The 72,089-nt window shown below is 42.5% G+C and overlaps 3 protein-coding genes and 1 non-coding gene across 8 annotated transcripts in view; 1 reads left to right on the top strand and 3 right to left on the bottom strand.

The window, feature by feature from the left end:
* Nucleotides 1–8,657, bottom strand: part of man1a2 (mannosidase, alpha, class 1A, member 2) — a 111,795-nt gene extending 103,138 nt beyond the window's left edge. For 2 of the 3 annotated variants that reach the window (XM_076263417.1, XM_076263415.1), the window contains exons 1-2: nt 7,837–8,657; nt 6,669–7,150 (exon numbers count right to left, since the gene is read on the bottom strand). In XM_076263417.1, the coding sequence (XP_076119532.1) occupies nt 6,669–6,982 (314 nt within the window). In that variant the 5' untranslated portion in view covers nt 6,983–7,150; nt 7,837–8,657. The remainder of the gene's footprint in view (nt 1–6,668; nt 7,151–7,836) is intronic. The other variant, XM_076263416.1, reaches the window with a different exon arrangement.
* A 5,262-nt stretch (nt 8,658–13,919) lies between these two features.
* Nucleotides 13,920–25,406, bottom strand: trim45 (tripartite motif containing 45). Of its 2 annotated transcripts, XM_076263418.1 has the most exons (6): nt 24,727–25,406; nt 22,246–22,997; nt 19,025–19,154; nt 18,474–18,588; nt 17,404–17,530; nt 15,316–15,546 (listed from the first exon to the last, which is right to left on the bottom strand). In XM_076263418.1, exons 1-6 carry the CDS (start codon nt 25,221–25,223, stop codon nt 15,398–15,400), a joined length of 1,770 nt encoding a protein of 589 aa, XP_076119533.1. In that variant the 5' UTR covers nt 25,224–25,406; the 3' UTR covers nt 15,316–15,397. The 2 variants fall into 2 exon arrangements, with proteins under 2 accessions (XP_076119534.1, XP_076119533.1); XM_076263419.1 differs by lacking the exon at nt 17,404–17,530 and having other exon boundaries at nt 13,920–15,546.
* A 308-nt stretch (nt 25,407–25,714) lies between these two features.
* On the bottom strand, nt 25,715–31,359 carry vtcn1 (V-set domain containing T cell activation inhibitor 1). 2 transcript variants are annotated; one of them, XM_076262561.1, is made up of 5 exons: nt 31,186–31,359; nt 30,276–30,340; nt 29,815–30,168; nt 26,911–27,165; nt 25,715–26,136 (listed from the first exon to the last, which is right to left on the bottom strand). In XM_076262561.1, the coding sequence occupies exons 1-5, from the start codon at nt 31,215–31,217 to the stop codon at nt 26,024–26,026; spliced, it is 819 nt and encodes a 272-aa protein (XP_076118676.1). In that variant the 5' UTR covers nt 31,218–31,359; the 3' UTR covers nt 25,715–26,023. The 2 variants fall into 2 exon arrangements, with proteins under 2 accessions (XP_076118676.1, XP_076118675.1); XM_076262560.1 differs by having other exon boundaries at nt 29,815–30,171.
* A 24,478-nt stretch (nt 31,360–55,837) lies between these two features.
* Nucleotides 55,838–55,910, top strand: trnaa-agc (transfer RNA alanine (anticodon AGC)). Its single transcript has one exon. It is a non-coding gene; the product is annotated as a tRNA-Ala (tRNA).
* The last annotated feature ends 16,179 nt before the right edge of the window (nt 55,911–72,089 follow it).

The raw sequence follows: 72,089 nt of genomic DNA on the forward strand, positions 1-72,089 counted from the left end.
CACACACACACACACACACACACACACACACACACACACACACACACACACACACACACAGTCTCACTGTCTTGTTCACCCCTCTACAAACACACACCAGAGTGGGGAGATGATCTCATCGGGAGGAAGGCTGGCACTAATGAATTCTCCAGTCTCCAGAACATCTACTAGGCACACACACACACACACCACCACTTAAAAGCTGATCTACTGATGAGGCAAACCACACATACACAAGAAACTCATTTAAGTCTACCATAAGGGATTACAAATAAATTGTGTGTGTGTGTGTGTGTGTGTGTGTGTGCGCGCAATTACACGTGAACACAATGAGGAACTGGCAGCGCGACTGCGTTTTAAAGAAAACTCCGAACATAACAGATTAGCAAGCCTCAGCCGCTAACATCATCAGTGCTGACAGAGCTAGCGGTCATTCACAGGGGCCGGGTGGCTAAATATAGACACAGACAAGGGCCACAGCTGGGACACACAGACTCTCACACTCACATTCACAATAAGACTCACAAGATTACCTGCAGCCTCCAAGCAGAAGAACATATAGCCTATACATTATACACTTGCATCTACATAATGCACACACCATATGGACTACATTATGCATTATACAGCATACATTATACATGCATGAATATTCTCAGTGCGCCAGCGCTGTTCTAGGAACAGGTTTTTCCATCAGCTCACAGTACATGGTAGTGGATGATGTATGCTACAGACGGCAGAGAGCTCCTCTATACGGCTGAGGTGAGAGAGGGGGGAGGGGAGACTGAGGCCGAGCATGTGGGCAAGTGGCTGACCGGAGAAACCGCAGCTTAGGCGTTGGGTGTCTCGTCTGACTGAGGAGTGTAGTCTGTGTATGTGTGTTTGCAAGTGATAGAGAGTTAGTGAGAATGTGTGAAAAAGCAAACCAGAGTGAGAAAGAGGGTCAATAGTGCAAGAGCATGCACAGTTCTGTGCAAAAGATTTAGGCATTTTTCTTTAACATTTATTTATTTTATTGCGCCTTAGTATTCTCATGCATTAGTTATTCTGCCTGCTCTACAAAACTATGCTGTAAAATTATGCATATCATTTTGAAAGCATCCCATCGTCACACATGCCTCAGACCTTTGCAGACTTTGGCCAGGGTTAAAAGGGCAAGGGTCAAATCAGTGGCTGCCTGGGATTTGTTTTTTTATTATTGTTTGGACATTTAGTATCTCCTTAGAAATCAACCGTAATAGACATTGTCATACGTGTTTATACCAATGTCGGTATCTTTGTGATCTCACCTTGTTCACTCGTCTTCGTAAAGTTGTATTAAAAAGTTAAATCACAAACAAGACAACACATGGATGCAATTTAACATCTCAGCAGAAGGTGATTTCCACAGGAAGAGAGCCGAGGGCCAAGCAGTCGGACCGGACCAAAAAGGGCTCCCACGACGTTGCCTGAGAGACGGCGGAGACTGACAGCTCTCAGACGTCTGATGACAGCAGTGACCGTACAGCTCGTCGCCTCGGGCCAATTCCTGAAAAACGGGCTGGTGCTCACGCAGATGATGAGTGGGCAGTAGCGCGTACCAAGCGAGCCCCGAGTTTCAGCCACGTGCGTGTGTGCGTGCCTCAAACAAAACATCTCACCACTCCGGACGCACATATCCTTGGATTAGCGAGCGAGCGCCCACCATCTTGGCACAAGACCAGCAAAGAGAGATGGTTCTTCATTAGGTTCTTTTTTTAGTAGGTTTAGTTCCCATGTTAAGGCTTTGACTACGCCAAGGAATGCTTTTCTTGGCAGGTAGTGTTTTTCAGAACTAGAAATGGTTCCTCAGGGCCTCAAATTACAGTAGTACTGTATAAAGTTCTAAATAACCCCTCAACGGAGAGTTCTAAATAGATTTAGGCCGACTTTTGCAGAGCTAGACCTCGCAAAACCACAAGAACCAAGCAAGCCGGTCTTTTGCCTTTCCCAAGGAGAGCAGGCTTTTAAGCCTTGCACAATTGCCCCACATACTGTACATTCACTAGCCTGGAAAATCCAGACCCTGATAATCTAGAAAGATTAAGGGTCTGGCCAAGAACAATGTAATGGCCCAACTCGAGGGGCGGCAACAAGCATGCATTTAAAAATCTCACTGCACGCAATCGGATAACACTACGACCAATGTGTACTGTCCTCCAACGTTGCAGCGCTGTCTTCATCAGTTTAGCTGGTTACCCGGAATGTTGGGGTAAAAGTAACATGCATCATTGCTCATTGCCAGTGTCTCGCAGAGACAATTCCATTGGATTTCCAGGGTATACATTCACTGCTTTGGGTTTGGGGATTAGCACAGGGTTTTTCTGTTAGCGCGACATGTGGGATTGCTTTGTTTTTCATACACTAAATTACGGTGACGAAAGGAACGGCCGGCCACAGGCCACCATGCCGTCACTACACAATGGAGACACACGGAGACACACACACACACGCGTGCACGCACACATACACACGCACACACACAAAAAGCTCAAGGTGACTGGCGTATGAATGGCCTTGATGAATATTCACACGGATAGGCCTATTCTTGTAGCAGTGCGTGGGTTGGCCATGAGACAACATCACTATTACGAGATAATCTCACCGGCACTCGCTCGATGTGTAACTCTCACTCACCCACCCACACACACACACACAAAAAGCCTTTTCTTCATTTCCATGAGCTAATCCCAACTTTGATACACACAGAATCTATTTTATATGGCAAATGTATGTGTGTGTTTTTTACTGTGTGTATCCTAAGGTGAGTGGGGGATTAGAGTGGACATGGGCTCTGTTGAGGCAACATAAGGCCTGAGCGGGCCTGAGAGTCGGTGCTGCTGGAGAATGGCGGGAGTCAGAGAACAGTACTGTATGTTCTACTCCACAATCCTGCTTCAAGAAGCAAGGCCTGTATGTACAGTAGTAGGCGCTATTATGGGATGGAGAGGGGCTTGGCCAATGGAAGCAGAAATAAACTGATGCAAGGAAATGTTCCGGTGAACCTTGATCTGACATATAACCCACTGCATGGACTGAGAAGGACATACACACACGTACACACACCTTGCCTACCTGTTCCCTTTTTCTTTGTCTCTCACTTCCACCATTTCCCTTTCATTTATTATATTCTCTCTCTCTCTCTTTCACACTCTCTATCCCTTCATCTCCTCCATCATCCTGAGGCACCTTCAGTGCCACAGCTCCTGCAGCAAAAGCAGAAGTGTGAAGCAGGAGCAACACATCCCATCACTAACGATGCATGCATTCTCTCTCTCTCTCTCTCTCAAACTCAAACACACACAACCCGTCAACTCTGTCTGACCTCAAAAAAAGCACTCCTAGCACAAAAAAATGGATGAAACAGTTAAAAACAAGGGATGGGCATCGCCAGGGACATTGTCAGAATTAGGCCTAGATGTTATGCCCCATTCTTCAACATTTTATGATATTATTTAAAGCCAGCGTACGGTGCAGGTGCCCCAGCCAGGGAAACTGGTCGGCCGCTAATACCTTGCTGTAGCCGAGTCAGCCTTAAACACATGCTTAAAGCACTGGAGATAGGTCCCAGTAAGCCAGACGGAAAGAGGAAACAAACAAACACACACACACACACACACACACACACACACACACACACAGCATAAGCTTACAAACACACTTTGCAGATATGCCAAAACTTTCAATTTAAAAGTACTACCGTATGCAAAAACTTTAATACATAAAATTAATATATTTGAATAACATTGAAATAAAAAGAAAAGGGGAAAAAAGAAAAGGAAAAAACTAATCTAAATCTATCACAGCTGAGCGTAAACACACACACACAGGCATGTGGGCCTCTGACCTGGTTTTGTGAACTCTGCCCTCTCTGCCCACCTCGCTCCAGTTGGCATTCATGCCAGCCGCTCCGCGACTGCCGTGGCCGCTGCCATCTTCACTCACCAGAAACATAGTGACCCTACCCCCACTCCAACACACACACACACACACACACACACACACACACACACACACTAGTGCCTACAGTCCAACAACAACGTGTCAGGGTTTCACACATTTTTTTGTGGCTTTGAAATAACAGACAGGAGTTTTAAGTCAAGCCGTGTACACTCTATTCAAATGGCTGCCACAATGACAAAGGCTGCATCACTGTCCTCTGGAGCCCAGCTATTCAGGTCAACCACCAGCATCACAAACCCCCGATCCCAACAGCCTCCACTGCAAATACATCTGTGAGGAAACCGCAACCAAGGAGGTCGAAGTTCTACCCCCTTTTCATAACACTCTCCCACACACACACACACACACACACACATACACACACACACACAGACACACACACACAGGCAGACAATGCTGGTCAAAACAACACACCCCTTCCTCTGTCACTCACACACTAGCACGTACACACAATGCTGGCCTAAACATCACACATTCTTTCACAATGCATGCAATGGTGGCCTACTTCTGTCCTTGCTCTGGCATTATCAAGTCCAGCAGGTACCTTCCACACAGTAGGAAAACACCAGGACTCCAGGCAGTGTGTGTGTGTGTGTGTGTGTGTGTGTGTGTGTGTGTGTGTGTGTGTGTAAGAGAGAGCAGACAGAGAGAGTTCATAATGCAGCCTCGAAGAGCATAAAAAATTAGTACTGTCAGGAATTTGACTAATTAGCCTATACAATCAGATGAAGTGAGTGTGCATGTGTACGTGTCATGTATATGTGTGTATAAAGAATAAGCATCTCCATGGTTCTCAAAAAACAAAAAAATCAATATAGTTACGTATTTGTGTGCATGGTGAGTGTGTACGTGTACGTGTGTGTGTGTGTGTGTGTGTGTGTGTGTGTGTGTGTGTGTGTGTGTGTGTGTAACGTGTGGTGGTGCATTACATGTACAGGTCTTTCTATTGTTTGCGTATGCCTACAGGTGAGTTTAACTAGTGTCCTATTCAGTGTGTTTCTGCATCACACACACTGGTGGACACAACGGGGCTCCTTGTCGTGACTGAGCAGAGTGTGTCAGAGTGTGTCTGCCTGCATGTGTGTGTGTAAAACCGTGTGTCTGTGGGGAGCACGTACTGTAACATGAAAATTAACCTCAAGATTGCCTGATGATAAAAAAAAATAATATAACCCCACAAATATAAGTATATATACTCTTTTGATCCCGTGAGGGAAATTTGGTCTCTGCATTTAGATGTTAGGCGTCTTGCTCAAGGGCACTTCAGCCGTGCCTACTGGTTGGGGTACGAACCTGCAACCCTCCGGCTACAGGTCTGAAGTGCTAACCAGTAGGCCACGGCTGCCCAAATATCACATTTGTGTGGACAAAATATGAACCAACCCAGTGATTACCTGAAGAGGATTAAACTCTATGCTCCAATTACGCTAATCCAATTCACAACAGCGGCTCTGCAATTACAGATCCTGAAGCAGTCATTTGGTTTGTTATGGTTCTTCTCGTCTCGTCATGGGGACCATAGCCAAGTACTTAAAATCACAGCTCCAGCTAACTATCATCGTTTCCAATCACTCACTCAGCCAAGCTGCATCTTTCTTTTCCCTGTCCACCAATCGGAGAGCTACTGCAATTGTGTAATGGCGGTTGGGAAGCTCCTATTGCCCTCATGGGATATAGGGACACTGGAGGTCCTGTAGATCTTACAAAATGGATTTTCCCTGTTGTGTGGTGCTGGAGATGGTGTCTGGATAAAGAGGAGGCCAGTAAGCCAGTCAGCTGGCCACAGACACAACGCACGCACAGACACACACACACACGCAGTAGAGTGAACGCTGAGAGATGACCACCTCCCACCCGCCTGTGTTTTCTGAATCAGCCAGACAAGAACCCAAAGGGTGATCGGACGGACAGGCCAGCCTGTAATACGGACCATTCAGCTGATTGAAATTGGGGGAACATCAGCAACCGAATGCCTGGGCGGGCGACTGACTGGGCTTTGACAGATGGAATGTGTCTCGTTAACGTGTCATTTAGCTGAGTGACGAGTGACATCCCGCCCCACAATCACAACCGGAATCAGCAGCATGCCATCACCTGACAAATTGACGACATGTTTTAGACAGAAAAAGAGGGACAGGTGAAATATGACCATATTAAACTGGACTCCTGTTACTGCTCCATGGCTGAGCGGCTGCATTGTGTAGCATCACCCACATCTGAAAAGTGTGTGTGGGGGTGTGAGTGTGTGTGTAGGCAGTACTGATAATTCTGCATATCAAATATGAATATCAGTGTTACAGTAGCCTACAAACAACAAGTTTTTTTACACACAGGGCCATCTTATTGTATGGGGCTCTGTGGTATCCTCTCAATTAGTGATGAAACTACTGCATAACATTGCAGTGCTTGCTTTTTTACTACATTTTGGAGAGTGTCTGAAAACACTAATAGCCTGAAGAAGGTTCCCCACCTCGGGAACAGACTGACACTTTGGTAGACCAATAACCCTGACCGCTCCATCATTCATTTGGCACCATGGAAAACCTGGTTCCAGATATCAGTTCGAGATTTGAACATCCCCTAGGTCTGGATTCTTATTATAGTCCTCTAAAATAAATGGCATATATTCACACAATAACACTGTACACATTACAAACTACATCGAGAAATAAGAGTGGGGGTCTTACTTGTGTCGGTGCTCGTCGTGTCCTCCGGGACCATGTATGATGACCTGGCCGCCGCTGTGCTTGCCTTCCTTCCCGGGTTCGATGTGCGGGATCAGCACGTCCTCCAAGCCCAAGTCGAAGCGCTTCTGTTTGGAATTATCCGGGAGAAAGAAGAACGCTCCAAAGCATAACGTGATGAAGGCACTGAGGATGAGGAGGAGGATAAACTTCTCGGAGAGCCGCAGGGTGGCCCTGTGGTGGGGAAACGAGGACGCACCCGGCGAGAGAGTCGGTATCCTGCGGCCCGAGAGAGGCAAGAGAGCCGGTGTGGTCATGTTTTGTATTCTAATTGGAAACTGAGGGGACAAGTGTCAAGGTTATCTTGCATACGCCGCGCTATTATCTCATTCCGGCTAATGTGTGCTCAGATTCCAAATTCGTGTCGGTCTCCTTGACTCCAGGCACGACTTCCCATCAGTTATAATGTTATGTTCTTCATCATCCTGGAAACAAGGGGGAAAGTAACATTAATCAACTGGAAATTAGCCTCCATTCACCTTCTCGCGGATGAGCCGCTGAAAGCTTCTAGAATAGAGAGGTATTTACTTTCCAGTAGCAAGTAAAAACAAAGCTGACCATTACTTTATGCTTCTTTTAAGAAATCCAAATGAATCTCTCCAAAAATATATCGCGTTGTATAAGGCAGACAAGGTGCTACGCTGACTCAACAGTCTAGTTAGTTAGTTTGACAGGTAACAACGAGCTCAAGCAAGACAAGTGACGCCACGTAGAACACCTGCTGGCACACGTGATACAGGTTACCACAAACATAGGACGAGATAAGTAGGTTGGCCTTAGCAGTAATGCGTCTGATTCAGTTGAAACTCTTATTCGAAATAAAAGAAGGAAGACGATATGCTTTCGATTTGAGTGCTGTCGTCCTCCACTTTTGATTACATTTGGGAACCATGCACGAGCTACTTCACTGACTCATGATAGCCTATCGCAAGATCTCTGGCTACCCCCTGCACAAGCCAAGTGCCATTTTGCAGGATCAACCATTCATACGGTTTATCGGGCTAGTTACAGCCTAAATAACAGCAAACTGTAGCTGTCCATTACCTTAACAACATTAATGACCGTCTTTGAGAAGGACGCAATGCGCTAGCTAGCTAATATTTCCACTTACCGTGAAAATCATTCCGACATTGCCGACTGATCCATGGACCTTAATAGTAGATTCAGACGTCAAGTTTAACAAAAAGACAACGAGATTGCACGCGCTATGAGGTTAACTGTGTGTTCGCTGGATTTCCTGGCTATCGGGTAGATGTCTAGATTGTTGGACACAAGTGGCTTCCCCTTCAAAAACATCGAAAAACAAACAACAAACTGAAAAATGTAAATCCAAACGACAATCGCATTGCCAACAGGCTAACTGTGTTCCCACGACGTTCAGTTGCGATAATCAATAACGATATTCTCTTACCCGAGTGAATAATAAAGTTTCCGTTACATTATGCTGGCGGCATAAAACATCAGTTGGGTTGAATATCTCAATGTATTGAGAGCCTCTTTCCAACAGGCCTGCGTCGCTGATAACCGTGGTGTCTCCAAAGAATGGCTGGATGACCCGCCGATTCGATTAGCCAGTGTATTTACAGTCAAATCGGCTGCGCGACAAAAAATATATCTGCGTTAATATGTCCGTGCATAAATGCTACTACTAGGTTTCCTCATTAATACCGATTCACCGGCCTGCATTGCTAGATACTGCGCCTTTTCCAGTAAAGGCATCTAACGTTAGCTTGCTGTTTTGTAGCAGACCGTTTCTCTGCGCATCATCTCACATGTGCTTGTGGGTAATTCGGCGGCTCACGTTAAGAATCCAATATGACTCTTTCACAAATCAGTTTTAGAATAATAGAACTATGTCCATCGTTTCAGGTCTGTCCGCGAAGGGATCTTCAGCTAGTTTCCACCTCCCTTATTTCATTATGTGCGCCGCTAGTCCCTTATGTCCAGGATGTTGTTACTGCAACGACTGCTCCTCCCCTCGGTCCTCCAGCATCCCATCAACTGCCGTTTGGTAAACTTAGGGAGCGTCTAGCAATTATGAACTAATATGAATAATGTGAAATGGCTGCATTAACTAAATATTGAATGGTCGACACGTAGCCTAGGTGAAATACAATTTCATTTGGATCATAGATAAAAGTCAACACTGTAAAATGTATGTAATAAATAAATAAATAATATATATTAATCCATCTTAAATAAAATCCATTATTACCCTTTTCATTAATCTTTTGTGGAAAAAAAACAATGTCTTCTCTGAGAAAGCCCCCATTACAAAACCTGTAGCATCTTTCAATACACCACATGTTGGATGTCATTTTCTGTGTGAAGATCTAGAAATGTAATAGGCTACTGTTGAGAGCAAATTGCAAACCTACTCTGAGAGAGAGATAGAGAGAAACTGCGAGCCAATTCTGAAATGGAGTTAGTGTGTGTTTGTGAGTCAATTGGGTCCTTCAACTTCAATTGCCCTGCTCCACTCGCCTGCCTCAGCTCCTCCCCTGCGATTAACGTGACAAACTCCATCACTCTCAGGAGACTGAAATCAGCAGGGCGTCTGTCAACGATGATGAGACTGTGGCATCTTTGCAGAATTCTTTTCAGACTGGCGTGTGTGTATGATCAACCCCTGCAGGGGGAGAGAGAGAGAGAGAGAGAGAGAGAGAGAGAGAGAGAGAAAGAGGGAGATAGCAGCCAGGGTGAGGGATTTGATATTCACACATGGTTCCACCCCACCAAGCAACAAAAAAAGACCCTCTGAGGTGGCTGTTTTGATTTTACATGTGCAGGAGTGGGGAGTCGGGCAGTGTGCGTTGGGTGGGGGCACTCTGCATACGTCTGCATCAGCTCCAATGGAAAGAGGAGCCCTTTTAAAACATCAGCATCTGGCAGTCAGACACGGCACGGATCACTGGTCTGGAGAAGAGGGGGATCATGGCAAACTCTGAGAGGCTCCGGATAACAAAATCTGGTTGGAGGAGGTGAAAAAAGAAATCTCTCAAGCTACCCACAGCCTCAACATGCTCAGTTACAAGCCAAAATAAGAAGAGATAAGAAGCCAAAACAAAATTCATGGTGAAAATGAAGACTGAAGAATAAAAGGAGAGGAAGTGTGTGTGTGTGTGTGTGTGTGTGTGTGTGTGTGTGTGTGTGTGTGGCGGGGAGGGGACTGGGGGTTTGGTGAAGAGATGAGGCCTTGGCAGACACACAGAGGATGAACCATTGTGACGCACACCGGTAGGCCCACATAATGGCCCAGCATGTGTCTTTGTCAAAAGCCACATTGCCACTGCAGCATGGTAAATTATGACACTTTAAAACTCTGTGAGCAAATAAATGCATGTGATGCCATTTCACCCATGAGAACACCGCAGGTGCACTCAAGGGCAAGCCGATTGGCTCTGCGACAGAGATATGGCCGTCAATCACACGGGTCGTCGAAGGCAACAGTGAGGGGAAAAGAGATTCCGGCTCTGACATTCCAGTTAATGGGGCGTCATCTTTCCCTCCATCACGGTGCCAGGAAAAAGCAGATCACGAGGGGATGGGGGGGGGGGACATGACAGGCAGGTGGGGAGAATACAGGTCATGACAGGCACTGGAAGAGTGTAGGGGTAGTGGAGCATGCATGTGTGTGTGTGTGGTGTGTGAGTGTAAATGTGAATGTGTGTGCATCAGTTTGTGGGAGGGTTTGTGTGTGTGTGTGTGTGTGTGTGTGTGTGTGTGTGTGTGTGGGATGGAGTGGATGTTGTCGAGAACTGAGAAGCAGTGATCCTGGACAGTCTCTCTGTGCTGGTTGGAACACATCCAACTCATACCACACATCTCTTATCTGTTCATCTCTCTCTCTCTCGCTCTCGGCTTTTAATTCAAATGTACTGTTAGTTACAATCTAACCGACCAAAACCTTTAATTGGACAGATCCAGGGACCCTACAGAGTAGTGCACCAAAGGGAAGAGAATGACACAGCAGCTTTTCCCAAAACAGGAGAAAATAAAGCCCTTGTGCGCCTTCACTCCATTCACTCTCATATGATCCTCTTTGTGTTCACCATAGTAACTACTCTCCTTACCTATTGCCCTCTCTAAAGCATCCGTCTCTGCAGTCGTGAGCAGTAAGTTGAGTGGTTCAATGACCTCTCTTGTGGCTGATTGGCCACATTGTCACGACAACACGTCAGCCTGAGTAATCACATGGCTTTTTTCACAAAAAATTCTGAAGTCAGCCTCAGGTAGACTCTCAATGCTTAACGCATACAACTTTGTGCTGATTCCAGTCATGGTATGTTGATAAACCAACATTATTATTATTGTTAAGGTGGTCCAATATTATATTCTTTCATAGGGCCCAACAGTTTTGTGAAGACTCCAGTGGAGGGCTTGGAGGGTTGGGGCTACTATTCCACAGTGGACTCTATTTGGAGCACCATAATTGTGTTAGCGTGTGGCGGCGCGGTCTGGCCCCTGACCGTAATCAGGTTAAGAAGTGTACTGAGAGCCCTGGTCTGCCTGTGTGTCTGTGTCACTATCTGGTGCTCACACAGCATTCGACACTAAAAAGGCTTGAGCATTGCTCGATCAATGGCGAAGTCAATGCACAATGTATCTAAAGGGAATTGAGCACTGAAGTAAACTGAAGTAAAAGAATCGATGTGAGGAGAATCCTCAAAAGGTTTAATGAAGTCCTTCAATGGCAAGTTGCATGAGCATGACACATGAATGTAAGTGTTGCATTCATAGTCTGTCTAGTGCATGTTGAATGGTGTTTGAACATTCTTCTTATTGCTCAGTTTCGCTGCCTCTTGGATATGACTAGATAAAGAGTCTATCAAAGGAGCCTGTCAGGCCTTGTCACAACAACGTTGGGGTGGCAATGTGATGTGATGAGTGGCTGACAGGTGAGTTCTCACCTTGTACCAAATTGATAGGGAGGGATGATCCTAGTTTAAAGCAGAGAGACAGAGATAGATGTTAGAAGAAAAGAGGAGAAAGCATTCATGACAGAATGTTAAATAAAAAGAAAGGTCAAAAGAACATGACCCCATATACTGGTTCTCTGAGTGACCTAACTAATCTTTCCCACAATCCTCTGCAGTAAAGGATTCTGGATGAATGTATTGACAATCCACAGTGTTCCATTCCAGACTGGAGAGGTTGTGTATCGGACTGGCAACATGCTTGTTCCTGCTCATACCACACACCCACACACGCACACAGACACACACAGACACACACACAGACATCACCTTCTCATCTCCCCAAAATGCCAACTCTACCCTGGAAACAGGTGAGGTTGCATGTCAGCCTGACCCCCCCTCCCCCCCCCACACACACACACACAGACACACACACCCCACTCTCTGACCACATCTCCATCCCCAAAAATGCCAACTCTATCCTGGGCATATGAGCCTGTGTTGAACAGATGGCTGCTGCGTCTAATGACCCTCCCCACCCTGTGCGACCCGTTGGGGGATTGACAAATACCAAACGCATAGGGATGGGGCCTCTCAGCCAGCCAGCCTCTCAGCCACTTCGTCCTCTAGCTGACAATCCAGTCGCGTCTGATAGATGGTCTTGTTGTTAGCATTTACAAATACCATGAATGTCGTTTATCAAATGTGTCCATCTAGAGTGGTGAGGAGCTTAATGATAAGACACATTTCGGCCAAAAAATATAACACGCTTCTTTGGGATTCTTGAGCATGTCCCTCGTACCAAAAATGTTTACAGAGATAGTTATCAAGCGAGTCCCGACACTTCTATTTGAGATGACACCCTATCTGACAAGATGAATTGGCAGTACGGGGGCTTTAAATGTATATTATGAGCCTGACGTGTCCTTCCCTCCCCAGAAGTAGTGAGGTATGCGGGCCTTTGATAGAAATGATTAAATTGTGTCCTTGAACATTGCAAAACTTAATGCAAAAGTTGGCTCTCGAACACCACAGTGTTCTTTGTGGGAGGGTGAGAGAGTGTTCCCTGTAAAATTGTCAGAACGGATGGCTGCCTGCGTCCCCTTCCCAGTCTGGAGCTGTTAACTGTGCCCAGCCTTCCCACTTCCATATGGGAATTTGTATTTCTTCTCCAGGATGGGTGGGCATGACATTTTGCAGCCTGTATGAAATGTTAACCAAACAAATTTCAGTGTGAAATGAAAACTTTTCGTCCGTAGACATGACCGGAGTAGCACTTGATGCATTCTCTACGTCTCTCTTAACTACCATTCGGGGGACCAGGGGCCGGGGCATATGGGCTGGACTTAGCTATAGACCCTTTCATGGAATTTTCATTATCAGCATCATAGTTGGCCCCACAAGACTTCCTTTTTAACATTCCATATGTTATCTTAATGCAACGGAAGTAGATTGGGGCCCAAATAGAATGTTCAAGCATTGTTTTTGTTTACCTTGTTGAAAGGGTCCATACCTAAAGTTCTTAATATCCACTACTTTTTCAAAGGTAATAGTGACAAACAAACTGAACAGACACTCATTATGTTTCATGGCAGAGCTCTACATCATAAGCAACACGCAACACAAATGCAACACGTTCCCTTAAGTGTACTAAAACAGATTACTGTTTTTTATTTAATTCTCCATCCAGGTCATAAAACATTCTTTTGAGAAGTTTAGGCCATCCATTCAAGGACACTTGCGTCCCTGTATACATCATTTAATCTAAATTCTCAAGCTGACCACTCATATTGCATGAGTTGTGACTTACTACTGCCCCCATGAGTCTAAGAGAGGAAGTTAATTGTGTTACATGCAATTTTTTATTGCCTCGCCCTTTCTGGAGCTGTGAATAAGACAGTGACTGACATTAACCCTACATCTTGCTGTTTATTTCCTCACCTTATAAACATCAGCTGCAAAACAAACAGATTCAGATTCATTTCTGCATACAGAGGTGCGGACATCCACCCTCATCCATAATGTAACCATGGTGACAAAGCCATATTGCATTATCCTATACAAACACTACCTGCTGTGTATGATAATGTCTGGTACGGGGCAGACTGCAAGAACCAACCAGGGAAATTGAAATTGCTCCAGGTGCCAAAAAAACAAGCCAACTCATTTGTTCTGAAACAGCTAACAAGAGCTATGGGGCTAATAGATAATGCAAGAGTACAAATACAACAGGGGCTATTGGAAACTAAAGAAGTGTTTTTTATTTGAAGTTGCATAACAACATTAAAACAATTCTAACAAATCCAAACCATAAAAGGTTATTCCTTTTTTCTAAATATCCACTTCTCCAAATCCCATCACTGGACAGCAAATAAGCTCCTGGGCCTAGTAGCACAAAGGACATTCATATATTGTTGCCCAGCATCTAAAAAGCAGCTGCCATGTCAGACAATGGAGCAAGCAAATGAGAAATGTCCTTGTTACAAAATTTTAGAAACTCGTTGACCTTGGCCTTTGCCATAGTGAAGTATAATGGCATATAAAAAGAACATGGTCCAGGAACTGAACTGAAAAAAAAAAAAAAACACATCCAATCAAACAAGGCACTGTTGGCGTGATGTGGTGACGTGAGGCAGTTCTTTGGTACTTCTAAACATGCAAAAGAACACATTTATACAACACAACGATCACATTAACATTAACTTATGTATCATTTTAAAAGTTCTGTATGCTTACTGGTGTAAATAACAAGAGGACAAACGAAAGTGACTTCATGATATTCAATAATTGCTGGTGATTAAGAGATAAATAGTACAATCCCTTGATAAGACATAACGGTGCCATAAAGAGTAGCCCTATAAAACACATTATGACACTAATCAGGAATATGCTGGCTAAGCAACAGACACATAAAGGTGGCTGAGGTGGTAGTGGCAGTGCTCAGAATAATAAGCATCATCAAGCACCATTTCATCTTCTGATCGTTGCACTCGCCACCCCTGATATGCGAGGCAGGCCTCGGGCAAAGGCATTTCCACAAAGTCAAAGTCACTTCAACTGAACAAGGCTTGTTATCCATATAGCCTAAATCTATAGAATATATATACGGCAAGAGAGGATTCCTTTTGTTGAGCTTTCCGAGACCTGCCTGGCATGATTCCCATTATCTACGTCTCAGCACTCCAGAGGGGATATGAGAATATGCTATGATACACAGACTAAAAAAACAGTGTTTCCTTTTTCCTTCAACGTGGTGAAACAGAGCTTAAACCCCTAGTGGTACAGAGATGGTAATAAATTAAAAGGGGAGATCAAACCTCCCTACAAAAAAAATGATGTGGCCCCAGAAGGCTTCGACTGCAGGGAAGAAAGCGAAAAAAAGATCCTGGGTCATTTCGGCTTTTGCTGCATATCTAAATTGAATCAAACTGCGCAAGGCTTTCACAAGAAGAAATTCATTGTAGTGTCTTTGTAACCACGGAGACTCACAGATGTGAGAAAGAAACTGATATACAGTAAGTGTGTGTGTGTGTGCACGCGTTTCAGACGTAATGAAACACTATGAACGTTGATCTATAAAAACAAGACGGTAGAATCGTAGAGATAGAGACTAAAGATGTGGAGCAAATCCTTCAAGGGGATGGGGGCTTGACGAGAGAAGGAGAGGGGTTGGGGTGGGAGTGGGGCAGATTCTTCAAGGGGATGGGGGTTTGACGAGAGAAGGAGAGGGGTTGGGGTGGGAGTGGGGCAGATTCTTCAGAGCTCCACGGTCCTGAGCTGGGAGCTGGGCACCGTGCCCACTGCACGCACCAGGCACTCTGACGCCTCCACCAGACTGCCACAGCAGGACCAGTGGGGCTTACCAGGGTGCCCCTTATGACCATGGCCACAGCCCTGGAACCCTCCTGCATGACACACACACACACACACACACACACACACACACACACACACACACACACACACACACACACACACACACACACACACACACACACACACACACACACACACACACACACACACACACACACACACACACACACACACACAGAAAAACATAAGTCAGGCAGCCATATTAGCTATTCGTCTGTGTATGCAAACTGTCTGTGTTCTGCGTTTCATGAACTCTTGTGTGCTATTTAAGAATGTTAACACACCTGGAGGGTATTCCATCAACCTCGCTAATGAAGGCGGCACTTAACAGAAATGGCCTGGCTTGAACTACAGTAGCGTAGACTTTCACTTGGGGCTGAAGCTATTCCATTAACTAAAGTTAGCGGCATTTTGGCCTCGTTTATTCAAGCGCGGTTTAGGTCAGCTTCATCTCTGCTCGTGCACGAGGTAGAAAAGTAGACCAAAACAGTAGATTGACGAAAAGAGGATACATGTCGAAAAATTAAAACAATACTAGACGATTTCTGTTTGATTTGCAAGCGCCATCTACAGGATTTTCATCAAAAGTCATCAAATTTAACATTGAGAGAAAAAAATAGATAGTTGCCTACAGAAATTGCAGAATAATGAAAGCATACATTTAAAACAACAATGCTAATGGTTTGAAATCAATTGCGAGTTTGATTGTCTTCACTCTTGAACAAAAAGTGAATGAATAAATACTCAAAAACAACTTTGGCATATGGCTATTCAAAACTATCTATACGTTCTTAGATTAAAAGGGTTAAAAGGGTTCACTCCAAATTATTGTCTAGGTGTAGGTGGTCATAAAATAAATTAGTATCAATGTAATATAGCCTATTGTCTCCCATAAGTCCCAAAGTGTTTGAAATATATTTATCTGAAATGCATTGGCTTTCAATTTGTCATTTAGGCCTAATATTTAATCTGTGTAGCAGACAGTTGATTTGACATTCATGAACAATCGTCGACACATGAAGCAGTTTTAATTATTAGCTGCCTATAGGCCTACAGGCTACAGAATTATCCTTTGGCTTGCATCAGATATAATATAGCCCACTGGCAAAGCATAATTTACTGTCACTGAACAGCCTACCAAATGTGCATGACCCTTTATCAACAGTAGGACATGTCTTTCATTAAAGAGTATAACTAAAAATGCCATTTTCAAGGTGACCAGCTATGTAGCCTAAATACTTCGTATGGAAAGCGAACCTGTGAACACGCAAGAATATAATTCCTTTCCCATGCTGTCTCGCTATGCATTACACCATCACAAAACGTAAATGACACAGAGTAGCGAGATTCCTAGAACCACACGCATGTCAAGTGAAAACATTTTAACTCGCATAATCTTCATAAATTCGTTGGAGCTAGTGAATGTATAAATCCATGCATGGCGACACTGTCCGAAAAAAAACATTTCTACTTCTTTTTTTTTGTGGCCTTTTTTATGCCGTTATTGCAGCTGGGTTTAGTGGAGAATGCTGGGATTCACGTTAACCTCACTAATGGAACACAACTCTCACTAAAATTAGCTAGACTTTTAGCCCTTTCTAGGCCTTTAGCGAGGTTGGAGGAGGAATACCCCCCTGGTTCTGCCTATTTTGTCTCACTTACTGATCCATAATAACTTGTAAATCTGCAGCTTTCAGTAAGAATTAAGAACAGACAGTGTCTCATTTTCTGTGTGTGTGTGTTTGGCTGTGTTTGTGTGTTTGGCTGTGTGTGCAAGCGTGTGTAAGTGTGTGTAAGTAATTATCACATAGTACAATATTACCACAAGTTTCACCAGTTCACTCTAAAAGCAGTGTGACAGGAGACCACCTGTGCACATCCCATACCTGGCATGGTCCCCGGACAGGCACACCTAGCCTCTTTAGCGCCCCCGCTGGAGCAGAACGAGCAGCAGTGAAACATGCCGCGGTGGCGCCGGAACTTTCTCTTCACGGTTAGCACAAAAGGAGAACCCTGAGACAAACGACAACAACAACATCAAAATAACAACAACAAAAGGGGTCATCATCATGTGCTCCCATTAATCACTGGGCTGTAAAGCCCCCGTAGCCCTGTTAGTGTATTACAGATCGACTGCCAGTGGGGGCATGGCGGCTGATGACCGTCATCATTAATATCCCACTGTCCTAATGGAAGCGCTAATTGCCATGTCATTTCCTCCACGGCTCGGCCGGCGATGAGAGGGGCAGGGTCATCATTAAAGCTGGCGGCCTTAATTGCCCCCATCGTCATGCCGACGGCTGCCTCTCTCTCTCTCAGCAGGGTCGCCGCCAGCCTGTCACTCTGGCTAGCGTTCGCTTTAGAACCACTTTTGGATCAGACAGAGAACCTTGGGCCACACTGTCAGAGCTGAAGGCATTGTGCTGTCTTTTAAAAAAAGAAAAAGAAAAAACCGTAGCTGCTATTTAAGTGTTCAGCACAGTGCCATCGATCTTTCTGCACCTTGGTGATTGCGGTGTGTTAAAGACGGCCGGGTGCGGGCGGTGGTGGCAGTGCTAAGGACTTGGCGGTGCAGTCCCCCGGGCCGGTGCCAAGAGTGAGTTATCTTGGCACCACTGCGCTCAGTCATGGTGACAATTTAAGTGATCGGGGAAGAAAAGCCGGCTGAGTTGTTGCCTCAGTAACAAATGTGTTGCTTGAGTCGGGTACAAAGGACACAAGAGGCAGTGCTCAACCCATGGGGAAAATATCATACATCACCATTTAATGCACATTAAAATGCTAAACATGAACTAAATGACAACAACTGCATTACCAAGACATTGAAATACACTGTAAATACGTAGCAAGTGCTGGGCACATGGATATATTGCAGCAATTAAGTCTATGATTATGAATGTGTTATTTTGATCACCAACCTCCGGTGGTGTAGTTGTGGATTTTAGCAGTGGGTTACCTTCACGTGCTGCGCCTTCACACACACCCACACGGAGTAGGGTCCCGGCACGGCAGGCGTGTAGGAGACGCAGTACGAGCCGTTGTTGTTGTCCACGATAGACGCCTCCACAGTGCTACGGGAGAGAGAGGAGATTTCAAAGGGCATCATTTGCTGACCTGCACTCCCACACGCATGCCAGTAATTGCACAAGACATAGAGTTGGCACGTGGTATGAGAGCGTGACTGTGTTTGCTGGGAGAGCAACGTTCTGACACAATCACTTATTTCAAAACAATCGAGCAACTTTAGCTATGAAGACTATTAACTGCAATAATGTGCTCACAGTCTCAGCAGTCAATAAAATCATATGTGTATCTATGTTGGTTCACACAAATCTTACATATTACAAATGGTAAATTACATACACAAAACATAAGTATACAAACCTTCCTAAAAGAAAAGGGGTTTAATGATAAATTCTTGGATCTGGGTGTAGGAAAAATTACTTTTCTGGGAGACCAAGTTGGCTCAGAAGCATTTGGTGCTAATATGTGAACAGTCTCACCCACCAGTCCTTCTTCTCCTTGTGCACAATGCTGACCAGCACAGCGTCGCCTCCTTTGCCCATCTGTTCGCCGGATGCGTCGCGGCAGACCAGTGTGAACTCGGACCTCTGACCCTCCCGGCCCAGCTGCACACCTGCCACCAAAAGGTCAAAGGTCACTTCCAGCTCTCCTGCTTTCTCTCTCTCTCTCCCTCCACCTGTGCAATGCAGTTTCTCTCAGTCAGTCCATTAAGTGTGAAAGAAAGAAGCTATGAACAAAAGAGAGAAAGAGAGAAAGAACAAGTCTGTAGCGCTAACCAGTAGAACACGGCTGCCCTCAAGTAATAGTGAAAAATAGTATAAAATAAATGAAAGGAGAAGATAGGAGGATGATAGGACGAGAGAGGGGACTGATAGAATAGAAAAAATGTACACAAGTGGGAGGCAGAGGCCATTTCCTAAACCTGATGTCTGGTCAGCGCAGATCATTCAGGGCACGCAGATCATTCAAGCACGGACAGCCTTCTGAATTCTGCACCGCTCAACGGCCGCACGCACGGCCACCTAATGCGGCCAAATGACTCTGGCGGAATAGCTAATAACAATGATGATGAGCTTCAACAGGACCCAAAATTGACACCAATTGCGACAACAACCTCCCCTCGGCCAACTCATCAGAGGGGAATGGCATAAAAGCCCATTACCGCCTGGGTACTGGTAGCGGCTCGTTCTGTGACAAAGTGACTTCCAAACTGCCTGAGCTGAGCTGAGCTGCACTGTGCTTTCAGAGAGAGCACTTTGGCGATGCCCATCACAGCCAAAGCCTGTGGGCTTCATGGGCAGAACACTATTGGGCACCTCTTCTAAAAGTCTCTGCCTAGGCATAACACTGTTGTTGATAAGTCACTGATACACACAGGTTTATCTTTTATACGTTGCATGCACGCACGCGCAAGGCATTACATCTCCAGCCTCCATGATGCTTTTATCCAACATAACTTTCTGGCCAAATCCCTTGGGGAGATAAGCTCCAAATGCTGTTGACATTATGACTTGGAGATTGCAGTGGTGCTAGGCAGTGGCTCAGGTGCTGACAGAGAGATACGACACCCTGCACCCTTCCTTAACCACTAATCCGTATTACAGCTAGCTATCGCAAACACTTGGAAGAGAAGAGAAGCCACACAGGCAGAAGACGACAACACATGAAACCAAACAAACATAGATACATGACACATTCTCTCTCACACACAGACAGACATGAGGAATACACTCAAAGAGATAAACAGCAGCGCACACACACACACACACACACACACACACACACACACACACACACACAACAAAGAGAGAAGAAACAAAAACACACACACACACACACACACACACACACACACACACACACACACAAAACAAAGAGAGAAGAAACAAAAACACACACGCAATGCCTCACAAACAGTATACAATGAATAGTATACTTGAATTTCCCCTTGAGGATCATCCATCCATCCATCCATCCATCTATCCATCTATCTATCTATCTATCTATCTATCTATCTATCTATCTATCTATCTATCTATCTATCTATCTCTACAAATAGACGTTCAGTGTTAGGTTTACACAAGTAGTGTAACAAACTCCTCTTAACCAGTCCCTCTGTTTGTTTTACACTTACTGCTTAGACCAGCTGCTTCTCAAATGCACATACTGTACATGATGCAAGAGAATGAGACTAAGACAGAAAGACAAAAGTCAGAGAGAGAGAGAGAGAGAGAGAGAGAGAGAGAGAGAGAGAGAGAGAGAGAGAGAGAGAGAGAGAGAGAGAGAGAGAGAGAGAGAGAGAGAGAGAGAGAGAGAGAGAGAGAGAGAGAGAGAGAGAGAGAGAGAGAGAAATGTAATGGACAAAATAACAGAGAGCAGAGAGAGAACCACACACAAAAGAAAAGCACAGACACAAAACAACAGAAGAAAAACAAATATGACAGGTAGAGAGAAAGCAAACATAGACACAGAGGGAGAGGGAAGAATAATAGGCTAGAGGTGGCTTCAGGGCTTCCTCTGGGCATGCCCCTACAGGGCGGCAGAAATGAGACGACCCCTCTGGCTGCCTCGACTGCCTTGCATTCCAGCTCCCTGACAAGCACTCGCGCCACCACTTCAAATGTCTCCATGGAGACGAGGAATGTTACCTACTAGTTACCCTGCCATTCCATGGCTGCAAGGCTCCTGTATTTACGCTTGTGGGTGAGCATGTGTGTGTTTGTGAGCAAATTGGGTGTGTGTTAGCGTTTAGATGAAGTGTATGTGTGTATGTGTGTGTGTGTGTGTGTGTGTGTGTGTGTGTGTGCGTCTGTGTGTGTACGTGTGGGTACACATACAACTGCTCTCTGGTATCTTTTATATTTCCTGCAGTCCAGCAGTTGAATGTCCTGCAAGTTACACTGTGGGAAATGGGTTCTGGAACAGGGCCAGAATTCCAGCACCACTCCGGCATCCCATACCACGGTCCACTGAGCCCAGAATCTAATCCATTCATGTCGGCCCGGGACCAAGATCCGCTTTGAAAGCACTGAGCTGTTAGTTTGGGTCGCAGAGAGAGACCCGGGGCCATTACACAACACAAAGAGACAGGCGTCACGCCAGGTTTGCTGGTCGGTAATAACACACACAGACACACAAACACACACACACTAAGTTCCTTGAGAGAATATTTTCAGTGCCTGTCTGCTGGGGTATGTGGGAGCTCTACAAAAGAGCTAGCATTTGTTCAGTCCACACTGCCCCTGTTATTCAGAAAGCACATATTGCAAGTTAGTCTTTGTGGGCCCACTGTGCCAATGCATGTGCCAGTCAGTGCCTGTCTAAACATTCATCAGTAACCAAATATTCTATTTTTTTTCTTTTAAAAAAAATTAACAATACAGTACAGCCACAGTAATTACACAAATGTGTAAACAGTGAAAAGACCAGGGCCTGTGCATGTCTGGAACATTTCAGCGTTTAGGGTGTGGCGCTGTGGCCCATGGGTTTACAACTAAAGAGTTCACAACTAAAGAGATCAGTGTTAGGTGAAGATAACTTTCTAAGGTTAAGAGGTTATTATAGCACACAGTTGAGTACCTTGAGAAAATTAGGGAACATTTAAAGAGATTTGCTTGTTCTAGTTTGCAAATTCCGTGTCAGATTTCACTAAACTACAGCAATGCTAAAGATGCTACGCTAAAGGCCTGTGTTGTGACTCTCACCTTCCCCCTGTATGGTGCATTTGCTGGGGTCCACCGCCTTGGCGTGGATGACCCCCACCACCGGGTACCCGTCCACCTCCCCAGCGCCCTCAAAGGGCACGAAGCAGATGCTGCTCCCATCGTCAGGGGCGACGGTGGCGGGGCTGGGGTTGTAACCAGTCTCGACGACTTGCGTGAGCCGGCGCAGTGTGACGGCCTTGGCAGCAAGGATCTCTGCGTCGGTGCCGCACGTGAGCAGGCGCTCGGCGAAGTCGGCGGCGCCGCGTGCGTCCGTCATGGCCTGCCTCAGCTGCGCCCCCTGCAGGTGGAGCTGGTTGCGGCGCTGCAGGCGCAGCTCCTCCAGCCGCCGCAAGAGCCCGCGGCAATGCGCCTCCACCGCGCAGGCATAGCCGCGGGCGAAAGCCCGCACCTCGGCGGCCAGTGCGTCTGCGCGCACCCCCAGCTCCTCCTGCGACAGCTCCACGCGCTGGAGCGACTGCTCTAGCGTGGCCAGGCGTGGCCGCAGGCTGCCGGCCACCAGCTCGCGGAGACGGTCGCCGTGCCGGTGCACTACCTCACGCGCCGGGCTGCAGCGGTGCTCGCGGTGGAAGGTGGCGGCACACTCCAGGCACACGGGCGCGTCACATGGCTCACAGAAGAGTCGTAGCTCCTGGCCCGGGTGCAGGGCGCACAGCACGGGACGAGACAGACGGCCCTGAGCCTTCAGCTCCTCCAGGCTCTGGATGGAGTGAGACGACGTCCTCTTCTGTCTCCTACGGGGGTAAAGGGACATGATAATACATACAAAGAGGAACACCAGCAACCATATCAGTGTTTCCCATACATTGATTTATTTGTGGCGGCCCACCACAACATCAACATTGACCACCACACAATGATTTTCCAGGTTGTACTAAATTGTGCTTAAATCTGGTTAGCATCATAACCACGCTGTGCTAATTTGTTAAGAACTGTTGTATTCAAGTTAATTCTGCAAACCAACCACCACAAATGGAATTCAATTCTGTGGGAAACACTGCATATAATATCTGTAATGAGGGAAATACATGGAAGAATTGGATTGATAATCTAAAGAAGCTGTGTACACACACTGCTGGCAATTCACTTGTCACCTGTCGCTTGTCACTTTTGTCTTGCAACGTTTTGTATCACCAATGGCTAGTTCCCTGTAATCGCTGAGTTATAATAACATTCAATGGTCTCTTGTCGCTGTCTGAATGGGTCATAAGAGAATACAAGTTAGACGTAGAAAAAGTCAAGGAGGAACGGTGTTAATCATCTGCGGTGTATTATAGCCGATACACAATAGGCCTACTCACTGAACCACCTTGCTTATTGTCTCTGCACCTTGCTTATTGTGTAAGAGGAATCATATTATATGCAGAACTGTTTGGATTTATGCAGATCTGTTTATTATATTTTACATGCTTGCGGACCACACTTTTGAGAAACACTGTCCTACAGTAAATTGCATCTTCTGTCTCCTATACATAGTCAAATGAAAAGAACAGATACAAAGACAGACAACAATAGCTACAAGTAGCCCAGACAGTTTCTCTGACCCTTTGGTCCTGGACTGTGAGCACCGAAAAGGCTTGAGAGCAAGTGACACCCTTCTTAATAGCTACAGTATATGTGGGCTACTGACTGACATGCAAGAGCTGTTTTTCTGTATGTTCTTCTAAGAATAAGTATATGATAGATAGATAGATACTTTATTGATCCCCAGTTTGATCATGTGAGGGAATTTTGGTCTCTGCATTTATCCCAATCCGTGAATTAGTGAAACACACTCAGCACACAGTGAACACACAGTGAAGCACAATCCCGGCGTAGTGAGCTGCCTGCAACAACAGCGGTGCAGTGAGGGGTTAGGTTAGGTTAGGTTAGGTACCTTGCGGTTCGAACCGGTGTTGCATCAAATTGTGAGACCTGACGAATTTGTGACTCTATAGGGCGCTGTTTTATTGGAGTCACAAAATTCACAGGGTCACAGAATTTGGTGCAACACCGGCAACCCTCCGGTTACAAGTCCGAAGAGCTAACCAGTAGGCCACGGCTGCCCACCCTTCTGGTCAGTATATCAGGTGAGGTGGATGTGAGGTAGGCTAACATTATAAGCAAGATGTGGTCAGTTGTGTCTGAAAGGGTATGGGCCCAAGGAAAGTTTGTAACATTTTAACTTTGTAAGTGATAAAAATGGTTGGATACTCCTGTGAGACTACAACACACACGGAATCGTGTGGGCCAAATGGTAGTTAGTGTGTGTGTTTTGGGGGAGGGGTAGCTGTGTGGATGGATAGGCCACAGCTGCCTGCACAGTAATAATTAAAGTTCAGTAGTCTGGAAATAAGCGACTTCAGGACATTTTAAGTTACAATTGTCTCAATCAAAAAGTTTCTCTTTAAAGAGTTAGAGTGAATAACTAATAAACAACAGCTGAGGCTGCAGAACGACAAGGAAGTCAAGTGAACAACTCACCTATGGGCTTGACTGCAGAATTCGCAGAGGTTGACACAGCAGACCTCGCAGCGCTTCCCGGCGTCTCCCTCGCTGCAGAGGTCGCACACAACGCAGTTTTCGTTCAAGAGAGTCTCCATGAACACCTCGTCCAGAGCGAGGTGGTCTGTGGTCAGTCCATCTGCCCCGGACGTCGGTAGGTCCACCTCGGAGTCACACTCAGGACACAAGACGGTGAAGGGAACGTGGTCTCGAATGAACTCATGTTCGGGTAAAAGCGCTTTGCCATTGATTGTGGTTACAGAGAACGGCTCCAGTTGGCGAATGCAATCAGCGCAAAACGTATGCAGGCATGGTAAAATTTTAGGTTCACGATATAACCTTTTGCAAACCCGGCAAACAGCTCGCGAATTGTTGACACTCTCCCCGTTATCTCGGGATCTGGGAGAAGTTCCATTTTCTTTCAGTGCTGACTTTGTTTCTATATCTTTAACCGAATTCTCACTGGAAACCGACATATTATCAAGTCATTAACACGAAACTAGTGTTCTTATATACGACCAGTGACCAAACAACTTATCACACCTGCAACAAAAATGAACAACTGTAGGAAGTGACTAAAATGTAGACCCTAATCGCCTTTAGTTGTTGACAATCCGTCTTCAAAACGGAAATATTTTGTCTGGCGAAGCAATGAAGACGTCAACCCCCACCACAGGGTAACTTTTACGTCTCAAACTTCATTCTCCACTTTTCTCCTCAGCTGATACTTGACACTAGGTACCTTGGTCCACTGTGAGCCAATCACCGCGTGGAAGATCCGTGACAGGCGTGGCTTGGGCTGCCTTCCAAGGAGCTATGTCAGGGATAAGAGAGGCCCATCGACAGGGTCCTGCGAGTCTCAACCATCAGAAAACCGTATGCCCCCATCTACCGGTAGGAAAGACTTAGTGCCCTCCCTTCAAACAGTATTTCACACATTTGTGGATAAGACATGACATGGTTTTATTTTCACTAGTCTAATGTTAAATTAGCACTTCTGTCATGACATGAATGGCAAAACCCATCTCTATTAATTTGTGGGCATATTTATCCAGACTACCATCAATATTAAACATTTATTATTAATTATCATATAACAAAACATTTATTAACATGGCATATTTATTAAAAGAAATTAAAAAATGTCCTTTTCTTTTTGGGAAAAAAAGCTGCCAAACAAATGGACAAGAATGAGAAGCCCCAACGTGTGACTATTAAAAAGCTGGTCTTGGGCCACAGACAGGTGTTTTTAGCGTTGGTGTGTTTTCTGGCCACCTCAGGGCAGCAACAGGCAGAGAGACAGCAGAGCTGGGACAAGAGACAAGGACAGCAGGCTGGGTGATGCGGTGTTGAATGTGAAGTCAGTCTTCACTGACACGCCAGACTCCCCTGGAGTAATAAAGACAGAATGTTTGCCCATACAGGCCCACATTAAAGCAACACCAAAGAGTTTTTTGTACCTTAAAATAATGTTTTGAAAATCGTTTCAGTGGTTCATCAACTCGTAACAGGGTAAACAGCACTTCTGCATTTGCTTCACGACCCTCTATCGGCTATAACCACACTATGCAAGTTTGCCAGATCAGGTAGCGGATACCTGTAGTTTGAAGGAATGATGCATAAGAAACTACAAATTTGACTTGCTTCTGATGTCGCAATACATCATACTTTCACAAAATCATGCAACATACTCTACCTTGTCTGTGGACATCATTATTATTTGCAAAGCCGGTGCTGGATAAAAACAAATAGTGTGCGTGCGACAGAGGAAAGGTGCTTTGGTGTTGCTTGAAGTTGTCAAACAGTAGCCTAGTTCACATAAAACAGTTGGCCATAACTGAACATACTGTAATCTGTTTGACAAACTTCATTCGCCAACATTGGCAATGAAGGGGGATGTCCTGTTACACAATGGAGATGTGCCAAGTCTACTTTTAGGATACTGGCCTCAAGACTGTGGGTTTCTGTCTCCTACTCCAATGACAGCTCATTAACTTGTTTTACCTGTGGAACGTCTGCAGTAAGCTATGGCAATCAATGGACTGTGACAGTGTTCTGGAGAAGGGATTCTGGAGAGTTTCTGAATTATCTCTCTCTTTCTCTCGCTCTCTGTGCGTTTGTTTGTATAATGTGTACGCTGTGCTGTTGTGTGTATTTATCTACCTGTCAGTGTTGCCATGGAGACAGTCCTGATGAGGGGGTTACTGATAACGAGGGTGTAGGTGTCGTCCCTGTTGGCTGGCTCCAGCAGGTTGCTCTCCACCCGGAAGATTCCGGCAGAGTTGTTGAAAAACTTGGTGCTGCCATTCAAGGCATGGCCGGCGTGGTCCTCCCAGGCGACATTGGGTTTGGGGAACCACCTCTGGGCCTCTGCGGTCAAGCTGGACCCCGTCCTTTTAAATTCAGGAGCAGAAAATGCTGGGAGGACACACAAACAATAAGGAACTGAAGCATTCTGGTTAAAAAAAATGATTGAGTCATTTAATTAAAAGAAAATATTTATCAGCAGTTTAAAAATGCAATGGATTTGCGACATTATGAAAATATCACAGTGTCTGCCCTGTTGCTTTCATATCTTTCAGTAGCAATGATTCCCAAACTCTCAAAAAGACATTGTTCACCATTACCAATGATGCTGACAGAACACTCTGTTTAGATTCTGTTTAATTATGTTATGGTAATGGTCAATTTCAACATCATCCTCAGCCACACTGTGATAAGTATTTGCACTGTCTCTAGAACTCAAGAGAGCACTTTTCTGACTCTATTGAACACAACATACACCTGACCTCAGAGATTGATTTGGTATGTCTGAATACCAGAAATATTAACTTAAATTACTGGACATTTCACAGGGAATGCATGGTCCTGAACTCATTAATTGAAAGTGAAAGTTGTGCTTCTCTATACAAAGGTGTGATGTGTCTTTGGCCTTGCAAAATTGCAAGTCATGAGTGCTAAGCTCAGAAATTCCCTTAATGCCCTATTCTGATGAAATCTATCAGTTTGAAAGTCAACAAAGGGCACACACATCTAAGCAAGTGTATAGGTGTTGGACTGAACAAAATAAACTTGAATATATGTAATATAGTTTTTGCTGGGCAAAGGTATACTAACTCATCAAGGTTACATCTAGATGTTACTGAAGTTCACTACAGCTCATACATTTTATTTGGTCAAGAAATACCTCATCGGATGAAATCAGGTTGACACTGCTTAGCCAAACTAAAGCCACACAAACATTACTCAGAGATATCAGTCATGTGTGTTTATCAAACAGAACTGCAGTATCTGAAGAGCTTACTGCAATACAGTAAGTGAATGGGACACGTTTTAGTTCTTACCTCCATTACCAAGAACAACAATTTAACAGTTAGACATTACATCTAATCTATTCAGCAGTCCAATGTCACTTGTTGCAGCTTTCGTCATGTACTGTAGCTCTGATCACTTTTGGGTAGCACAGCATTATCTATCCGAAAAGATGTCTCAGATACAGACAAACCTTACTTAAAACATATCAACATAAATTACCGTGAGCAGCTCTAATTTATAGCCGTTTAGTAGGGCTGCACGATATTAGGAAAACATGCGATATGCGATAACATTATTGAGTACTGCGATAACGATATAACTTGCGATATTTAAATATTTAATGTTTTTCTCCATTCTACTTGCTGCTAACATAGACTGAAGGGGGGGGGGGGGGTTAAATGTATAATTGCAGAAATAAATGTATAATTTTCTACATAAACAATATAAAATATACTGCTCAAAAATTAAGGGGACACTTCAATCATACACTGGATTGGTGCTGACACTGTTTGATTCTGAGCAGAAGAAAAACTTTTAAGGCGAGTGTTTTATTTTGCAAGAACTGTCAGACATTCTGTGAATGTGGTTTGAGAATGGAGAGAAGGGTGGAAGGTTTCAAAAAATTGGTTTGAACAATTGTGGAAAACTGTAAGTGTTCCTTTAATTTTTTGAGCAGTATATTATGTAGCCTAGGTGGACAGCTAAGATACCCACTGACTAGGCTATCGAAGTTGTGTGGAAGATGTGCTCCAAGAAAATCCTCGTAAAAGACGGATAGACAGCCAATCTGAATACTTGCGCACCAACCAGCGGAATATTCCACATTACCAGCCTTCGCTGGGCCTAGCAAAAAAGCTACTGTACTTAAGCTATATCGCGGCGGTCACTCATCTAAAATCTTAAGTATCCCAGTCTGTAACCTCATACGCTGCGCATCCCACGTTATTAGGCTACCGGCATGCCGACTACGAGGGCAGCGGAAAGTGAAAGTAAGTGGCTGCGATCACACAGTCCAGGCTAACAAAGTAGGCTAAACAACTTTTACAAATAACGAATCCTGATTACCTCTCTGCTGCTGTCTGGGGCTTTTGCTAAATGCAAATTATGAAATACAAGCCTTACAGTGAAAGACAGATAGGCTATCTTCTGATCCTATAACAACAACGAAAGAAATTGTTTATTTGAACACGGTGGAGAAGGACGCATTTGGCGCTGTGTTTGTAATAAGTCGGCCTTCATAAAACCAAAATATTTCCCTATAACAGACGTGTTTTTCCTTTTAGTCACCAATTCCTCTTCGCCTACCTCGCTTGACTCACTATCTTCAGCCATCATGACTTAGCTCCTGCCTCAACACCTAAAACACCACACACCTAAACTGGTGGGGGACGGGCTTCTAGGGCTGCATGACAGCATCGGTTTGGTAAAATATGTTGACATTCAGAATGTGAATGGGTCATTCCACGAAAACGTGCCATTTTGCTATTCATACACCATAGACTGTATGGAATGCGTGCGGCACAGAAAATGTATCAAAATGTATCGAAAATTAAGTAATCTTTGCGGTATGTCCATCGCAAGCGTTGATATCGCGATAACGATAGATTTTAGATATATCGTGCAGCCCTACCGTTTAGTGCATTGTATTGATAAAAAAATAATTACTTGCACCTTAGTGTGTATTATTAGAGGGAAAGCAATATGACAACAACATTATATTATAACATTATGCAAGTATATGCAAGTGTATACCTGCCACCCAAAGGTGAATGTTGATAGACCCCCGACCACTAGGGGCACTCACACTGCACTGGTACATGCCCTGGTCCTGCTCTCTCACCCTTTGCAGAAGAAGTGAGGCATTCCCACTGGCCACGACATTTTGGAAGAGTTGGGTTCTGCCCTTAAATTCGGCGTTCTGGTCCACCAGGTCCGGAGCCTGGTTCTGGTAGCGGTACACCACTCCAGTGATGCCTACTTTCTCCCAGGTGACAGACACATCACCCTTGCTGTCTTGCTTGGGGCTGAAGCTGCAGTCCAAGACCACGTCCTGCCCCAGGTTCCCGACCGGGGACTGGGTAGTGGTTCTCAGAAAGCCCTGACCACCTGCTAGATATACAATTAGTGTTAATTTATATCCTATTGTGTCCTGTAAGCTATGGAACGTCCCTGATTTACACTAAGCGATGTTACTATTTTGAGAAATCACTCACCTCCAAATGCTATGGCCAAGAGAAGAATAATTAATCCACTCATCAGAAATATGAGGACAATCATGCTATGAGAATCAGAAAAGAAAAAAGAAAAGTTTGAAGAAACAGATCAACAGAAACCTATTGGCAATTTAGTAAAATATTTCTGACACATAGTAATTTGTTGTTGGGGAAAAAAAAGGTCTACATCTCTAAAAGGGAGATCCAAGGTCTAACAAGAGCCAAGGAGCAGGACCGGAGCACACAATGCTTAAAGTAATTTTTATTAGCGCAAACCAACTAACTTTTCGACGCCCATGCGTCTTCTTCAGAGTCAAACGCATGGGCGTCGAAACGTTAATCGGTTTGCACTAAAAAAATCACTTTAAGCATTAAGTGCTCCGGTCCTGCTCCTTGGCTCTTGTTAGACCTCGGATCTCCCTTTTTGACTTCTGCGTCCTGTTCCGTGAGCACCAACCAGGCTGAAGCGCAAGTAACCCCCTTCTACAGGTCTACAACTCTACTCTACAACTACAAGTTCAATGGACAGTCAGCACATTTATTTCTGGTGGCGCATCAGTGACAGCAGCGGTTATATTCTGCTCCTTTCATGTTCACACCGACACTAAATATCTTGTTTATGTCCAACAGAGCAACTCTTTATTCAATTTCGACACACACATTAATCCCTCAGCATTTTAGTGTACTCATTCACCAGATGTAACACCCAATCGGTCCATGTAAACAGGTACACTAAAACAATGCAGGTGATGGTCCATCGGAAATGTTTATGCTGAAAAGGAAGTGTGTGGCATTATAGGTAGTTTCAAAAGTATTGAAGCAGATCTGGGTGCAGAGTACATGGGCTAGAATCTAGCTTAAGACCAGATCAAGACCAATCAGTTGCTCTCCAGATCTGCTGTAGGCCTACCTTCCAAAGATGATCTGTCCAATGGATGCCATACTGCCCTCTTCCTCTAGACGAGGTCTCCCTGACCAATCCTAAAGATGAGAACACTGTCTCTGCTCCACACCAGAAATTGACGGCATCCCCAAGCTCTGCATCCTAGTGAAGTGACAAGCTGCTTCTGTGTGTTAGGTTGAGTTCTCATTTCACCTGTGTGGCATTCCTGTAGTTCACCTCATGCAAGGTTGGGAGGAGCGCACTCTTCCCTCCTTTGGTAAATATTGTTCGTGAGACGTGTGCATTAACACAGCTGATTGCCCGCAGGCTTAAGTGATGGGTCAGGCTTGAAGGCCCAGACAAATAATTCTAGGGTAGGAGCAGGCTTCAGCAAGTCTATTTTTTTGTTTTTAAGAGTACTGGGCTAAACTTAGAAGTAATCAGAAAAAGAGAAAAGGCCGCACTTTGTATACAACATTTTTTTTATTCAGTCAAAGACGCATTTCCACGTAGTACACTAACAGTGGCTATGTTTCTAGGGCATATGTCAAATGGCACATAAAATCTCACTTCTCCATAAAGATAAATGGTTGAGATGAGAAGAAAAGATAAATACTTGGCCACACTCTTAAGAAACACAGCCATGAGGAAATAGAGGCACAGTGGTGTGCCAGCTGAGAAATGTAAGGTTAAATCTGGTCATGTGATCCTGTGGTAGGAGAGTTATCAGTCAAATTAAAACTACCAAATGTCCAGGGAGGAACTGAATGTCATGTATAAATATAGAGAGAATGTTATGTTATGTATAAATATAGAGAGAAATTAGGACTATCATATCTTAGCAACTGGCTCCTCTCTCTCTGAGACAGATTCAGACCAGTTTTATTCTGTGAGAACGGGATGATTTAATTTGCACTACAATGCCACAGTTTGGACCCGATGTTCCACAGACAATGGTCACTCTACTGACCAAAGCTGTTGGTGCATTTATGCTCTTGGTGATCTTCTTCATCTTCAGGTACATTTTTGATCTGAAGTTCACATGTTCCTGTTCTCCTGGAGGGATCCACACCTTGGGCATATTGTGCTGCATATTGGTCATGCCGCCATGTATAATATATCTATTGCTGTATGCAATTAATAAAAAATACCAGAGGCAGTTTTGTCCTTTCAAAAGATGCAACAATGTCTGCAGTTTTATCGCTCAACAAGTTGTCAATCTGCTGTCCATTGGATTGTTCTGGATAGCTGCAGTGTTAATGGATGGAGACTGGTATGTATGTTATAAAGGTAATTGGGATGATGTGCATATGAAGATTCCCTGTACAAAGAAGGATAACCTGACATATGAGGATACTATGTTCATCATTAATTGCAAGAATGACTCTAAAGTAAGTCTCAACTAAAATTATTTTGTCTTTATAAAAATCAAATGCTCAATGCAAGATATAGACTAATTGACGTATTCCATATAAGTTACATCTGAAGGTACTTACAAAACGTTAATATGCTACACATTGTAGGTGTATACTATGCGTATACTATGTTAAATCATTTGATTGTGTATGATTGAAATGGATTGCATGCTTACTGATACTTTGCTGGTGGTGCTCTTATTTGTTGTTCTATTTTTGTATTTATCAAGTCAAGTCAAGTCGACTTTATTGTCAATTTCTTTACATGCACTGATCATACAAAGAATTGAAATTTCGTTTCTTACTTTCCCATGCAGACATAGACATACTTTAAATATAGACATACTTTAGACATAGACATAGCCATAGACAATAAAAAATATACAGACATACCACATACAGACATTAAAGTGCGAGACTGAAATATAGAACATATATCAAAATATAGAAATATAGAACATATATAAAAAAAATAGAGGTAGTTGTGTTGTATATTTACATAGTCCTAGCGTAACCTTCTGACAGAGTAGTAGTAGCAGCATTGTGGCAGAGTGATAAATAACATTGATAACATTTACATGAAGTTTAACTTGTGCTTGTGTGTACTGTATATTTACATTGATATGCAGTCATTTCAAGTATATCAGGCTTGATATGAAGCAGCAACACGTTAGGCTGCGCAGTCACAGTGCAGTCATACGTTTTAGATCAGTTATTTATTTATTGAAATAATTATTAAACAATCTGTTTCTAATAACTAATTGATAATCATTTAACTGTTATCGGGTCATAAGCCTAATAAATAAGCTTTCAAAGTTTGGATTTACAAATTACATATTTTCTTTTCTCATACTCCTCTTTAGACCTACGGCTTATGTTTGACCTGTGCTGGTGCTGCTCTCTGGGTGATGTAGTTATGGTATTTGATAAAATGCAAATGCTTTGAACCATACTACAAAAGGCTCTACAAAGATCACCTCTCACAAGAAACAGAGACAAATTTGAGAGCAGCATTGATTGAACTAGCTTGCGATCGATCTAAAGCAATAATCCGAGAACCTATCAGCAAGATCAGAGAATCTGAAAGACTACCGGTGAAGACACCAGGTGGAAATGAAACCGGGTACCACACTACAACAGAGGAGGTTGAGAATGCGTGGAATTCTATCTCAGACATCTGCTTCTACGAGTCGGAGAGGGAAGAGTTGTATGAGATGTCGCTGTTCAACAGGCACCTACAGAAGGAAAAAGAAAAGGCCATACAGGAAATCTTACAGGAAATGGCTGAAGACCAAGCGACATACTCAAATCAAAGACGTCTTGGAGAGTTTATCAAAGAACTGAGCCGAGGTATAGAGGAGGAGCTAAGAGGAACGCCCAAACAAGAGTGACAGACAGACCAGAGTGTGAGATGCCTAAATAGGAGCTAAATACTGTAGTCTGTGTTCAGTCAGCAGCTGTTTGGGCTTATACAGATATTCCTGAATTCCTTGAATATCCTTTTTTTGGTATAAAGATAAGATAAAACCAGCATGCGGAGGCCAGTTGTGTTATATCTTTTTTTCCATAATGTTAGATTTTTTTTTATTTTGCTACCTTTGTAAAGGACTTTGTAATATATGATGATAATGATGATTATTAGCTTGCCATAAGTATTATCTTTAGCCTGTTTGTGAATGTTAGGAAATGTAATTTTGTTAACAGGACCAACTGCTAACAGGACCAAGTAAAAGAGATTTGATGTTCTATTTACCCAATGTTCATTTACCATAATTCATTGTAAATGTAAAGAATGTCTGCATTTACTTGATGCCCTACATAACACATACACTAATTCAGTGGTTCTCAACCGGAGTGCTGAGGCACTCAGGTGTGCCATGAAGCAAAGTGTCTCAGATACTTCAGTAACCACATTTTTCTTTGTTGAATGAATTACACTTTTGGACCAAACCAAGTTATGGTAACATCAATATTGTGAAAAGGGGGTCAACAAGGTACAGTAAATAGTGGATATGACAATAACATAGGTTAGGCAACACCATTATTTTAAAAAGCCTAGCTCACTTAATAGAAAATATAAATAAGTACACATGTATTTGGACAGTCTTTTTTCCAAAAGAACCTTCAGCTGTACTACAGCTGTCACAAAATGTAATGGAGTAAAAAGTAAGATATTTGGCCCTGAAAATGTACTGGAGTAAAAGTAAAAAGTTTAACAAAATTGAAATACTCAAGTAAAGTACAGATACATAAAAAAGCGACTTAAGTAAATGTACTCAAGTAATGTCCACCACTGCCATAATCACTAACCATAAGTTGGTGTGCCTTGGCATTTTGGCCTTTGGTGACCTCCAAAAAGTTTGAGAACCAAGAAAATATTTACTAAGGATTGAGTAGGTAATGTTGCCATCTTGTGGTCACATTGTGTACAGCATCCACATGTCTGATCAGGATTCAGTCATACAGTAGTAGCCTAAATACATCTTTTGCAAACTGTACACACACAGCCTATCCTTTCTAGCCTAGAAATCAAGACGCGCCCCTAGCGGCAGCAAATTATATTTTTATTTTTAAATTATATTTGCTGCCAGGGCTAGTCTAGCAACTCTCCGTTGGCTTGTGAGCTCCAGAAATCGAAACTCAATCAGGCCAATGAAATCGTGTATAGAGTCGTTAGGTGGGCTTAACATAATGATTGATGGCAGAGTTGCAACGGTTTGGCTTAAATTCCCTGCTACTTGAAAACAAATAAGATGGATGTTGCTGTTGACGAACAGTGTGACACGAGTTAAGCTTTTATTAAGTTGGCCAACTAGCTCCGCTGGTGGGAAACGCATGGGACTCATAGCGCTGCCGCTGTCCTATTGCGTGCAGAGGGAATTTGAAAGACTGATTATCCCGCCCCTCGGACTGAACACTGCGAACGGTGAGTGCCCTGACCCTACATTTTACTGTGGGTCTGGCTCGTCAGGCTATATCCTTTCACTCTGACTCGGTAAACTTAAAAAGTACATGGTGAAAATGGCATGTATACATTGGAATACTCTTATTGATTCTTTTACATGGGTTCATAAACTGCTTGTGGATGGGTAAAATGTGTGGTTAAAAACAATAGCCATTGCTGTCATTCATCGATTTCATAAGCAGCTCAGAATCATCAGGACTATGGCACTATGTCTTAAAACTAACATCCACAGTAGTCTATCTCGTGGTCTTTTTGCCCTGCCTAAGTTTGTGCGACATATAAACCACAATCCTTGATACAAGCACTAGTCAGGGGGCCAAAACCGATATTGCAACTTTGTCAGACACCTCTGGGTAAGCTGACAACCTATCCAGTATTAATATTTAACCCCTTAACATGTGTTCTAGCCAGGTTGTCAGCTTAGAAAATTATTTTATGTCCATTATATCACTGCATTGTTAAAGGTGGTAAAATTGGATTTTTTTCAAAGTGCTTTCTTATTCTTCTAAACCTCCTCCTGTAATTTGGAGCAAATTTGCAAGATAATCCAATTTATGTGCAAGCATGATCTTAAAATGTAAAATCAATAAATACCAAAAGAGTATCACACCGATCCAATCCGCAGTAGGTAGATTTCATTTCTGCCTATACTAACCACCTATCTGGACCTCTTCGCTTTCACTGAGACTTGGATGAAACTGGAAAACAATGCCACCCCGCCTGCGCTTTCCATCATGCCTCCGCAACAGAGGTAGTTTTCCCTCTACCACGTTCTCTGCGTTGTGTTGTGTATAATAAGAGACGCCACAACTGACCTGGTCTTTGACTCTTTTACTGAAATATAAGACAAAACAAACACATCAGACAGGGAGCGAGCCAGTCGCATCACAGCTCCTCTGCCTCAGGACAGTAGCAAAAGAGAGCGCGCGGCAAGACCACGAGACACGCAGTTAACGGCGTCGCCACAAAAATACATGTGAATAGACAATAACAAAAGTACATTAAACAAACATGGCATACCTGAAATATAAGACAAAACAAACACATCAGACAGGGAGCGAGCCAGTCGCATCACAGCTCCTGCCAATCAAACAGGTAAACCACGTTTAAATGCATTCAGTCAATTCACTAGTATGAAAGTCTGTAAGCTATAGTTAACGTCGCTACACCTGCAGCCACGTTAGCAGACTGTAGCATGTAGAACTGAGGTAATGTGCATTGTGTAACGAGCTAACATAAAAACAGTGATTAAATAATAACATAACTCGTATATAAGGTGTGCAACACCAGAAAACAGTTCTATGTGAAAAATGCACCATACAAGTAACCATAAAAGCATAAATAAAAGATATGATGTATTGTATGCAAGACTCCACATACCTCTGCCTCAGGACAGTAGCAAAAGAGGCAGATGAGGGGGCTACATGAACACTTAGGGGTCTTCAGCGTGGGAACCGACCCCTGCCACACCCCCTACAACCTACTGTACCTCAGAGGCGTGGGAAACTACAATAGAACTTGTAGAAACGATGGGGGAATTCAGGGAAGCATAATTAACCCTGCTACCCCTCGGTGACATGAACATCCTCTTAATCCAAACTCTGAGGACTTCTTGTCTCCCATACATTCCTTTGAACTTCAACGGGTCCTCCAACTCACAAAGCAGGCAGGGAGCTTCACCTCATTCTTGCTCGAAACTGTGACACAGATGGACTCACCTGGACATTGATTACTTATTGTCCTTTGATCTCATGTGCATCACTTGTGTTAACCTTTTTAGCTCTTATTAGTTTACTATTACTATTTAAAGCCTCTGTTTGTTTTGCCTCTTGCTGAGTCTTTGTAGTAATGACTGACTAATGATAGTAATGATAATGACTGACTGACTGACTGACTCTATTATTGTGTTACATGTACATGCTCCAAATGTAAAGCACTGAGCTGTATTCTGTGTATGAAAGGTGCTATACAAATAAAGCGTATTATTATTATTAAAAGCGAGATAGATAGATCCCCAAGGGTAAATTCAAGCTGTACTTGTTTCTAAGTTCTTCAGTAAAAGCCTTGGACCTCCATCTTGTTATGCCACTTCTGTGACTGCATCTTGGGTGTCACTGGTAAACCATCAGTTTTTGGCTAGCAGATAGAGCCATTGGTGGGCAATCTCTAAGTGACTGTGACATCTAGATTTCCGCCTGGACATTAAAGCACTATAACTTGTGCAGTTTCATACTACAAGCTTTAAAATTTGGCATGACCAATTTGCCTTATTCACCCGACAGCCAGAACGAGGCTACAGGGTACACTTGCCATCACACTTCAGTCCAGCAGATGGTGGTAATGCACCATGCAGCGCAAGATAGTTGCTGGTTTAGCTGACACCTTTTACTATGGGCTGACGGCAGACGGCACAACCGACATTGGGTCATGTGAACAGTTTTCTTGCCATCTTCCCTTGCAACCCGTACTATGTGGATTCCAACATTTGCCAGAAGAGTGTATTTTTAGGATTTTATAATCCACATTTTCTTGCGATTGCACCTTGCTTTGGAAAAACTTCAAAGTTTCTGTTTTGATGGTGCCAGCAATATGCCTGGTCGCTTCTCTGGGGTAAAAGCTCGACTCCTGAGGGTGGGTGCAGCAGCTGAGAAGGCCCTGTCGTCCCAGGTCCGGAGCTTAGTCCTGATGGTCTTGAGTGTGTTAGCACTGACGGACCTACGGCGCGCGGGAGTGTGGCGGATAAGAAGGTTGGATAGGCATGAAGGGCAGGGCTCCAGAGTGCGGCCAATTTGGTCGCATATGCGACCTAATTTTTCAAAAGTGCGACTAAAAAAAATCGGAGGTCGCACCGGTGCGATCAGCTATTCGAGAGAGAAAAACGTGTCCGCATTGAAACTCTCTACCTTTGGTTCAATAACAGACACATATTTGGCCAATATCGTGGTTTAAACAAATCACAGATAGAGAAGGGCGGGACCTCCCCTCTGATTGGCCGTGGCCCAGTGCCTGTGTGTAAATTTGAAAATGCGTGTGCTGCAGAGAGAGAGAGAGAGCGAAAGAGAGAGAGGTCAGTGACCCGTCAGATAAACAGTGTGGATGCAACCTTGTGGATGTAGTTGTATATGTGCATTACAATGTGGTCACATAGGCCGAGATAAATGTACCCTCTCCCCACTGCCTTTCGGCGGCTGGCAGCAGCAAACCGATCAGACGAGCCCGAGATGATGATCAAGTTTATCGTTGCCTACGATAGGCCTAATGAAACTTCCCTTCACCAAGTTCAGTCCGAAATAATTATTCATCAGAAAAATAGTTTGCACGTAAACCCAACGTACAGGAATGCCACTTGCGCCAAATTTATAGGAACATTGCAGATGAAAAGACGTCTTAAAATTGCGAACAATGCATACAAGGCCTTCCCGAACGAGAGAGATACAGATATCGCCGAAAAGGAGTGCGTCATTGACCGCAGTTACATGCAGGGAGTAACCCGGTTTTCAACAGCAATATTCGTTTTGCGCGCGAGTTGTGTAAACTCATTCTGATGGCACCAATCAATTCAATCCGGTATTTGGCGCAAACCGAATATCGCTGCTACATTTAAAGCCCGAATATTCCCTGAATGTATAACTGTGGTCATTGTGTACGGTGAATCGAATGGACACATTTAGATCGAGCATGGCAAGTCATTGCATAGCCTATAATAATAGGCCTACCATTTCGTTACTGCATTAACCATAGTGATGTTCTTATTGAAAAATTTAAAATACTAAAATTAAAAAGTAAATTGCATTGTGGGGCTGTCAAATGATTATTGCAATCATCATTGCAAAATCACATAAAAATCCCCCAGGCTACTTGGAACATCTCTTTAAATTGTGCTCAAATACATTTCTATGGAAGATGCTAGCATGGCAAGCTGGTTTAGCCAAGGCCTAAAGATCATGAAGGATAGTATGTAAGACATTGAGCCATGAGATTTGAAGCCCTTAAAAGAAATGCACTGTTAATTTACTGACTGTTATTTTTATTTAATTCATCTTGAGATGTTTTAAGTTTACATTTCAGCTCAGTGAAGCACTTAAAGCACCAACACTTCATTAAGTTACTTTTCTTGTATTGTAAATCATAAGTCATAGGACAACCTATATAGGACAGTAATAAAGGGAAAAAAGTGAACCTGCTGCGGTGTTAAATGCGATGTGGTTGAAAATTTGGGTGCACCTAACTTATGTGCTGGTGCACCTAAGAAAAAAAGTTAGGCGCACCAGTGCAAAAAGTCTGGAGCCCTGAAGGGGCTAGGTTATTAACTCATTGAATGCCAAGCTGTTTTTGGGAGCTTTGTCCTAGAGTGCCAGCAATCTAGACCATTGTTGATGATTTTTGTACAGCCACAGCATATTCTGTGTTATAGCTATGAATACATACAATGGCTCGATTAAAAGGTGAGACTTTAAACTCTTGGTGGGTGCAAACCGTGTATTTCTACACGCCTCTGTTCCTGAGAAATCCCAAGCTAAACAGTGGCTAGTTTTCATCAAAATCGCTGTTTTTTTTTTAGAAATGGAGATATAACGTCTTTCATGAAATATTAAGTGTTGCCTGTTACTTATGGAAGTAATTATAGTGAATAATTACTTAATATTAATCTTAGACTGGCGAACTTCAGGAAAAACTCAGGAATCAAGTTTGTTCTATTACAAGCAGAGAGGGTACAAAAAAAAAGGTCTATGTAGGCCTAGCCCAGGCCATGGCACAAGGCCATGGCCTCTGTTGGATCACCCTCTCTCTCTCAGTTCTCCATGTTCTAATCTTGTGTCTTACAATGCAAGTTAATCACTTTTGTATGAGTTAAACAAAGAGGAAAAATGGCGCCAAAACAATCCCACTTAGTTGGTTCTCCACTTGGTATCAGACACACCTACTCACACCCACTTCACACCTATCCATTCTTATCAGAATAGCATGAGGAGAGATATCATATATATCAGAAATATCACTTATAGAATGTTCCAAACATTCTCACAATCAAATCATTACAATCCTTGTACTGAGACTATCAGAATGATACCAAACATGAATACATTTACATTTCATGACACATGGATACATTATATCAAGGTAGCATCTATGTAACTGATAGGCCTTAAACCAGCACATTAGCATTTGATTGGGGGAGGGGATGGTGTCTTTGTTTAAAACCAAGAAGGGTCACATGGCAATTCAATTATTAATCATTTTAACCGTAAAATTATTGCTATCAACTCCCCCTTTTCAAGTCTGAATGACTTGAATTTTAACATAAGATTCCATAACATGAGCCTTCTTGAACAATTTTACACTTTTTAAAAAAAAAAATTATAGTCCATACTCAGTCCATGATCAGTCCATAATCAATGTAAGTGTGTGCATGAGCAAGGATAGCGTGACAAGAAAAAAAATGCAGCGTTCAGCATACACCCCCTCTTGTGTTTCTCTTCCGTTGAAGAAGGGTCCTCTTATGAAACTTGAATGTGTCTGCATTGTTTCAGTTTCAGTGTAAGTGTATGCGAGTGCAAAGGGTGTGCATGCAGGCCGCGTTCGGCGTGCACCCTTGTGTCAGTCCAAATATGTCCACATGTATTGCGGGCAGTGAACAATGTGCGATGAGTGTCTTTGATGATGCGGGAGTGCAAGGCTGCTTTCGGCACCCCCTTTTGTTGCTTTTGTTGCTTTCAGTCAGTCCAGTTTTGTTGCTTCCAGAGTCATGGCAGTTGGTTCTGCCACAGGTTCCGTTGGACCTGTGGTTCCTGAGCCTCGTCCAGTCTCGTCCAATGACTGGCCTGGCTGGCCACTGCTGCTGCTCTGGGCTGTACCTGAGCCCAGGGCAGAGTTGTCTGGTCCATCAATCTCCACTGCTGCTGCTCTGGGCTGTACCTGGCGTGGTAGCTGAGCCTGGTTGGTGGAGCCATCCGCCATCTTGAAAGGATCTTCTGAGATGTTTGCTTAGTGGTAGTGGAAGACAAAGGCATGTCACACCTCCCTTTGTCCCTTCTGGCATGAAAGAGATTCTGGAGAGACTGCAGAGTGAATTCACAACAACTTGGAGAGACATTAGCATGAGTGTAAACAGAGTCAAACAGTGTCTCGTGAAAGCAGATTCACAAGTCAACAACAGTATGCTATTCAGTTTCTCAATTGGAGACAGTCACACCTATAGGTCTTCTAACATAGCAGGGCTATTTACCTCCAACAAACATTTGCATCTATTGACAAAGGCCAATAAAAGAAAATAAATAAACTTTTGGTTAAGTTTAGATGTTTAAAAAGAAAAAAATCCACAGACTCACGTTGGTAGGGTATCCCTGCATGTCTTTTAAAGAGATTTTTGCATTAGAAGTGATGGTCAGTAAAACAAAATGACAATTTGAGCAATGAAACCAGTAAACTTAGAAAAGAAAGTATTTCAAGTCAATACCATATATCTCCCCCTTTTTATAGTTTCTTAACTATAACAGATTGTGATCCCAATATGAATGAAGAAAAAAAATACACCACTAAAAACAACAACAAAAAAAACAAATAAAAAGTAATTTCAAACATAAAGAAACTCAAGTTGTGGGTATGAATCCATTCAATTGAACATTTGCCCACACCAAACAAGGTGTAAACATGTAGCAAACATTTCCCATTGGCATACAAGCAAAAATAAAAATCTGTCTTAACATGTTAAACCCCAAAGGTGTCCCTCAAAAGATAAAATAAATTAAAGAAAGACAAATGGTTGAAATCAACAATGGTCTCCCATTAACACTCCTCATAGGTTCAAATCTCCCCAGTGAAGCTCCGTATCCATGGGGGAGAAGCTGGGGGGTTGGTTATAGAATACAGTGATGCTAAAAAACAAAGGCAGTGAGATAAGATAGCAAAAGGTGTGAAAACTTTTGACCCAAGAAAACAAAGACAAAAGAAAGAACATCATTTCAACATTCAACAGTTCAGGTAATCCTGTTTCATAGTTGGATGAAACTTAAAGGCAAGAAAAGTTTAAAATAAAAATTGAAGTTTAAAAGAATCCTGACAAAATAAATGTTGTTTCTGAAGATACTTAAAATAAATTGTCTCTCATCAAGTAGGCCTAAAACGTCAATCCATTTCAGCTGGGAAATAAAAGTTACAGGAAAAGGAAAAAAAAAAAAACTACTTGATACATAAAATAAAGGTATTGAAGTCCTTAATCCTGATAAGATTATAAACTTGCAACAATTCCTCACCCATACATTTCAAAACAGAAGGACTTGAAACAAAAAATGGAAACAAACACATATAAAGAAATAAAAGATTTAAAAATAAATTCACACACACAGGGCCGGCCCACACGCGCATTCATTCATACTGGACACACAGACACACACAGCTCCATGGAGCTGGAGGACAACTTAAACGGGCTGCAGGAAGAATTTCTTGCTTAAAAAAAAAAAAAAAACGGAGACAAAGAAGTTTAGTCAAGCCTTTTCAGTTAGCTCATATTAGCTCACAAAGACATCTAGACGCCCCTAGCGGCAGCTAGTTAGCTCAGGCGTACTTAAAAGAGGCCTAACCATGCTCTCTTGAGCTTATGCTGTTTGAGCTTATGACACTTGAAAAAGGTTATTAGCCTACGACATGAATCCTGGATTCATCATATATCAGTCTATTAATACTTGAGTGTAGATGTACAACAAAACAACACATCTACTCAAAAACAAAACAAGACTAGTGTTAGCTTAACACTTTGGATTCTAGCCGCTCATGCGCTCTTGGTGATAAAAACAAACACAGCAGCGCCAAGTTCTGTCTAATATTCTGTTTTGGTAATGAAGGAATGAATGTTCTGTAAACAAAAAGGGGCATAAGCTACGTAGCTTCTTAGGACCTGGCATCCCTAAAACCGCGGAAAATAGGTCGCACACGAACCACCGTGTTTAATACTGAGCTGTTGAACAAACTCGCCTAAACTATTTACTCTCTAGACCCACTAGAGAGGCTCCCTTATCTGGATTGGGCTTCATAGAAGCCAATGTCATCCATTTACAAAATATGGATTAATTCGTCTTGTGCGACGTTTTGCCAAAATCGGGGAAGCACAAATTTATGTCCACTATTAAATTACGGTTTTGCCAAAATATTGCCAAAATCGGGGAAGCACAATTTTGTATCCACTATTAAGTTACGGTTTTGCTAAAATGTCTACTCACTCAGAATGCCTTTTCCGATATCTTAACGCCCGTTCCAAACTGTGGTTAGCAGGAACCGCCCGGATTTACAGATCCACCTTCGTTCATCACCAAAGAAGAAATGCAGATAAAAAGCGTCCTTACCTGGGAGCTGTCACCAAAGCGATGAGAAAAAGAAAAAGAAAAAAAAACTGCGGCATTTTAGAATCAGCGACAAAAGTATATTATCTCTGCGGTTGGAACCTCCATGAAAGTAATTATAGTGAATAATTACTTAATATTAATCTTAGACTGGCGAACTTCAGGAAAAACTCAGGAAGTTTATTCTATTACAAGCAGAGAGGGTACAAAAAAAAGGCCATGGCCTCTGTTGGATCACCCTCTCTCTCTCAGTTCTCCATGTTCTAATCTTGTGTCTTACAATGCAAGTTTATGGAAGCCCGTTCCCGCCACTTGAAGAAAAGAAACTGCCAGATACGAAGTCAAAATTATGAGATTTAAAGTCATAATTATGAGATTTTAAGTCATAATTATGAGATACAAAGTCAAAATTTTGAGATTAAAGGTCATAATTATGAGATATAAAGTCATAATAATGAGATATAAAGTCGTAATTATGAGTTTTAAAGTCATAATAATGAGATTTAAAGTCATAATTATGAGATTTAAAGTCATAATAATGAGAAATAAAGTCGTAATTTTGAGATTGAAAGTCATAATTATGAGATTTGAATTCATAATTTTGAGATTTAAAGTCATAATTATGAGATTGAAAGTCAAAATTTTGAGATTAAAAGTCATAATTATGAGATATAAAGTCATAATAATGAGATATAAAGTCGTAATTATGAGATTTAAAGTCATAATAATGAGATTTAAAGTCGTAATTATGAGATTTAAAGTCATAATTATGAGATTGAAAGTCATAATAATGAGAAATAAAGTCGTAATTTTGAGATTGAAAGTCATAATTATGAGATTTAAAGTCATAATTTTGAGATTTAAAGTCATAATTATGAGATTGAATCGTAATTTCGAGATTATTAGCCTACCCGGAATAGGTCATGTTGTGTCAGACTCAAAAGGAACGCTAGATAGACATGTCAGTATATCCCAGACCAGTCATTGTAGCCTAATTGTAGCCTTTATCTATTGATATCTATTGATAGCTAAGCGATGGACTCGATTATTGAAGATTATTTCAGACGTAAGTATACAAATGATGAGATTTTGTATCGTTTATCTCAGGAGCACAACATTAATATTAGTAAAAGAACTCTAGAAAGAGCACTTCAGAGGAATCAGCTGTGGCGAAGACGCAATAAGGCAGACGTCAGAGAAGTAGCTGATTTCATCCATCGCCAATTACAGTCCTCTGGCCAACAACATGGCTACAGGTGGATGCAACAAAAGTGTTGGATGGCAGGGATCATCACGGACAGAGAGACCGTTCGTCTCTTGCTGCGTCAAATGGATGGTGGTGGCGTGGATCTGCGTGCGCGGCACCGTCTGAGACGTAGAGTCTATGTCAGTCGTGGCCCTAATTATGTGTGGCACATAGATGGATATGACAAATTAAAGCCGTATGGGATATGCATCAGTGGTTGTATTGATGGGTTCTCGCGAAAGATGATCTGGCTACACACCCACTCAACTAACAGCGACCCACGTCTTATAGCGGGGTATTTCATTGATGCAGTAATGGAGCATGGTCGCCCATTGAAAGTGAGATTGGATCACGGGACGGAGAACACACACATTGCCGCAATGCAAAGTTTTCTGCATGGCAGTGAAAACAGCATTTCCCCAGACTGTGTCACTCTAGGTCCAAGCACGGGGAACCAACGTATTGAACGCTGGTGGTGTACTTTGCGGAGTGAGTGTGCTCAGTTCTGGATGGACCATTTCGACCAGTTAAAGGCTGACGGTCTCTATGATGACAGCTTCATCGACAAGTCCTTAATCCAGTTTTGCTTCCAGGAGGTGATACAGGTAATGGGGCCTAAAATACTGCTGAGAACGTTTAGGGACTAGGCCCACCCCCCTTCTGCGCAGCGCGGAGTGGCGCGCAAGTGTCGGAGTGGTCACCATAGGCTTCCCCAACTTCTAATGTGTCAACCCAGTAACAGATCAGTAACAGAAACAGATCATTGCTTCCCAAAGCAACGAAAGTAGTTAGTCTAGGCTACTTATAACTTGATTTACATAGCGAAGACAACTACATTTAGCCTGGCTCCGCCTGCATATCTTCGCTAAGTGTCATTATGGTATCGACCTATGCGCGCGGCCAAGTAAACTGAGCGACTGCTGGGAGGGGTTAGGCCTACTAAAGATGCCACTGGTCCGTTGAGTGCGCTCACAATGGGAGTTTGTCTGTCATGCTGCAAATGAAATAGCCCCGACTCTCCCTCTCGCTACACTGTTGCGTTTTAAAAGCGAAACTGATGCCACAACCGGTCTGGGTTTGCCGAAGTAGCCTGTACAGGCTGCATTTAGTACAGAAAATCAGCGACATAGCATGTACATGTAGGTATAGTCTACACTGTGCCTATTTAAAGACAGGAGCATAGGCCTAAGCTTGCCGCGACAACAGCAGTCACACAGGCGCGCCAGCAGGAATGAATGGTAAGCGCATCAACCCCTCCGCGCGCAACAAAACATTGAGAGGCTTAATAATATTTGTCCGTTTCCCGGTTTCATTCGTGCATGGCCAGTTAAACCAGCACTATAGACCAGCAACACCAGCTAAAATGACCAGCTTGAGGTGGTAGGCTACGACAAGCAAAACCAGCTGAATTATCATAAGCTGGGAAAACCAGCTGATCGGTATGTTTTCGCAAGAGTTTTGCTGGTTTAGCAGATCAACCATCATAGGGTGGTCTAACATGCTGGTTAACAAGCTGGTCAACCAGCAAACCACCTTTAGCTGGTCAGGCTGGTTTTTCCAGCAGGGAAGTCACCCACAACTTCTGTAATTGCTGCGTAGCCTACGTTTGTTAGGCTAGTATTCCCTCTCCTGCTCAAACAAAAGGTGCGTACATTAAAGTTGATTTTGACAACGTGTTTAGAAATTTTAAAGAAAAATTGTAAATAGCCTATTGTCGAGCAGTTAATGGGATTTATTGAATTCATTTAATTAAAAACAGCCTTTTGAATGAGTGTTACAACTAACCCCGCATATGGGGCAGGTTGTAACATTTCACCTATCGCCACTCTCGGTGGAATTGTAAAAGAACAGTAGCTCCTACAAACAAACTTTCAGTGCATATGTGTAACAGAGATATGTATGTTGCTTGTTAAAAAGTAGGTATAGTGAAACTCAAATGATTTTAGAATTATTTAGCCATAACCAAAAAGTGTTACTTTGTGCCCCGCGCTCCCCTACAGTGGATGGGAAAAGCTAGGCTATAATATTTTTTCCCCTACACATCAAATTGATGTACTCATGTTTCTTCACTTACTGTATCTAACAGGAGGAGCTTAATGAAGTTGCTGCTATCTGGAATGACCACCGCATAAGGGCATCTCACAATCCGAGGGCCCCAAGTGGTCGCCCATCCATGCTATATGCGGTTCCCAACCTCTACGGGGCACAAAACTTTGGTCAGCAAGTTGATAACGCCAGGATTGACCTTTGTCTGGAGGACTGTTCATTTAAAGACTATCCTTGTGATGAGGATGTCTATCACATTAGCACTGAACTGATGACAGAACACAACCTCCTGATGTCCACTGACATCTATCAAATCACTGACCTTTACCTGAAACTTCGGGAATTAGTTCGAGATGGGCTAGGGGAATAAATATGTTCTTAAAATCGATCATCATGGTGCTGAAATAAAGGCTGTGATACTGTTTACCTAAATATGCATTGTTACACAAAATGCATAACTAGGCCTACATAAAAACACACAAGCACAAAGCACAAGCATAAACTTATAAAATGTTGGTGGGTAGTGGAGGGGAGGGGGGTATTGAGGTATTCTGCCAGCTAAACGCTGTCCCTTAAAATAATTGTCTATTACTAAGCTCCAGTGTGCTAAATATTTAATGTTGAGCAAATGTACTGTTGGCAATTTTAAATTCATATTAAAACCCATGTTCAAATCTATTTTATGACAGATTTCTTTTTGACTTCACTGAATACTGTTTATATTTAGGGTAAGGCTATTTGCACCCCTGGTATAATTGAACATGAACTAGCTAATCATTGCAATCAAAACCGATTTCTTGTTCAAAATTGCGCACCTTCTCTCCAGAGACGTTGGTACACATGCACACTCACTCCGCCAAAACGCATCAAACGGGAATCGAACCCCGGTCTCCCGCGTGGCAGCCGTTGCCTATGACCACTGCACTATCTGCTTCGTCAACTGACGGTTGTATGTGTTCACTGAACAAAGATTATGAAAATAAAACACAACTTTTCCATTTCAACTTTAATTTGAACAGATATTAGTGCTGAAACCGTTCAGAATTCTTCACTTTCTGCTGACGAAAAAACGAATGTTGGCCATGTTTTTTTGGGCACGCGAGCAACATGTTTTTGTTGTTATGTAACAGGGTGTGAATAGCCCAAGGCCAAGGGTACGAATAGACACTCCGTTATATTTATTTCATAATAAAACTGCATTGTATCCATTGCAAAAACATTCCCAGTATGTTATGCAGTACCTCACAGCACAGAACATTTTAAGATTAACAATGAATTGTCACAGCCTTAAAAGCATGAGTAATATCTTAGGAGTACCTGTGTTTCCTACCTGTGTTTGTGCTACATGAGCGGCAGTAGGCCTAATTCACAACAATACAAGCCTAACAAAACATGTCTTTGGCCATTTTCTTAAAGGTTGTTACCCCATTGCAGCAGTTTCATTAGGTTGACATTTGTACTGTAAAAATTATATACAAATTATATACAAATGTAGTTATACTTAATGATGTATCATATTTATTATTGGGATCCAACAAAACACAGTTTTTCAGAAATGAGTTGAATGGTTTTATTATGTTCTTCTAAAACAGCATTAAAACACAACATAAGCACTACTTTATTAAGACTGAACAGGCCTTTCTTACATACCAGAATTAATGGAACATACGTATCAGGACAGACCTATCTAAAATACCTCAGTGGTATTCACAGAACACATAAATAAAGACATTGACCACTAAAAATTCACAGATCAGGACCGGTCAATTAACATATAATAACAATGAATTGACAGCACATGTTCGTCAGTGTAACACTGAAATGTCTCTCCCTCACAAAGACAAAAACAAAAAACAAAAAGAAAACATGTTTTATCAATATGACATAAAGCAATGCATTCATTATGTGTCACATTTAAACACCACATAACCATTGGTGTGTATTACTTCATTTAGGACTGAACAGGCCTTTCTAACATACCAGAGTTCATGGAACATACATATCAGGAGGACAGGCCTATCTAGAATACCTTAGTGGTATTCACAGAAAATGTAAATAAGGACAGGTCTATCTAACATACCTGAGAATGCACAGAACGTGTATCAGGACAGGTCCAGTGAAATACACAGAACAGGACCAGTCATTCAACATAACAATGATGTGACAGCACCCCCCCCCCCCCCCCCCCCGACACACACACACGTACATGCGTGCATACACACAAAAGGAAACATTTTTATCAATATGACACAATAAGCCAATAACCTTTAATAGTGATTAAACTTTCAAAATAGTGTACCAGGGTGAAAATTAAACTGTAAACAATGTGTTCTTCATGTCTTAAACATCCATTTGAAATCACTTCATGAAGTGCACAAAAAGTAGCTTAAAAAATCTCAGGCACACTGGGAGAAAAACAAATTCTCAAAAACTCCATTACAATCCAGCATTTAAAAAGCTGTAAATTAAGTCAGCTTGACATGAAGCTGCTGGTGGGAATTACATCAGCTAAACTATGTCCATTTCCCACATCCCACTCTCTAATACTTTGTTGAATTCATATCTAAAATCAGGGTAATTGTCATACTCAATTGGCAATTCCAAGTAGCAGCCACATGTGTGGGCAATGGGCCGTCTCTGCAGACCTTGCAACTGCGTGAAGGTCACACTAATGCTCTTACCAAGAAACAAATCAGAGCCTGTGCAAAACCGAAGGAAAAGAGACAAGTGCTGTGTGTCGGATTCTCTAAGGTATGTGCCAAGATACTTGCCAATTTGCTTTTGCTGATTATTCACAGTAGTAGGGTATGAGAGAGACCTCATCACCTTTCTCAATGTAGGGTGAAGATTTTCATAGGCTACTGAAATTCCCTCTAACTCTGACCTAAAGGGTGCCATCACATTGCTCCACTGCTCGATTACAAAGGCAGGTTCTTGAATCAGCTTTTGGTGGGCAAGCTCCTCCAAGAGCTGTTCAATATTATCAGCAGTTGGCACTCTTCGACAGCTATGGAGATCCATTATTTCTAGCAATTCTTCCTGATCCACACTTTCAAAGTCTGAACGGCAAGAATCAAGGACCATTCGCTCTGACTCGGTAACATACCTGAGGAAGATGTCAACAAGACCACTTTTAACACAGCCCAAGGCAGCTTGCTCCAAAACTATTGGGGCCATTTTTATAGGCAGGTACTTCTCTTTTCGCCAACCAAGTACAATGATTCTGCCAATGCTTTCCCACTGTTGCCTACCAAAATCATGGCGTAAAAAAGGCACCTTGAAAGCATTGCCTAATGTACATTGCTCATAAAAGTCCTGCCAAAATTCAGTCAGCACATCCCTTAAAACACCGCCTTCATCAACTGCCTTTTCCAACCTTCCATTGGGAAGAACCACTTGGATGTAAACGTCATCTAGCATGATACTCTCATCACAAAAATGTGAAATGAGTTCTCTCAGGATCTGCCCACGATGAACAACAAGGATTTTCTTCATTCTTTCACTCTGAATAATAGGCACATTGGTGATATCTAGGATTGGAATAGGTGAACTTATTGCTTGAGGAGAGATTTGTAAGGTATCATCAAGACTGACACTGTCCACATCATGTAGGTGTCCTTGGAAGAAGGTAACTGTGCCACTATCCTCTAAGACATCTACAGCAATGGCTGCATCAAGTTCACTCACACTAGGCAAATCTGACATGTCAATAGTGGAGTAATCTAAGGGGACACGATCACTGTTTGTGTCGGACAGGACATTGCTGCTTCTAACATATATGACATCGCTGGGGTTTGTCTCTTCACCTTCACCTAGAAGTGTACTAGGCCTAGGGGGATTGGAGGAGGCTGTATTCTGCATGTCTTCCCCTTCCTGTGTAAGCGTGCCACTGTTATCAAGGCAACTAGCCTTCTTCTTTGTGGTTAAATAAAACCGTAAAATGGGCAGCTTTGTTTTTTCGTACAGTTCTCCAACTGTAGTCTGGTTATCTAATGGGTGCTCTTGAAAATCTGTAAGATCAATGTGAAAATCTGTAACATTTCCCTCTGAATTTTTTTGATCAGGAAAAAACAAGTTTATGGCTTTTTCAATCAACTCATCTTTCCTACAATCCTTGAACACACATATTTTTCTTGTACCCCCTCCTTTTTTGGCCCTCACTTGAAAAAACTGCTCTTTACGGAAATTCAGCCATCCCAATTCTATTTTCCTTTCACTCTTCTGAGCATTTTGACTTGGTACCTTCTCAGACAAATGTTCACGATCCCCACTTCTTGATATCTTGGCTTTCAGTCGCTCAAAAAGTTTAGATTTGCGGGCAACAGGACAATTTCCCTTCCGTCTGCAATATCCAAGGACAGCCAGTCGGTCCCCATAGGATGGTAGATACGTAGTTAACTGGGCATCTGTCATGACAAGTAGGACATTGGGATCAATCTACAAAAACAAAAAAGAAAACACACATTAAACCAATCAACTATTTAGCAATAGATAACATAGCATTTTGCTTTTCTTTTGCAATGTTTATGTCTGATGACTTAATCGATTTCTTTGTGCATTCATATCAATCAAATTGCAGTGAGGTTGTTTTGGTTGGCATCTCTTCAAAACAAGGCAATTGTATTTTAACTACCCAAAACTGAAATTGAGCAACTTTGCCGTTTAACAGACTAGTTACCTTATCCTTTTCCAGTTGCTGTATGGTTTCCTCCGGTACATTCCGCAACCTCAAGAAGTCACACAGCCCATCCATCCTGTGACAGGCCAACACAAATATATAATGAAAGGACGAAAGGCCAACAACATTGTGATACATTTAGAACAACAATGCACTACCCTCTGCACATTCTATAATCCATTTTGGGTAACACTCCATAATAAGGTGCCATAATAAATAGCTAACTAGTAATTACCTAACCCTTTGTTAATTGTTACTAACATATCTATTTGGTACAAGTTAATAGTTTTTCATCATTAATTAAATATTAGTTGTTTGCATAAAAACTGTATGTTAATGCTTTAGCAAATCTATTAACTAATATTGCATTAATATGTGATTACTAATTAACAGTTATATCTTACATCATTTAAATGTTTAATGTTTATTTGCAAACTACTGTATATGTTAATAGAAAAGTTAATGACATATTATTATTTAACTAATTGTTATTAAACTGTGCTTCTGCCTATCCCAATATGAACCACTCTCCATAAGACCCTTACAATAGATAGATAGATACTTTATTGATCCCCAAGGGGAAATTCAAGAAAAAAACATGGAGCTACCTTGACATGTTGCCACTGTTGTCAGCGCCGGGACCGCTTGCAATAAAGTTGGCTAAGCTTAATTAATATATTAGTAGTATATAGCTATCAGTGTGGAGCCCCTTATAATAAAGTTGGTTAAGCTTAATTAATATATTAGTAATATATAACTATCAGTATAGGGGACCCTTATAATAAAGTTGGTTAAGCTTTATTAATATATTAGTAATATATAACTATAGTCAGACGGTGAAGGGACTGAGACCAAAACTGGCTTATCACATTTATTCTTTTAGGAAAAGTTAAAACAAAACAACAAGTAGTTGAATGGGCTATATTACATGCATCATTTCTATACCATCACTGTCAGCCCTACTAGCAAGGGAGACATGGAATGTTCAGGTGCACAGAACGACAGTTTATTAATATTCTGAGACTCACTAAACACTCACAGAGTAGATCATACGTAGGTAATGCATAAACATAATGCTAAACTAAATGTACATTCATTTCCTGCTAGACTGAATTGCACTTTCCATGCACACTAAGCTAAACTGCTTAACTACACTGAATGCATGGAAAGTTGCTAGCGGAGTTTACAGAGTAGCCTATGACTGACCGATGCGATTTTTCAAAATCGTGTCATGGTGAGAAGCAGCTAGCAGGTAGATCTAAGGGATAACGGCCACCGAGGTGTCCTGTTATACGGAATTAATGGACGAAGGCGAGGGGCAAATAACTCCCCGACGTAGCGGAGTCCATTAATTCCGTAGCACTATAACTTGACACACCTCGAAGGCCGTTAACCCGCTTATCACCCGGTTGCCACTGTAACGATAAAGCCATGCCTTTATAGCAAGCGAAGGAAACACGCGGTTCAGTTTAAAAAGAAGCCCACTAGTTAAGCTTGTTGTACAACTTTCGTTGGCCATATAACAGCGTGTCTAGAGCATATCTTGACATTTAAAATAGTATTAATGACATTAATTATTCATAAACGTTCATTAGGCTCCCGTAATGTGCATTAGGACAACAGGGAATGTTAGAACAATATCAATGTTAAAGCCATGTCAAGTTGCCTAACGGTTGCTCGAGGCTCGAACCTAAAACACTGCTAACGTTAGCAGTGTCCCAACAGTTAGCAAATAAATGCATGTCAGCTTCACGCACATTTTCTAATACACGATTAAATGCACTCTGGTGAAATGTTGTGAACTGACTGAGTATTCACTGACCAACAGACAGCATATTATGAGAGCCCGAGGGCTCCATCAAAGTTCACTTGCCTAGTAAACTAGAATTATAGAAGATAGTCTAACGTTAGCTAGTCAAATATCAAGCCTAGTCCAGTACTAACGTTAACGTTAGCTGCTAACTTACACCCAAACGCTACTACAACTAGCTGCTACATAGCCACGCAGTGCATTTTCCAGCAAAACATGAACTGGATGAAAAGATGAATTGTAGGTATTACACACTAGCAACACTATGCTCTACAAATTCGCTTACCTTGCTGGATTAGGAGAGGGACTGAGATGAGACGGTGTACATGCCACTTGCAGGTCCAATTCTGACGACGAGGTCCAACGTTTCGAACTGGAAGGAAGTGATGCGACTCGCGAGGTCAGGTAGATTTATAAAGTCGTAATTACGACTTTAAATCTCATAATTACGACTTTAAAACTCATTATTATGACTTTAAATCTCATAATTATGACTTTAAATCTCAAAATTACGACTTTATTTCTCATTATTATGACTTTCAATCTCATAATTACGACTTTAAAACTCATTATTATGACTTTAAATCTCATAATTATGACTTTCAATCTCAAAATTACGACTTTATTTCTCATTATTATGACTTTCAATCTCATAATTATGACTTTAAATCTCATAATTACGACTTTAAATCTCATTATTATGACTTTAAATCTCATAATTACGACTTTATATCTCATTATTATGACTTTATATCTCATAATTATGACTTTAAATCTCAAAATTATGAATTTAAATCTTATAATTATGACTTTCAATCTCAAAATTACGACTTTATTTCTCATTATTATGACTTTAAATCTCATAATTACGACTTTAAATCTCATTATTATGACTTTAAATCTCATAATTACGACTTTATATCTCATTATTATGACTTTATATCTCATAATTATGACTTTTAATCTCAAAATTTTGACTTTGTATCTCATAATTATGACTTAAAATCTCATAATTATGACTTTAAATCTCATAATTTTGACTTCGTATCTGGCAGTTTCTTTTCTTCAAGTGGCGGGAACGGGCTTCCATACAAGTTAATCACTTTTGTATGAGTTAAACAAAGAGGAAAAATGGCGCCAAAACAATCCCACTTGGTTGGTTCTCCACTTGGTATCAGACACACCTACTCACACCCACTTCACACCTATCCATTCTTATCAGAATAGCATGAGGAGAGATATCATATATATCAGAAATATCACTTATTGAATGTTCCAAACATTCTCACAATCAAATCATTACAATCCTTGTACTGAGACTATCAGAATGATACCAAACATGAATACATTTACATTTCATGACACATGGATACATTATATCAAGGTAGCATCTATGTAACTGATAGGCCTTAAACCAGCACATTAGCATTTGATTGGGGGAGGGGATGGTGTCTTTGTTTAAAACCAAGAAGGGTCACATGGCAATTCAATTATTAATAATGTTAACCGTAAAATTATTGCTATCACTTACTTGTGTAAACTTTCCGGGAAGTGATCAGCGAGACCTGGCGAGACTGCCACCTAGTGAGACCCACAAAAATGGCCTGGTTTTGACCTGACGTGCATGTGTCACTGATTCGACCCAAAGCGGCAACCGAGTTATGATAAAATGTCCAGATAAAATGTCCAGATTGTGCGTTTTCATGAGTTTTCGATCATCATATATTTAATTTCCATTCATCACAGAGTTCCCAAAATCACATAAGGTGTGTTAGAGTGTCTAGTTTCGTAATTTAAAAAAAAAGCTAAAAACGTAATATTACGTTTTTGGCACTCAATGAGTTAAGTGCTTTGTATGTGAGGAGAAGTATTTTGAAGTTGATCCCGTGTTTGACTGGGAGCCAGGGGAGGTTGTGGAGGACAGGAGTGAGGTGGTCACGGCAGGGGGTGGAGGTGAGCAGGGGCGCCGCTAGGGTTGTATGCACCATGGCCCAGGCCGCTGATTACCCCGCCCTCACCCCCCCCCCCCCAAAAAAAAGAACAGTGGCAACCCTACACATCGAGGTGTTTCAAGCTTATGTCCTTTCAATTTCTTACAGTTGGGTCGTTGTTGCCCATAACACGCTAGCATTGTGCTGAATGACGTCAGACACGTTTGAAAGGCTTTTTAGAACAATTAAGTGGGGGGATTAGCTCAAATGGTAGAGCGCTCGCTTAGCATGCGAGAGGTAGCGGGATCGATGCCCGCATCCTCCAAGAAACTATTATCTGGCAACATCTTATCATATGAGCAATTTTTATCAAACCACTGCCTTCCAGTCCCTTTTAGGGAGTTCAACTCATTGATTAGGGCTATCCCCACAGGGCAGACCCAACTTATTAGAAACCATTTATCCTATCAGGGTACTCAGAATGTATTGCAATATAGCGTTTGTTTGGATGGAATCGATCTGGTTGATAAGAAATGTGACTATACGCCAAATTTTTCAGACAAAGAAAATAATCACTCCCAGGGGGAAATTTTATTGGAGATCTTTTGTTCAGGAAAAGCTTGGCTTTTGTCGAACAAATATTGTGTTACAAACAAAGTTAAAGAGGTTCATTTTAAAATCCTCCACAAAATATATCCTGTGAATATGCAGATGTACAAAGTGAGTGTTCCTTTTATGGTGATGTAGATGAAACTTCAGTTCATCTATTCTTTGAATGTAAAAAACTGAATTGTTTCTTATTGACCTTAATAAGTACCTTTTTGATCATTTAGATATAATTACTCGCTTAGTATGAAAGATATTTTTTTCTATTATTAACCAGTTCAGAAGCCGGAAGTTTTCCGAGAGTGGCAGTTCTCCCCTTATTAGACATTCTCTGCTAACACTCAACCCCAGACTAGTCCATTACCCCAGACTGACCCTACTCCCCAGACTATTCCTACACCCACACCCCAGACTAGCCTGGCTCTGCCCTCCCACGTACTTCCGCTCAATTTTAATTTCCCTTTACGTCGTCTGGGTCTGCGGTATATTCACAGGTTTTCTCCCAGCCAATCTTTACCTGTCCAATCAGCGTGGCTGAGAACGATGACGATGAGGTTGTGCGAAGACGAAACCTATTGTGATAAACAGAAGTAGCAATGCCTGCAAACGTCAAAAAATGCAGACATTTATTTACAGCAAGGGTAGACCCACATGCATTGTTTCCTGGCTGTTGATGCTGTTTATTGTCAGTTTGTAAAGTTTAGGCGAAGTAGGAAGTAACGTTAGGGATCTCTGATCAATATATATACAAAAGGCTGGGCCAATGATTTCAAAGTTAGTGCCCGTCACGATGCAAGTGTTGCAAACGTTTCCCTATCGAGAACTGCCAGACTGTACAAATGAAATGTACGTACTGTACAAGAGTCTGGATATTTCCTGGCTAACCCTAGCCGACGAGCCAGACCCACATTAAAATGTAGGGTCTGGGGACTCACCGTTGGCAGTGCTCAGTCCAAGGGGTGGGATAATCGGTTGTCTTTCAAATTCCCTATGCACGCAGTAGGACAGCGCTACAACTCATGAGTCCCATGCGTTTTCCCACCAGCGGAGTTAGTTGGCTAGTTCAAACTTTTGGCAACTTAAAAAAAGCTTAACTCGTGTCACGCTGTTCGCCAACAGCAACATCCATCTTCTTTGTTTTCAAGTAGCAGGGAATTCAAGCCGAACCGTTGCAACTCAATCGTTGACATCAATCATTATGTTAAGCCCGCCTACGTATATATACGATGTGATTGGCCCTATCGAAGTTTAATTTTTCTAGCTCGCAAGCCAACAGAGTTGCTAGACTAGCCCGGGCAGCTAGGGTGTGTCTAAATTTCTAGGCTAGGCTAACCCCAGACCATTCCTACATCCCAAACTATTCCTACACCCCAGACTAGTACACAAGCAAGTCATTCCACTGAGGTAGATTCCTCCCCAGTCTGTAGTGGCACTGTAAGTGACACAGAGACAGCTGAGCTATCTAGCAATGAGATGCTACAGATGGAGATAAGCAAATTGAAGGGTGAACTTAGCACATTAAAGGAGAGGCAGGGAATCTACTCTGTTACACAGGTAGAAGAGAATGTGCTGAGGATGGAGACAGGTGTTCCTGACAAAGCTACCTTTGAGATCATCCTGAACTTTTTGGCTGGTTTCAGAGAGAGCCTGTGTTACATCGATGGATGGACAGTACAGTCAATGACTTTTCCCGATCAGCTTTTCATGACACTTATGAAATTATGTCAGAATTACACTAACCTTTACCTGGCTACTCTTTTTGGCTGTAGCGATGCCACTGTTGGAATGTTGTGAGGACGTTTATAGCCGTCCTGCACAGGTTGCTGTTAAAAAGTCTTATGGCAACAGTCCCTAGCAGGGGGAAAAAAAACAAATGAGTTTGCCAGTTTCCTTCCACAAGTTCCCCAACTGCAAAATGATCATTGACTGTACAGATTTTAGAATTGCAATCCTTCATGAAATGAATGTTCTAAAGGAGAGCTATTCTCTGTACAGGGGCATGCACTCTTTCAAGTTGCTTCTGGGTGTGGCACTTAACACTTTGAATGCCGCGCTGTTTTCAGAAGCTTTGGCCCAGAGTGCCAGCCATCTAGATCATTGTTGACATTGATTTTTGTAGAGCCTCAGCATATTCTATGTTATAGCTATAGACACATATGGCTCGTTTGAAAGATGAGACTTTAAGGTCTGTGGGTACAAACCGTTTATTTCTACATGCCTCTGTTCCTGAGAAATTGTGGTGGAAAAAAGCCTCTACCAGAACCTCCAATTAAAACACTCATGAATCAATGTAATCCACGGAGAACAGTCTGAGATGAGAAGTAGCCGCTAAAGGCCTTTATTTCACAAATCCTCCAGTATACAGCTCCGAACACGCAGAGACTAAGTACAACCAGGCAGGAGATATGAATGGATATTCTCTGCAGCGGAATCCAGGAACCAGGCCTCAGGTGAGAAGATGCGCAAATTCTGAAGTCCACTCCATTGGGAGCCAACTTATACCCGCTAAAGCTGGTGTTAGAACACCACCTTCTCAGTAATTTTGGCCAAACCTTGACCAAGTGTCTGCCCCATATAGAAATGGCAGACACCTCTTTACCAATCAGCGTTTACCCAATTATTCATATTGGTGAATAAGTTTACCGTATTGTCCATAAAAAATAATGTGCACCATTTATTTGGTACCAGACGAGTCTTATAGATTACATACAGCAGGCCTGTTTCCTGTCTTGGCTCATGCACGACATCATCCCTTGGTGCCTGCCTGGCCATACATTCGTCTCCAGAAATTCACAACAAAATCGCAAGCTCAACAGTGGCTAGTTTTCATCAAAATCCCTGTCTTTTTTTTTTTAGAAATGGAGATATAGCGTCTTTAATGACATATGTCCTGTTTGAGCCTGTCACCTACATTTCTGGGTCAAAGGACTTGTGTAAGATAAATATAGTTTTTCCGTTCAAAAAAACACCTTTCTACTGCTGGCAGGCTCCATAATTCCTCTTCTTGGTTGGTAACGTCTGTGTCGCCATCACCGACATAATTCGTCACTCTGGCCTGATTCCCGTCAGATTCACCCTGATTGTCGTGGTCAGAGTCATCTTGTCTTAGTAAAAAGGTGGACTCATCCAGCGTTGTCTGGCGAAAACACACCTTCTGCAATATCTTTTTCTTCAACTTTTTCATTTTCCCCTTCAGCGCCTGAGAAGTGCCTGTAAAGTTTCTGGGAAGTGACCAGAGCCGTATATAGAGTTCCGACAACTGAAATCATGGGCACCATCTTCAAGACATACGTCAGACCGTTATATTACGGCTGCCAATGGAACGAATTGGGATGTTAAAGATAAAGATATCTTTATACAGCTCTGGTTGCAACAAATCACTCATTATCATAAACTGTTTGAGTGTTAAAGGAAAATTCCGGTTTTTAGCACTTTTTTTTAAGGCCCTTTTCTGGTTTGTTTTGGATGAACTAGAGTGGCGGACACCGAAATTTTGATGATTGGTCCTGTCTCGACTTTTCTGACTCGTTTTGAATCGCCTTTTCACTTCTCAGGGTGGCTGGCAATGGGCATACTGTAGTAGGCTACTCAAACATGTCCTAAAACAACCCTTAACGTTCGTTTTCAAAACTGTGCAACTCACCGAGTGGTTAGTGGTGTTTGTTGATGTTCCAAAACAAGTAGCGTAGCGAAATACAGTTTCTGTCGTCTTTTATTTGCCATTTTGTAAAATCCCATTGATTTCTGTCATTGCACGTTGATATTACTGCACCACCGTCTATGCTTCATGTTCAAATACGAATCATACATAGCGCCGATATATTTACTTTTAATAGTCAACGAACTCCACTAAACACTCGGTGAGTTGCACAGTTTTGAAAACGAACGTTAAGGGTTGTTTTAGGACATGTTTGAGTAGCCTACTACAGTATGCCCATTGCCAGCCACCCTGAGAAGTGAAAAGGCGATTCAAAACGAGTCAGAAAAGTCGATACAGGACCAATCGTCAAAATTTCGGTGTCCACCACTCTAGTTCATCCAAAACAAACCAGAAAAGGGCCTTAAAGTGCTAAAAACCGGAATTTTCCTTTAAAAGGTTTCTCATATTTTGCTAAAATATTAACAAATGTCACGTTTAACGTCGAGAAGACATAAGTATGCCTACATCGCCTAATCAGTGGAGCCGCGTTTACCTTACCTTCTCCGATAGCCGTCACTGTGTAGCCTACGATTAGGCTACTTATTGAGACATTGGCTAAAAATGACAACTTCTTGGTTATTTTAATCGGTAAATATTTCTTACTTAGATGTCGTGATCAGACTGTGTCTATTGTTAAATGTTTGACTGATGACTAATGCCCAAGGGAAAAAAATACCAGACACACATAGATTTTGTTTATAATTTCAAGAGTTGTTTTCTCTTTTATAAAAAAGCGAATCAGACATTATCAATATAAAAGGTAAAAGTATACATGTTGTATTAGACAATCTATTAAGGAAATTCATATTCAAATCACAACAGTGAAATCAGGGAAGAGCCATTACAGATCTCAATATTACAATAAAAATATACAATTTCTATTAAACATCTAACATCTTTGGTTATATTGGGTGTGTTCGAAACGGAAGACAGCTGCCTGCTACCTCCCTCCCTACATAGAGAGCTGTCGCACTAGACATGACTTGCCAGATATCTTAAAAGTAGGCCTGTCAAACTCGATTCCTTTTAAGGATCCGGGTTATTCTGAGTCACTCACTAAACTGATCCGGGTTGAACGAGTCACTTGAGTCACTTGAGTCAGTATTGCTAAATCGCAAAGAAATTCAGTCCTACGTTCAAGCAGTGCAGTGGGGTGCTTCATTTCGTTAAGTGCCTTCTCATGTTGGATGTGGATCCTCCATGATTTGAAACCAGGTTTTTGCAGTACTTGCATTTAGCCTAAGAGTTTTGCTCTCCTGGTCAAAGTGCATCCACACATTGTTCATCTTTTTGGTGCTCATGTTCAGAAACTTTGATCTTATTGACAGAGAGGGTAGCCTATATTATAATAATTAATTATTTGTTGTTGTTTTGTTAACAATAGAAAATTTGCCTAGGTCTAATGCTACTCTGCTACAATGTTTATTACCACTACTATATACTAATAGTAGGCTACTAGGAATCTATTCTAATAGGTATTATATGCAGCTAATACTAGGCAACTAATATTATTAGCCTATTAATCATAGCTATATATATATATATATATATATATATATATATATATATATATATATATATATATATATATATATATATATATCATGTTAGGTAGCCTAATATAATATCATATAATATAATATAAAATAGCCTAATATAGCATCAAAACCTCCACCCACTCACGGGAAAGAAAGCAGTTTGAGCCAGACTGTTTATTTATTGTCTTAACCTAGCCTAAGCAATTGACTTTCAATGTAGACATAGAAACAGGAACGTAGAAATGCCCTGCAGTGAATAAATTATTATTATTGTTATTATTATTATTATTATTACTACTACTACTAGCCTACTATTCTCATTAGGCCTATATTATTATCACCTTGACACGAGTAGAAACTAGGCTACTTGCTCGTCTACAGATCCACTCATGACAATGTAGCCGGCTGATTCGACTGACTCGCACTCATAACAACATAATGTAACCGGTCCGCTCGGCTGATCCAAATCACCCAGGTAGGCTAGCCTACTCAAGCAACTCCATACAGAGCTTGCAATGTTTCGGACTGTCTTCGCGACCTAATTGCATTTTAAAGTAGGCTATGCGTGCAGAATATATGTTATTTCAGAAGTGAAAGCATGGCTTTTGTTGTGGATTTTCTTTTAACCTTGACGAGGAGTTACTCGCTCCTCTAAAGATCCACTCATGACAACGTAGCCGGCTGATTCGGCTGACTCGCACTCATAACAACAACGTAACCGGCCCGCTTGGCTGATCCGACTGGCTAGCCTACTCTCCATACAGAGCTTGCAATGTTTCGGACTGTCTTCGCGACCTAATTGCATTTTAAAGTAGGCTATGCATGCAGAACATATGTTATTTCAGAAGTGAAAGCATGGCTTTTGTTGTGGATTTGTTTTTCACCTTGACGAGGAGTTACTCTAAAGATCACTCATGACAACGTAGCCGGCTGATTCGGCTGACTCGCACTCATAACAACCTAACCGGCCCGCCCAGCTGATTCGACTGACCCGGGTAGATAGGCTACTCAAGCAGCTCCATGAGCGTGCAGTGCACCACCTAATTGCATTTTAATATACTACATCTATACACCAAATCGAATTATGTCTAGGCTACATGCAGAACATTGAATGTTATTTCAGAAGTGAAAGAAATGGCTTTTGTTGTGGAATTGCTTTTCACCTCGAGGAGGAGCTACTCGCTCTAGCAGATCCACTCATGACAACGTAGCCGGCTAATTCGACTGACTCGTACTCAACGTAGCCTAACCGGCCGGCTGATCCGACTAACCCGGATTGCTACTCAGCCGCTCCAATCTGAGTCCCATGGTCTGTGAGTCTGCAATGTTTCCGGCTCTGCGGGAAGTTAACCAGTTATCTCGGACTGCCTGCTCACTCAGTTGCAGTTGATTTGTGGAGTTGTGGTTGCCTACGAAATTGTTACATTTTTGGCAGACGATGGCTAGGGCTAGGAGGCTAGCTAATGTTGCAAGAGGTTTGTGTGGCCCTGTTTATCGTTTTAGATTGAATTGTAGTAGGACTCAACTGATCCGAGTTAATGATACTAGAGACTCGCGACTCATGGGTTAATTTAAAGACACGGGTGAAAGATCCGAGTGAGTCACGACTCGAACACCTTTACTTAAAAGACAGTTGGTTGACTTCTGGAGAGGTCACACCCAACACCTGCCACTGACCATCGACGGTGCTGTGGTGCAGGCGAGCAAGTGCTCCACCAGCCATCATGACCACATTCTACCGAGGCACCATTGAGAGCATCCTCTCCAGCTGTATCGCTGTGTGGGGAGGAAGCTGCACTGAATACAACAGGAAAGCCCTGCAGCGCATAGTAAACTCAGCTGGAAGGATTATTGGTGCTTCACTCCCCTCCCTGAAGGACATTTACACCACCCACCTCACCCGCAAGGTGACCACAATTGTGAGTGATGCAAGTCACCCGCTCACAATTTGTTTGATCTACTGCCCTCTGGGAAGAGGTACAGAAGCCTGCGCTCCCGCACCACCAGACTCACCAACAGCTTCATACACCAGGCTGTTAGGATGCTGAACTCTCTCCCCCCTCCACCCTCAGCTACATAACATCCTGGCAAGGATTAAAGTTCTCCGTCGTAGGACGGATTTCCGTCAATTTGATGTTAGAAATGTCATAGCCTATTTGAGATCGATGCAGATCCGATGAGAAAAAAAAGAGTCCCCCCCCCCCCCCCCTCGTATCACCTTTGCTTTTGTTCACCTTTGTTAAATAGTGTTCTTGAGAACTTTCTGTGTCTCAATCAGTGACCGCTCAAGAAGATAGCCTACGTCAGCCACGAGTTTCGCTTTGTTTATGTTGTAGCTACACACACTTGTCTCGGGCGTTTGCTTAAAAAAAAGAACACGTATGGAGGACTATAACGGTCTAAAAGTTGGATTATAGTGACACATTAGAGACAGCTGATGAGGTTGGCCAATCCGTTTAACTTTTTTTGGATATGATATTGTGAGCTCGATGTGCGAATTCGGAGAAGAAGCGTAGGCTGTGTTCTTTCCATGCATCAATGTCAGACAATTTCTTACTATCGCGAACTCTTGTCAGGGGAGGTCATTCATTTTGGGTGTCACCTATGACTTGAACAGAGAGCCTGCTATGCCACCCGATGTAGGCTACTATTATTGTTACAGTTTTTAATCAATGCAACTAACATTATGTGTAAAGCGACGCAATATAAACCGTAGCCTATGCAATTTATTATCCCGTCTGTTATGACATGTTCAACAATGTTTTTCACAATTTGCGACGGAAGGTTTTGACTGAGCGTGTTAGCATAAAAAAAAAATAATATCACTGTCATCATCGCGAACTGTTGAGTAAGGGGGTCCGTCTGTTTGTGACGCACAGACAGCCTTGTAGCCTATTTTGCTTAGGCCTCACTTTTAACGACAGTAGGTTGTGAGTGTATGTTGACAAAAAATAACCATACAATTAAAATAGTCAACTTAAAACTTTGCTATAAAATATTATTAGTTTATAGCACAAAACCATAACCAGTAGGCCTACCAGAACCTCGCATATTAGCGTCATGATTTGTGTGCGTCTATTTGGCAAGACCACTAGCTGTCATGGATGCGTTGTTGCTAAAGGAAGGCAAGGCAGGTGTCAAAAGTTAAAAAATAAATGGAGATGGGCAGCTGTTGGAAACGGGGGAGAACGAACAAGCCATGGTGTAAAGAAATTAAAGTGCCAGGGGTTTGCTTTTGCACGGTTCGCTGCAAGAAAATTGTTTATGGATGCAATAGGAAAACGTTTTAGCACGCCACCAATCAGAAGACCGCCATAAGGTTAACGTTCGTGCAGTTCAGGACATCTTCCCTACCTGGTGCAACTAGCCACCATGACAGAGGTAGGCTACGTTTATCTATGGCTGACCGTTTTTACATTTAGAAAGTAGGCTACGCATGTTCTTTCATAGCGCAACACGACCTGTCCTTCACCATATCGCAACCTCTTGTCAACCTTATACAATCTGTTGCTGAAGACAGAAGCACCGTCTCCAGATTGTCGTTATCAAATGCGCAGACCTCCTGCATGAGCACACACAGACTGAGAGACTGCTCATTGGAAAACTGAGTTGTCTGTAAAACTCAAAATTACCATGTTTTCATTAAATGCGGATGAGGCAACAAATGGAAATATGAACAATATCTAGAATGTTCTGATTCGTTACTTTGATGAGGAAATGGGTCTTGCAAACTTGATTTTATAGATTTTACTTGGTGTTGAATTGCATATTAACAAGAAAAAAATCTCCCCTTCAAACACTTTTGGCCTGAAGTAATTAAATAACAGTGTGTTAAAGCCTTTCTACAATATTGCTGCAGTAGAAAAGAACAGCAATGGCTAATCAGCAATGGTCAGGAATGGTACTAAAATATATTTTTGTTCATCAGGAAAACTCAATCTCAATCAAGAACACTCAATTCGCCTTATTCACATGGCGGCCATTGGCGGCTAAAACGAGGCTACAGGGTACACAAACCATAGGATTGTTATGTTCTATGCATTCACCTGTAGGTGGCATTAATTATAGTAAGTGTACCCTGTAGCCTCGTTTTGGTTTAAACAATGGCCGCCGTGTGAATAAGGTGAATACCCCCTTTACTTTGCTGTTTGCATCTTTTTGTACATTAAAAACCAATAGGTCGCGACCGCAAAAAGGGTGCTATCTCTATAGGTAGATATGAACAACCAACAACGTATGACTTATGGCCTGAAAAAAGTTCAGGATTTTTTTTCACTTTAATCCCTGCATCCTGGACTTTGGACCCACAATGGCTGCCTTGCACTACTCCACTTGTACACTTGCACACTTGTTGTTGTTGTCCTGTTGTCCTGAAAACACTTCTGAACACACTTCTGCTGCTCTTACATAACTTGCACCACTATGCCACTTGCATACTTAGGTCAAACAGAACTACCTCAGCCAAATTTTGCTGCTCTTATTTCTTCATTGTATGTGCCTTCTTATTTACTTTTTATATTGTTTACTTGAATGTTATGTTTGTCTGTGGACAATTGGTAAAATATGTCTCCACCGTGGGATAGTGGGAAACGTAATTTCGATCTCTTTGCATGTGAAGAAATTGACAATAAAGCAGACTTTGACTTTGGTTTCGAACTCTCTATTTAGATAGCAACAATGTGTGGCGTCATCATGTCAATGTTACGTCTATACCTAAACTCCGCTCGAAGATCTTTGGGTCCCTACCGTCAGACGTCCCGTCATTTTCCGACTGTCACCACCACTTTTTGTATACTGGTACCGTCAGTATGTAGACTACCATGACTGCCTTGGTCCTTTACCATGTGTACTCCCATAATTCCTTTAATAAAAACTGCGCTCGCACACACCAGACCCATAGAAGCGCACTTGACTTTACAAAACCTTAGGTAAATTCCTTTTCTGACTTCTTTCTCGTTATTGCCATGGCAGTTTGCATTTAGAATAAAGAATAATGTTCGCGAACGCTTTTGTTTTGTTGCCAGCATAAAACATATGCTACCATCGGCCTATCCGCAAATTTTAAACACAAGGGATGAATTGAACGATGACGAAGTCGGACATATGGGCATAATTCATATTGAAAAATTTTATACAGTTTGGAACTCTAGCTTTTCCCCAACGCAGTCTTTTAATGCCATCTAATCATAACATGCACAGACTGCACCATGCTTATCATGCATGCTTATCACAGCAAAGATTCACGACGAGATGAGCTGCAACATTCTATTAACCAGCAACTTGATGCAACATTCTAAAACCTTGCAACTGGGACCAGACATGGTGAATGCTTTGCGATGGCTTGCAACGACGTGCAACATCTAATTCACACCGCTGCAACTCCTTTCTGCAACAGTTTCGTGTCATTGCAAATCTTTGGTGTGAATTGGGCTTTTTTTTTTTTTTTTTTAGACGATTAACTACAACCCGAAGCTAAAAAACAGACCAGGCCTCTATTGGAGCCCGGCCTTTAACCCAAACCTGTAGCCACGCCAGGCGTTTAAAAGAGACAGGCGTCAGTTTGGGACTCGGCTAAATTAGTTTTACGGTAATTACATTTACTCACGTTACTGTATTGAGTAGTTTTTTTTGTGTATTTTGTATTTTTTAAGTAGTTTTTAAAATTGGTACTTTTATTTTTACTTGATTACGTTTTGAGTTAAAGAAACACGCCACCCAATATCAGTAGTAATATATGTTCTTACCTTAACTTTTACAAGTCATATCTCTCCCGTGTCGGTACAGTACGTGCACTCAAACGCTCTGGCGCGCCGGCGCGAATGTGTTAGCATGTTGCTTTGCTAGCGGGCTCAGACGTAGCCATAGAGGGAGGAAGATAGCAGTAATCAAACACATCCACGTTTTCCCTACTTTACAGTTGCACGAGTAGTTGATAAAAATGTGAAAGGTCACACAACATGAAACATGGCGATTTTCCAAGAGAATAAACAGGAGAACTACAATGTGTGGCGCAATAGCACTTCCCTGATAGCACAGGGGCGTTTAATCCACGTTGAATCAACCTCCGCCGCTTCAAACAAACGTGGATTCAACGCCCCTTTGCTATCTGGGTTGGGAGTGTACTTCGACCTAGCATATAGTAATAGTAATATTAATCACCTAATTAGATCCTCCACCACAGAGTTTAGAATCCATGCTGGATCGACCCCTCAGCCTCCCCCTCCCCTCACACAAACACGCATTTCTGTAAATAGAGACAACCTGGCCTGCTGGCGTTAGTTTGAGCTGACTTAGCAAAGTAGTAGGTAGTGGTAAAACAGATTGTGAACAATCATGGTTATAACATGCATTGTGAAGGGTTTGCTCTTAGCATTTCTCACCGGAGGATTACACCACATCAGGGTTTTGCCTAAAAGATTCGGCCACACCAGTGATTTTCAAATCATCTACGGAGCAAAGTGGATCATCCAACGCTGTAAGTAAGCTATCATTTTGCATGGTATGTGGCTTGCCTGGAAGGGTTAGCGGTAGCGGTTTGATTTGACGACTGAGCAGTGACAGAAATCAAGTATACAAAGCTTAAACACTGTGAAATCTGTAACTTTGTGTCAAAGATTCATTCATTCGTCATTTCAGCGAGTCGGACAGCCAGCCATTTCAATTAAGGCTTTATTTACATTAGCCTAGCTACTTTACATTACCATGCCCGGCCGATACCATGACATACAATGATACGGGCATTGTTATTTTTATCTTAGGTGAGACACAGAAAGAGTACTGTCTATTCATGTAAATGCCCTGTAACAATACTTACTTTAACCTATTCTGATTAAAGAAAAACAAATACTACTGGTAATTATGCCAGTTTTTTCTATTGCATTGGAAAAAGGTGGCCTACTCTTGGATTGTAATTTTCTGTCTGAACTGTGTTAATTACTAAACAGGCAGAATTGAGTGATGTAGATCTGCCTGGACAAGAGAACCTTTTTGCTGGTGACATCAAGAAGAAAGCCACTGCAGTGATGAAAGATTAAAGAAGCTTGGGGAAGATTGAATGGACATTTTTGCTCCAGATGATTTAGTGTACCTGATATATTGTGTGTAATAGGCAGTCTTTCATGGTGGATCGAAATATCCTCCTTATTAAAATGTATTATCAAAAGACATTAAAATATAAGCAGACGTCAAGCACATCGTCCATTTACAGTAGGCCTATGTCCTGCCTCATTTACTTCTTGGAATCCAATATAAACACCTGATTCAGAAGGATATTTTCGTCTTATGGCCACAACAACACATGATGGTAGTGGTTTCCGAGGCTCTCTCCCCAAAACTCACCTTGTAGGGCCCATTTAAGCATGATCCGGTAGGACACCAACCGAGTTTGACTGAGAAGACAGGAGAAGATAGGAAGAAGTATAATGCACATAAACAGTAGCATGTTACGTTAGAAAGGCATATTTGAATGGTTTCAGCAGACACTTACTCAGGGGATAGTTGCCCATCAGGACCACTCGGTGTGGGTCGTTTCTTCCAATTAACTTTGTCACATCGGAAAAAGAAGTCAACGACGGCCGGGTGAATCATTAATGCAAACGCATCGCTTTCTGTGGCACAGCCATTTTCAGTGCCTGCCTGAACTCAAGAGCAGTGGGGATTGGATTCCTCATCCGGATACATCCAAAGAGATTTTCTAGACAGTCCTGTGAAAAGCGAGACGTCAGGACAAATGTATGCCCTCTGGAGAGGAGATTAGACTGCAGATCGAGAATTGAGGATGTTGAAAGTACAACACCTGCCTGCACTGGCTTCCAGTGGCCTTTTTCACCAAAAGACACATTTTTCATGATCCATATGGCAGAGTGGAGGTGAGTAAGTGCAGCTTCATACGCATTATGGTTGTGGTGAATGCCATGACAGGATGTTGACTCAACATCAGGTCAAACCACTTGTTAAAGTAATCCAAGAACCATGCCGTAGTACGTAGGTCTGGATCATATCCTTCAGCATCCACCAAGTAGCACAAACCGGAACTCACTGCATGGATGAAGAAGTTAAGAGCATGGGAGACTTTCATTTTGCCAAATTGTGATGGTGTCAGTATGCTGTCGTTGAGTTTCGGTGCCAGTTTAAGGTCTAGGTCTTTTTGAAAATCATGTAACATCTTCACATGCTCCACTGTGACTTTGTTAGATCTGAACCCAAACTTCTCAATGACGTCTTTCCCTAATGTGATGTCATTTCCATTGACCAGGGCAGCCTTCATGTTCTAGATGAGGTGAGGCACATCAGCGATGAAATTAAGGACTCTGCCCTCATCCATGGGATGAGGTATTTTGTTTACTGTCACACTAAACTTAGAGGACACTATTCCAAAACTCTGCCACAATGCACGGTTTGAAGCCCCCATATCAGATGCAACTGCTGTAACATGCAATCCAATCTCTTTGGCTTTCTGCAAAATTTCAAGAATAAGTGACTTCAATTTTGTACCATCCACAGAATTGCCAGTGAAGTGATATACAACAGTCAGTTTCCACCTGGCATGTGTCGCATCACCACTGTGATCAGGCAAAGTCACGTCTCCTCGCATACAGCTTGTACTCCTGTCATACTGTGCACCAGCTTGAATGGACATCAAGAGTGAGGCAACACTCCCTCTCTTCTTCTCTCATTGCCTGAATTTTTAACTGCAGAATTTCAAAAACTTCATGGAGGATTCCAGGTTGCATGGGGACCACCTTCAGTCTTCTCTGCAAGGACCTTTCTGATGGCAGAGGTTGGTTTCGGGAAAGAAGCAAGTTGTATCCAGTTGAACCACAAGCAAACTTTACCTGAAGACCCTTTTTGATCGTGTCAGCGGACCAATTTGTCCCCGTGGGCTTGACTGACTTAGTTTCAGTACTTGATTTGGATTGAAGACGCTTGCCAAATTTCTTTCAAGGCGTTTGTTCTGCCTGATCACTGACAACTTCTGTCTTCTTTCCTTAGCGAGCATCCGCTGGAGAGACCACACTTGTTTCCTCAAGACTTGCTTGTCTTGCTTCTCGTTTTTTACGGCCTAGTAATGCAACGTGCTGTGAGTGTGAGTGAGTGTACGCTGTGGCGAAAGAATGGAGGAAATATCAAATGGCGGAAAAATGCAAGTTTCAGCAGGCCAGGACAAAATACAGGATGTACCTTGATGAAGAAAGGAGGGAGCGAGAGGTTGCAATAAGTGGACTTAAAAGAAAAGCACTAGAGGATGAGCTGGAAGCACTGAGAAAGAAAAAGGCTGTGTTGTCAGATGTGTGCGCCAGCCTTCAGAAGGACGCTGATGACCTTGCTGAGAAAGCTGAAAGCAAAGCAGGGACACTCAAATGATCACCAAGTCAAATACTCTAAGGAGGAGACACAAGGACAAATGCCTCGAACTGAAAAACGTTGAGACGGAGTTGGAGCAAAAAGGAAAGGAACTAACAGCTCGTGTCCATTATCGCGTCAAAGCCCACCGCGCCACACATAGCCCATTCATTTCCTATGGAGAGCGGCAACCCACCAAAGGACCCAAAAAGTGTTGTAGAACCATCAGACCTGCATAATTAAGGTCATTTTTGCTAAAATTGTTGCATAGTGCTTCTTTAAGTGAGGACAGATTTTTTATTGAGCATTTGTGGGAGGAGCACATGTGTATAGAGTTCCTCCAGCAGTAAGAGGTTTGGAGACCATGAGGGATCAGGACTGATGGACACCACAAGAGTGCCTTTTGTTGTCCAGGTTACAAAATAGCACACCTCCCTCTGGGTGATGTGCAGCTGCCCCTGCACTTGGTGCCAGTAAGGGTGGCTCTTCTTCAGATGGTACAGTCCATCCTTCTTCTGCAGAAAGAAGTCCTTGCTGTGCAGAGCCTCCTCAATGGACAAGTCCCGCACACTGTAAGGACACTTCACTTCCAGGATTCCGGACTAACCCACCAAACCATCAGTAGAGGCACCAAGCATCCCTGAAGGTGAAAGCCACAGTCCAGAGTCTTCGAACTCTAGCTGGGTGGCCTGCTGGAAGACTTTTCCTCCCTCCTTCTCGTTGTCTCGACCCTACTGGATCGAGTGGACGTTGTCCAGGGACTGTTGGGATAGTAGACGCTGCATAACCGAGGGTGCAACACTTCTGCCCTTCAGCAGAGCTGGCAACACAGCACCAAAGTTGCTAGCAGTCAGTCTACCCTCCCGGAACTTATACCAGAGGCTGTTCGAGTGTTGGCCAACAGTGGCAGCCTGAACAAGCCCCTGCTGATGGTCAGTGACCATCATTGCCGCAACAACGTTCTGACTTCTGGCATGTACACAGATGGACTGTACAGACAGTGAGGCCACATCCATCTCACCGGTTCTGGTGCCAGGCGTCGCCGGTTCTGGTGCCAGGATCCAGGCCATTGCACAGGAAGACCCCTGAAGAGCATCCCGCAGATTGTTGATGTCCTCGGGTGTGGGGTCTCTAAAGAGAGGGTTGTATGCGCTCTGTGGATAGACCTCTTTGACCATGTGCTGTGTTTTAGGGGCCTTTGAAGCTTTCCAGCTGCACTCTACATCTGTGCGGCTGAAATTTTTGTACGCGAAAAGTGCCAAAGCTGCTCCATGGCTACACTTAGTAGCACCTCGGGGACATTCACAGCTGGTGTTTA

The sequence above is a fragment of the Alosa pseudoharengus genome, unplaced genomic scaffold, assembly GCF_046254945.1.
Source record: "Alosa pseudoharengus isolate Yale_2024_CS ecotype anadromous, Long Island Sound unplaced genomic scaffold, YU_APseudo_1.1 YU_APseudo_1.1_scf_3, whole genome shotgun sequence".
Taxonomy (NCBI): Eukaryota; Metazoa; Chordata; class Actinopteri; order Clupeiformes; family Clupeidae; genus Alosa; species Alosa pseudoharengus.

Bases quoted from the DNA above. Each gene is read 5' to 3' on its own strand.
- trim45 (XM_076263418.1), bottom strand. From the start codon at position 25,223: ATGTCGGTTTCCAGTGAGAATTCGGTTAAAGATATAGAAACAAAGTCA. The intron at 22,998-24,726 runs GTGAGTTGTTCA...TTACCCCCGTAG, and splicing joins TTCTGCAGTCAAGCCCATAG to GAGACAGAAGAGGACGTCGT. The intron at 18,589-19,024 runs GTGGGTGAGACT...TCTCTCCCGTAG, and splicing joins CACAAGGAGAAGAAGGACTG to CACTGTGGAGGCGTCTATCG.
- vtcn1 (XM_076262560.1), bottom strand. From the start codon at position 31,217: ATGGCATCCATTGGACAGATCATCTTTGGAAG. The intron at 30,172-30,275 runs GTGAGTGATTTC...TTGTATATCTAG, and splicing joins CTTGGCCATAGCATTTGGAG to CAGGTGGTCAGGGCTTTCTG. The intron at 27,166-29,814 runs GTATACACTTGC...GTGTCCTCCCAG, and splicing joins CATTCACCTTTGGGTGGCAG to CATTTTCTGCTCCTGAATTT.